This window comes from Crotalus tigris, unplaced genomic scaffold (assembly GCF_016545835.1).
Source record: "Crotalus tigris isolate CLP2741 ecotype Arizona unplaced genomic scaffold, ASM1654583v1 scf7180000024308.805542, whole genome shotgun sequence".
Taxonomy (NCBI): domain Eukaryota; kingdom Metazoa; phylum Chordata; class Lepidosauria; order Squamata; family Viperidae; genus Crotalus; species Crotalus tigris.
In genome coordinates this window covers 144,895-214,967 of record NW_024100480.1, presented here as the reverse complement: position 1 = coordinate 214,967, position 70,073 = coordinate 144,895, and the positions used below count along the sequence as shown (strand labels likewise).

General features: G+C 47.7%; 3 protein-coding genes across 8 annotated transcripts in view; 2 read left to right on the top strand and 1 right to left on the bottom strand.

Moving 5' to 3' along the window:
- EXOC4 (exocyst complex component 4) overlaps positions 1-16,201 on the top strand; it is a 281,528-nt gene extending 265,327 nt beyond the window's left edge. For all 4 annotated transcript variants that reach the window (XM_039324739.1, XM_039324738.1, XM_039324737.1 and 1 more), the window contains one exon: positions 14,649-16,201. In XM_039324739.1, coding sequence (XP_039180673.1) covers positions 14,649-14,886 — 238 coding nt within the window. In that variant the 3' untranslated portion in view covers positions 14,887-16,201. The remainder of the gene's footprint in view (positions 1-14,648) is intronic.
- A 3,159-nt stretch (positions 16,202-19,360) lies between these two features.
- On the top strand, positions 19,361-59,341 carry LRGUK (leucine rich repeats and guanylate kinase domain containing). Of its 3 annotated transcripts, XM_039324751.1 has the most exons (20): positions 19,363-19,740; positions 21,683-21,790; positions 23,596-23,677; positions 25,015-25,115; positions 26,607-26,688; positions 30,605-30,729; positions 31,486-31,629; positions 32,793-32,873; positions 35,737-35,823; positions 37,153-37,259; positions 39,189-39,308; positions 39,568-39,664; positions 40,999-41,112; positions 42,787-42,988; positions 43,695-43,811; positions 48,459-48,616; positions 54,121-54,209; positions 56,186-56,308; positions 56,831-56,964; positions 58,867-59,341. In XM_039324751.1, the coding sequence occupies exons 1-20, from the start codon at positions 19,459-19,461 to the stop codon at positions 59,061-59,063; spliced, it is 2,550 nt and encodes an 849-aa protein (XP_039180685.1). In that variant the 5' UTR covers positions 19,363-19,458; the 3' UTR covers positions 59,064-59,341. The 3 variants fall into 3 exon arrangements, with proteins under 3 accessions (XP_039180686.1, XP_039180685.1, XP_039180687.1); XM_039324752.1 differs by lacking the exons at positions 56,186-56,308; positions 56,831-56,964; positions 58,867-59,341 and adding an exon at positions 55,581-55,641 and having other exon boundaries at positions 19,361-19,740; XM_039324753.1 differs by lacking the exons at positions 19,363-19,740; positions 21,683-21,790; positions 23,596-23,677 and adding an exon at positions 23,695-23,889.
- A 2,776-nt stretch (positions 59,342-62,117) lies between these two features.
- Positions 62,118-70,073, bottom strand: part of SLC35B4 (solute carrier family 35 member B4) — a 19,429-nt gene continuing 11,473 nt past the window's right edge. Inside the window, exons 6-10 of the mRNA XM_039324749.1 lie at positions 69,918-69,981; positions 68,649-68,758; positions 67,981-68,056; positions 66,960-67,035; positions 62,118-65,586 (exon numbers count right to left, since the gene is read on the bottom strand). Of these exons, the coding sequence (XP_039180683.1) occupies positions 65,334-65,586; positions 66,960-67,035; positions 67,981-68,056; positions 68,649-68,758; positions 69,918-69,981 (579 nt within the window). The 3' untranslated portion in view covers positions 62,118-65,333. The remainder of the gene's footprint in view (positions 65,587-66,959; positions 67,036-67,980; positions 68,057-68,648; positions 68,759-69,917; positions 69,982-70,073) is intronic.

The window sequence follows — 70,073 nt, the reverse complement described above, 5'->3', positions numbered from 1 at the left end:
AACTTGGCTCCCTAAATATCCTCCTGTGTTATATAATTTCCCTCCCCACGCCCTTGTTTGTGGTCTTCCCTGCTGTTTCTATGGAGGTCTGATCTTAGCACAGTGTTAATTAGCATGAATCCTACATGAAAAAAAAACAAAACCAAAAAGCTCCAATTGCGATGGATTAAGCCTGAACACACAGACACACATAGACACACACACACACACACACACACACACCTCTTTGTTTTCCTAGACTCTTTCCTCGGGGTGACTGTTCCCTTTGGGAGATCAAAGCCTCGGGGAAGGGGGCTTCTCTCACTTGGTTTTAGGCAGTGGCAGAAGTGTCAGGTTGAATCCACGTATGATGGGTTGTCCAACAGACCTTGGTTAAGAGAGGAAGTAGTATTGTCCTAGAAGAGATTCCTGACTCCGGGAAGGACTTGGGAAGGTGGGTCCTGAGAAGGAGACTCTTGACTGAACTTCACTAGGTGTAAGTTGATCTAGACCAGGGGTAGACAACTTTGGCTCTTTTATGACTGGTAGACTTCAACTCCCAGAATTCCTGAGCCAGCCTGGCTCAGCTTGGAAACCTCTCCCGTTCCCCTCAACATGGCTGGCTCAGGAATTCTGGGAGTTGAAGTCCACCAGTCATAAAAGAGCCAAGGTTGCCTACCCCTGATCTAGATCATTGTTAATGGGTGTAAATTGATTCAAATAATTGATAATTGCTTCACTACGCTAGATATAGGTTGATCTAAATAACTGATAATTGCTCAACTTGATCTACTTAATAGATAATTGCTTCACTATGCTAGATACACAATAAGTTGATCTAGATCAGCGTAGATCCCTTTTTGGCAATAGGGACCGGTTTCATGGAAGACAATTTTTCCACTGACCAGGGGGGTGCGGGGTGGGGGGAGGAAGAAGCATGCAACCTAGACTCTGGGCATGCACAGTTTCGCTCGCCCGCCATCCATTTCCTGCTGTGTGGCCCAGTTCCTAACAGGCCATGGGCCATTACGAGCCCACAGCCAGGTGGTTAGGAACCCCTGATCTAGATGACTGATAATTGCTCAACCATGCCAGGTATAAGCTGCTAGATCATAGATCATTGCTCAGCCATGCCAGGTATACATTGATCTAGATCATAGATCATTGCTCAACCACGTCAGGCATACGTTGATCTGGATCATAGATCATTGCTCAACCATGCCAGGTATACGTTGATCTAGATCATAGATCATTGCTCAGCCACACCAGGTATACGTTGATCTAGATCATAGATATTGCTCAACCACGCTAGATATAAGTTTATCTAGATCACTTATAATTCCATAACTATGCTAGATTTAAGATGTGATAATTGCTCAATTATGCTAGGTATGTTGATCTAGATCATAGATAATTGCTCAACCACACTAGGTTTAAGTTGATCTAGATCATTGATAACTGCTTAACCGTGCTAGATATAAGATGGATAATTCGTTGGGAGATTTTCAGGATATCGCTGTACCCCCTTACTAACTATACAGATGTTTCCAGAAATCCAAGTGCTTCCTGTTGCCAGAGCTCGCCAGTGGTGTAGGCTTGATGCCAGAGAATCCAGTTCCATTCAGAAGCTGGAAAGGGAAGCTTGAGCAAGGGGGGTTGGACTAGAAGACCTCCAAGGTCCCTTCCAACTCTTGTTATTCTGTTATTCATCTTCAACCGTAGCCGTTTTGCTCAGCTTAGCTCTTTTTCTTTAAATTGCCAATTTCTTTTGTCATTCCCCTTTGAGACTGTCCGGTCAAATACTATGTCTGTCCCCAAAATATATGTTCTAATAGAGGAGAATAGATTTAGGAGCATTAAAGCCCTCTTCCCTTTTATTTCGCCAATTACTTTCGTTCTGAAAGTTAACGCTTGATTATTGATTGGTTCTGATTTGATTTATGCCCTGCCTTTCTTCTGAATGCCAACAGTGGCACTTAGCTGGGCTAAGCCAGGTCTAAGGAGGTCTTCTCCATGGCTGAAGGTGCTTCTCTCCATCCCATATTAACCCCTGCCTCGTATACGTGCAGTGCCCACTATGAGCGTTGCAAGGAAAAATTTTGAAGGTTTCAAACGATTCAATAAAAGACACCATCAAAGCTGACAGCAGAGAGAGAGAGCGTAGAACAATTCGAAGAAATAGTGTAAGATCAGAAGAGGTTGTGAGACCCGGTCCATAGGATCAGCGAGAGCCAAACATGACTGAATGTACGAGGACAATTTGGAAACAAACTTCCATTTGATTATCAATGACAGACACTCGCAGATACAGAACTTTTATTATACACATTAGAAAACCGCAATATTACATTACTTTTCGACATACTGTAATGTTAATACCACTTTACAGTGCTTTGGTAAGGCCACACTTGGAATGCTGCATCCAGCTTTGGTCATCACGATGTAGACAAGATGCTGAGACTCTGGAAAGAGTCCAGAGAAGAGCAACAAAGATGATCAGGGGGCTGGAGGCTAAAACATACAAGGAACGGTTGCTGGAATTGGGCATGTCTAGTTTAATGAAGAGAAGGACGAGGGGGGACATGATAGCAGTCTTCCAGTATCTCAGGGGCTGCCCCAAAGAAGAGGGAGTCAAGCTATTCTCCAAACCACCTGAAGGCAGGACAAGAAGCAACGGATGGAAACTAATCAAGGAAAGAAACAACCTAGAACTAAGGAGAAACTTCCTGACAGTGAGAACAATTAACCAGTGGAACTGCTATACCATTTCAGACAAATGGCTGTCCAGTCTCTTCTTAAAATCCTCCAGTGTTGGAGCATTCACAGCTTCTGGTGGCAAGCTGTTCCACTGGTTAATTGTTCTCACTGTCAGGAGATTTCTCCTTAGTTCTAGGTTGCTTCTCTCCTTGATTAGTTTCCATCCGTTGCTTCTTCTCCTGCCTTCAGGTGCTTTGGAGAATAGCTTGACTCCCTCTTCTTTGGGGCAACCCCTGAGATATTGGAAAGCTGCTATCATGTCCCCCCTCGTCCTTCTCTTCATTAGACTAGACTTCCCCAATCCCAGCAATCGTTCCTTACATCTTTTAACCTCCAATCCAAATTTCCAAATTGCTCTCATTTATCATCATCATCACTACTGCGCAGCACAGAAGACAAAATTTTTGGACAGTGGGAGACCACTAACCATTTGTGATGTGGAATCAACTCAAAACCCTGAACTAACTCCATGGTCAGCTGGCAATCAACGGCTCTTGGATGACCTTCCACAGGTAGTCCTCGACTTAACGACCACAATTGAATCTAGTTTCTCTTCTTGAATTCTGGCTTCTTTTGAGGGCCTTTATGAACATTTGTCTACCCTTACAGCTTTTGCAGACTTCATGGTGAGGGGTGAGCCAACCTTGTTTGGCAGCCGAGATGATGGTTTTCCCAAGGACTTCTAGGATAGGGCTGCTTAGGTCGCTAATGAAGCAACCAGGGATTGGAAGTTAGCAACACAGGCTTGTCCAAAAACCCATCCTAGCTTGTCACACTCCGAGATTAGACACTTCAGACCCTTGGCAAACAACAGATAGGCTGGCAAGTGGCGTTACGTCAAAAGCCAAAAACCCGAAGGACGCTCGTGGGAGAACGTGCCAACCAAATGGAAAAATATGGAAGAGATTTTGGACCCAGCCAGTTGAGGTTGAGCCAGAACTGGTACAAGCCTGTGTAGAGTGAACAAAAACCTCTCTCATTAGCTTTGATGAAGTCTGAGCGTACACAACACATCTTCTGGTGTGTCCCTCTGCCAATGAGGGTTTATAAATTGGACAAATTGTCCTTCATTTCCATAAATTTTTTTCTGTGCACAGTTCCGTGAAGCTTTCTGTTTGATGCTCCCAGTAGCAGGTGGTCATTCCTGGTTTTGGGTGGACCAACAATTGTCCGGCTGGACTAAGAAACCTGAAGCATCCTAGACCAGTGGTGGCGAACCTATGGCACGCGTGCCAGAGGCGGCACTCAGAACTCTGTCTGTGGGCGTGGAGGCCATGCCCCGTAACAGTGTATCCGTTGTCGTCCGGAATAAATAGGCAGGAACGCCAGTATACAGTGTAATCATCAAACAGGTTTATTCTTCTGATGAAACAAAGTCAGCACTGGGAGTGGTATTCTCCCAGTGCCTCATAAAGGTTTGCCACACCCTGTATCCCCGCCCCCAACCCCAAACCAGCATCCGCCCGAACTGGATAAAGGTCCTTTCCTTGCCTTTCCCAAACGGGGTTCCGCCTCCTTTCTCCTCGTTCTGAGTAACAGGTCTCTGTGTGACGCTGCCGGATTCCGCCTGTCTCCCGTCTGGTCGGCATGGTAAGGTTCCCACACCCCCAGCCCCTATGGCCACTGGAGCACGTGGGAGCCAGGGACAGGCAGCTGCGGGCCTCTGAGTGGTCGGAGCGGCGGGTGTGGCGGCGGTTAGCACAGCGGCATTTCCCGGCGGCGGTGAGCTTTCTTGCACATCCCCCCTCCCCCCCTCTACATGGCAAGCCCCGGGAGGCTTGACACCCCGGAGATGGCAACCATCCGTCTTCAATCAGCCGCCCGCTAACTCGCTGAGGTTCCACGTGGCCGGATGCATGCCAGCACTCATGCGCTCGCTGGCCTCTGTGTGCGGGGACCGATGGTGTCAGGCAGCAGCTACTCCGGCCCCTGCCTCACCTTGCCCTGTGACAATGGCACCCCTGCCCTGCCTCGCCTTGCCTCGCCTCACCCCGCAGGATGAGCCCCACCTGCCAGAGACCCCCTGGATCTCCCCCAACCCTGCCCGGCCCCCACAGGCATCCCTCCCCACAAGCAACATCGAGGTGATCACGCCCACCTTGGCCACACTCACCCAGTCTGCCATGACCACCACAGCCACGCCCACCCAGTGGGCCATGCCCACCTGGCACCCGGCGAGAAATAAGTGGGGCTTGGGTTGCAGTTTGCGCACTTGGTCTCCAAAAGGTTCGCCATCACTGTCCTAGACCAAGCCTAGGCCAAGCTAAAAAGACGAGAGAATTCCTGGAAACCTGCCACTGGAACACTTCAGCCATCAACAGGTACAAAGAGATCAACGACGTCTACACACCATTCAAAGGAGACGATCAAAAAGCTAAAAAGGAAACAAAGAGGCCAAAACAGCTGCTCCCCAGCAATCAGCACCAGATCAGATTAGAGGTTAACACTATTGATATTGTTCCAATATTTGAAGGCTAGTCACAGAGAAGGGAGTCAACCTCTTCTCCAAAGCCCCAGAAGGCAGGACAAGAAGCAATGGATGGAAACCCATCGAGGAGAGAAGCAAGCTGGAAGTAAGGAGGAATTTCCCGACAGCGAGGACAATTAATCAATGGAACTCCTTGCCTCTAGAAGTTGTGGGTGCTCCATCACTGGAAGTTTTGAAGAAGAGACTGGACAGCCGTTTGTCTGAAATGGTATAGGGTTTCCTGCCTGAGCAGGGGGTTGGACTAGATGGCCTCCAAGGTCCCTTCCAGCTCTGTTACTCTGTGACTAGTCTGGCAACCAAGTCGTAATCACCAGTCCAGTCAAGGACATACCAACTCAGACAAATGAACATTAAACAACAGCCTAATCAAGAAACCACCAAGGACACTCCCGCCAACAATGACAGGGCAAAGCTCTGGTATATAAACAGACAGCAAACCCCACTCCCTTCTAACACTGATGATGTTACCTTGCTGGGTCATGAAACGCCTGCAAGAAAACCACCAAGCCCAGAGAGCACCAAGGATCCCACGGTTGTCGTCGTCGTCCTCCTCCTCCTCTCTGCACACCCCTCTCCCTTCTAGAGTGATGATGTTCCCTAGTTGGGTCATGAAATGTCTGCAAGAAAACCATCAATTTCAGAAAGAACCAAGGATCCCATGGTCCTCTTCCTTCTCCACCACCACTACCTCCTCCTCCTCCTCCTCCCTTCTAATGCTGATGATGTTACCCAGTTGGGTCATGCAACGTCTGCAAGAAAGCCACGAAGCCCAGAGAGCACCAAAGACCCCACGGTCGTCGTCGTCATCCTCCTCCTCCTCCTCCACCACCAACACCACTACCACCACCACCTCCTCCTCCTCCCCCTCGCAACTCCCCTTCCCTTCTAGCACTTTCATGACCCAGCCAGAGAGCACCAAGGACCCCACAGTTCAACCCCTGGGGCTGCAAATATTCTCTTCTATGGGTCACAAAGAGAGCCTCGCACACAGTTAGTGACTGCCAGCCTTCTGGGCTTAACCGATTATTGCAGACGTAGTCACTTCTCCCTTTTTTTGGCGACGGTGCCAGCCTCAGGCCCTTGGGTGCAACTCCGAAAGGATTCCACATTCTCTGCGGAGGCCTCGGTCCCTCGTTCCCAGCGGGAAGCTGAAATTGCGTTAACATTTTCCGCTGACTGGGACAGAAAAGTGCTGACTCCTCTCTTTTCCCACAGACCCACGTTAACGTTCTCCCATCTCTTTCACAGAGAGCAAAAATCGCTTAATATTCTTTATAAGCCGGCCTTCTCTGTCTTTAAAAAATACAATTTTACACACAGAGAGACACACAGACACACAGACACACACACACCGTTTCCCTCTCTCCGATTTGGGTGAAGTGTCGAGCGTTAATAAGGGGGTCTTTAAATGGGGTGGACTAGCAGTTTTTCCCCCGATATATGAATAGGATCGCCCCTCCCCTTCTCCCCCCCTCCCCGCAGCGATTTGCACATGCAAAATCAATTTTGAACACAAGGCCCCCAAATTGAATTTAGGGGGGGGGGTTGTGTGTGTGTGTGTGTGTGTGTGGGAAATTGCACTTATCGGCGTGAACCATTAAATTTGCTGTTTTAATATGTACTTTGCGGCTCAGTTGGTTAGAATTTCACTGCCCTTTTTATCTGTATAAATTTAATTAGGCCTGATACCATCGGTATATTATAGAACTAATTAAAGATTTAGATAAGTGCGGAAGGGGCTCCTTTAATGCCCTATAATAAAGCTCCACGCTGGGGGGGGCGGGCGGAAGGAGGAAATAAAGAGGTTTTTCTGGCTGAATAATCTATGGAAGGAGCCAAAGAGGACCCCGTTTTGAAAGTGCAGGAGACGCCACCGTCTTTTCGCTAATTAACCTGCACCCGGCATCGTTAGCAGCGTGCTTTCGGGAGGCAAAAGTCGTAGAAAAATCGTTTCTTTTCCTAAGATAGACGGAGTAGGATGAACGCTGTTCTCGGGATGTGACAATTTGCTGACCTCGGGGGGGGGGGTCCCGTCGTGGTAAAGCTTCCTTAGTCGTGCAGGCTCCCCAGCTAAAGGGGCACTTGAACGCGCCAAGGTTTTGTGGACTGTTGAGTTTGGCTTGGTTGTCATCGATGGGATACCGGCAGGCATAGAATCCTGGGGCTGAAGGGGACTTTGGAGATCGTCTAGTCCAGCCCCTACCCAAAGCAGGAATCCTTAGACCAGTATTAGTACCGCTTTGTAAAACCCTAGTGAGGCCACACTTGGAATGCTGCAGCCAATTTTGGTCACCGTATCACAAAAAAAGATGTTGACAGTTTGGAAAAAAATTCAGAGAAGAGCAACTAAAATGATCGGAGGCCTGGAGATCAAAACATAAAGACTTGGGTTTGGCTAGTCTAAAGAAAAGAAGAAATAGGAGGACATGATAGCAACGTTCCTGTATTTGAGGGGCTGCCACAAGGAAGAGGGGGTCAAACTATTCTCCAGAGCACCAGACAAGAAACAATGGTTGGAAACTGACCAAAGAGAGAAGCAACCTGGAATTAAGGAGAAACTTTAAAATTAACCAGTGGAACAGCTTGCCACCAGAAATTGTGGGCACTCCATCACTGGAGGTTTTTAAAAGAGGCTAGAACCATTTCAGACAAATGGTTGTCCAGTTTCTTCTTAAAAATGTCCAGTGTTGGAGCATCCACAACTTCTAGAGGCAGGTTGTTCCACTGGTTAATTGTTCTCACTGTCAGGAAGTTTCTCCTTAGTTCCAGATTGCTTCGCTCCTTGATTAGTTTCCATCCTTTGCTTCTTGTCCTGCCTTCAGGTGCTTTGGACAATAGCTTGACTCCCTCTTCTTTGGGGCAGCCCCTCAGATATTGGACACTATCATGTCACCCCCTAAGCCTTCTCTTTATTAGGCTAAACTTAACCTAGTTCCATAATCGATTATCGTATGGTTTTCAATCTTTGCAAGTTTAAGAAGTCTGGATTTCAATTCCCAGAATTCCCCAACCGGCCATGCTGGCTGGGGAATTCTGGGAGTTGAGGTCCAGACTTCTTAAAGTTGCCAAGGTTGAGAAACAAGTCAAGTCCTAAGTTGAATGGTATTCAAACTTCTCTAGAAGGCATCAAATCCAAGCAGAGATGAACCATGAGGTCCTAAAAATTGGATTCTTGCTCTCTGACCTGGAAGTTAACTCTCTAGCCCTGCCCTTTGAGAAGCTCTATGACAGGGTCTTCAAACTCAGCCCTTTTATGACTCATGGACTTCAACTCCCAGAATTCCTCAGCCAGCCTCCATTTTGTGTGTTAGATTTAAGACAGGGGTCTTCAAACTCAGCCCTTTGATGACTCGTGGACTTCAACTCCCATGATTCCTCAGCCAGCCTCCATTTTGTTTGTTAGATTTAAGACAGGGGTCTTTAAAATTGGCCCTTTTATGACTTGTGGACTTCAACTTCCAGAATTCCTCAGCCAGCCTCCATTTTGTTTGTTAGATTTAAGACAGGGGTCTTCAAACTCGGCCCTTTGATGACTCGTGGACTTCAACTCCCAGAATTCCTCAGCCAGCCTCCATTTTGTTTGTTAGATTTAAGACAGGGGTCTTTAAACTTGGCCCTTTTATGACTCGTGGACTTCAACTCCCAGAATTCCTCAGCCAGCCTCCATTTTGTTTGTTAGATTTAAGACAGGGGTCTTTAAACTTGGCCCTTTTATGACTCGTGGACTTCAACTCCCAGAATTCCTCAGCCAGCCTCCATTTTGTTTGTTAGATTTAAGACAGGGGTCTTCAAACTCGGCCCTTTGATGACTCGTGGACTTCAACTCCCAGAATTCTTCAGCCAGCATGCCTGGCTGAGAAATTCTGAGAGTTGAAGTCCACGAGTCATACAAGGGCCGAGTTTGAAGACCCCTGCTTTACGAGGTGACGTCGCCATCCGAATGTTGACTTTCCTCATTTTGCACAACACAGATCCAAAATCTTGAACTGGAACCTTATTTTGTTTTGACGCAGACACGAGTGAATTTTTATTTTCCTCTCCCTTCTTCTCAGGGAAGGCCCTGTGGGGAGAAGTGATCAGGCAGGGCCCCCCAGAAACCCCCCTGAGATATTAAAAAAATAATAATAATCTCATTTGGTGAAGCGGGTCGCAGTGAAACAATCTCCCTTGAGTGCCATCAGGACGTCTGTCCATTTAAATGCTAATTTTCACCTCTAACCCGAGACCTCGCTAAACAAAACAAAGCCTGGGAAGGTGATTTTCTGGACTTAATCGTGATCAGCCGTCTTCTCTAGGGAGGAAAAAAAAATAGATTTGATAATTTACACAGTTTCTTAATCTCCAAACCTCAATATAAGTAATTCACCACCTATGGCCTTGGTTTCTCCCTATTTATTACCCCAGTTTTCTCTGCATCCTTCTGTCTGTCTCCTCTTCCTGCAGTTACCTGCCTAAATCTGGCTTTTGGTTTCTTTTCGGTTCTTTTTTTCTTTTCTTTTTAAATAGAAAAACACCCCATTTTCAAATAAATGTAATTTGGCATTGAGAAAAAAGAAAGGAAACAACCTTTTTCAGTAGGATTGCAGCCTGTCTGACAGCCAGCCAGGAAATTATCCTACTTTTTTTTTTAAAAGGAAAAAAAAAAAGAAAGATTTGGAAGCGATTAGCTGTGTTATCTTTGGCATGCGTTTCCTCTATGATTATTCCATTAAAATCTGCTGCTCAAATCATACGTTTTTCTCTACCCTGATCTTCCAAGATCCTCTTCTCGAAAAAACAATAATTGTGCTTTACTTTCCAGGCGGATTCAAGACGCCAGTAAGCATCACGACGTAATTGTTCATTTGTTTTCCTCTTAAAAAATATAATTTCCTGGGTTTCTGATTCAGGCGCTCCAAATCACGGTTCTTCCTCTTGGCCAAATCGTTGCTGATTCTTTAACTCCAGCACCCGCTGCCTCGTTTCAGAGGTAATAATTCATTTAATAAGCTTATATAGCTACCCCATCTAGCAGAAGGAATTCTGGATGGTGAAGAAGAATCAAAACTATAAGGCACCAGGATGGAGTCCTAAGAATTTTATGATCCAATGGATTGGTGATTGTGGATCAAGCACCTGAGTGGTTTGTTTTAATGTTTGTGTGTCTGTAGCTCAAATGTTGAGCTTTGGGGTCTTGGGTGTTCTCTGAGCTGGGTGGTTTTCTTGCAGACATTTTATAACCCAACTAGGTAACCTCATCAGTGCTAAAAGGGAGGGGGGGTTGTGGAGAGGAGGAGGGGGAGGAGGAGGAGGAGGAAGGGGAGGAGGAGGACGACGACGACGACAATTACAACTGTGGGGTCCCTGGTGCTCTCTGAGCTGGGTGGTTTCCTTGCAGAGGTTTTATGACCCAACTAGGTAACATCATCAGTGCTAGAAGTGGGGGTTGTGGAGAGGAGGAGGAGGAGGAGGAGGAGGAGGAGGAGGAGGAGGAGGAGGACTGTGGGGTCCTTGGTGCTCTTTGAGATGGATGGTTTTCTTGCAGACGTTTCATGACCCAACTAAGGAACATCATCGGTGCTAACGTAGAATGGAATGGGATTTGCATATAAGAGGAGAAGGAGGAGGATGGCTGTGGGGTTTTTGCTGCTCTCTGGGAGGAGGAGGAGGAGGAGGAGAACTGTGGGGTCCTTGGTGCTCTCTGAGCTGGGTGGTTTTCTTGCAGACGTTTCATGACCCAACTGGGTAACATCATCAGTGCTAGAAGGAATTGGCATTTGTGGGGAGGGGGAGGAGGAGAGGGAGGAAGGGAAGAGGACAATTACAACTGTGGGGTCCTTGGTGCTCTCTGGGCTTGGTTGCTTTCTTGCAGACGTTTCGTGACCCAACTAGGTAACATCATCAATGCTAGAAGGAGGTGCCGTTTGCTCTGTCAGTTCTTGATGATCCCTTGATTAGTCTACCTTTTACAATTCGATTCTTTGTCTGAACCAATAGTTCCTTGATTATGGTATTGTTTGACTTGATTGTTGCTCTGGTGTTAACCTTGGTGTTAATTTCTGCTCATCTGGGTGTTGGTTGCTGGCAAGGGGGTGTTTTGGTCTTTCTGTTTCCTGTTTGGCTTTTTGATGGTCTTTTTCTGAATGGTGGGTAGATGTCGTTTATCTCTCTGTGCCTGTTGATGGCTGATGAGTCTTGAGGCTTCCAGGAATTCTCTAGTGTTTTGGGACTCAGTTTCCCAGCTGAAACTATGATGACGTCTGTCCGTGTGTTGTGTCGTTAAGGAATCGTCATCAAGGCTTCCGACTGCTACTTGATGTTCAAGGCTGCCCTCCACTACTCTTCTGCCCATTTGTCTTACATGGCAGCTATTTCTTGGTTTCCCGTTATAAGCTCCCCAAAGTTGGCACCTGCCACACGGTTACCTGACCACAATTTGCCACGTTTTCCTCCCCCAAAAACCAGGGTTTACTTCCAGTTTACAGCAACAATCAGCCCATAGCAAACAATGGATTCGCTAAACAGCAGCTGATTTCACCTTACAACTGCTGCGTTCAATTTACAACCGCTGGGGGGGGGGGCAGAAGACATAAAATCGGGTCAATCACACGATGAGGACCTGCTTTGCAACTATCACAGCACACTGTCTGAATTGCTAGGCCCAATTACAGTCGTTAAGTCGAGGACTGTCTATATTGGGGCTGGTCCGAACCATAGTGCCCCCTGGTGGTCAGGACCAGTAACTACTGTGAGACGGCCAGTTTTACTGAAGCACAAACAGCAGGAAATGTGGCATGAATCAAAGTGAATTTTCCTGCCAAAACGTGTTCGCTGGCCTCTCTCCCCAAAACTAAGACAGGAATATTTCCGGCTGCCGGAGGGAAGCCAGACCTAGGAAAGATCTAGTAATAGTAGTAAAGTTGGAAGGGACCTTGGAGGTCATCTAGTCCAACCCCCTGCTCAGGCAGGAAACCCTACACCATTTCGGACAAATGGCTGTCCAGTCTCTTCTTAAAGACTTCCAGTGTTGGAGCATTTACTGCTTCTGGAGGCAGGTTGTTCCACTGGTTAATTGTCCTCACTGTCAGGAAGTTTCTCCGTAGTTCTAGGTTGCTTCTCTCTTTGGTTAATTTCCATCCGTTGCTTCTTGTCCTGCCTTCAGGCGCTTTGGAGAGTAGCTTGACTCCCTCTTCTTTGGGGCAGCCCCTGAGATATTGGAAGACTGCTATCATGTCCCCTCTTGTCCTTCTCTTCGTTAAACTAGACCAGTGTTTCTCAACCTTGACCATTTTAAGGCATGTGGACTTCAACTCCCAGAATTCCACAGCCAGCAATGCTGGCTGTGGAATTCTGGGAGTTGAAGTCCACATGCCTTAAAATGGTCAAGGTTGAGAAACACTGAACGAGACAGTGGGCTGACAGGGAGGATTTCACGAACTCGCCCATATTTCATTATTTGATAACATCGGGAGAAAGGAGCTGCATCGAATTGCTTAGGCGAAAGAAAACAGGAAGCCCTCCTGATCAATATTTATTAATACATTTCCCCGACAAGGGAGGCAAACACACCGAGGGAGCGCTTCATCAAACAAATCATTTCCCAAACATTTGCCCGAGTGGCCAAAGGCAAGAACAGGCCAAGCGAAGGGAGTTTTCAATTGCCGACAGCTCGAAAGGAACGCTGCTTCCTCCTTTTGATAATGGTGGTTTATTTTAATTAAAAATAATCTGATCTTCCCAGGACTGACAGATACGGTCAGTCCTGAAGGGAGGGAGCTTGGCTTCTGGGCCAGGAAGAGGGCTGCCAGCTTGACCCAGAGTAGGGAGAGCTGGTCTTTTCTGAGCTCAGACTCAGGGCTCTTCCAGCCAAGGACAATCTGTAGACTTTGGAAACCCCTCTTCTCCCCCACGGCCGACCTTGGCTGCAGGGAGTGAGCAGAAAAGGAGATGTTTTGGACCGAAGGCTACTCTTTGTCCTTCCCATCCCATCCTAATGCATCCCAACTCATCCCATCCTAACCAATTCCCTCTCATCCCAACCCAAACCATCCTATCCCAATGTATCCCAACCCAACTCATCCCAATGCATCCAATCCCAACCCAACTCATCCCATCCCAACCCAACTAAACTCATCCCAACCCATTCCAATGTGTCCAATCCCAACCCATTCCCTCTCATCCCAACCCAAACCATCTCATCCCAATGCATCCCATCCCATTCCAACCCAACTCATCCCCATGCATCTAATCCCAACCAAACTCATCCCGTCCCAACCAAACTCATCCCAACCCAACTAAACTCATCCCAACCCAACCCATCCCAATGCATCCCATCCCATCCCATTCCCTCATCCCAACCCAAACCATCTCATCCCAATGCATCCAGTCCCAACCCAACTCATCCCAACCAAACTCATCCCAACCCAACCCAACTAAACTCATCCCAACCCAACTCATTCCAATGCATCCAATCCCAACCCAACTCATCCCAACGCATCCCAATCCCAACCCAACTAAACTCATCCCAACCCAACTAAACTCATCCCAACCCAACCCATCCCAATGCATCCAATCCCAACCCAACTCATCCCAACCCAACTCATCCCAACCCAACCCAACTAAACTCATCCCAACCCAACTCATTCCAATGCATCCAGTCCCAACCCAACTCATCCCAACGCATCCCAATCCCAACCCAACTAAACTCATCCCAACCCAACCCAACTCATCCCAACGCATCCCAATCCCAACCCAACTAAACTCATCCCAACCCAACTAAACTCATCCCAACCCAACGCATCCCAAACCATGCCATCCAACCCCATTCCTTCTCATCCCAACCCAACCCATCCTAACCCAACGTATCCCAACCTATCCCATCCCACTGCATCCCATCCCAACCCACCCTAAACCATTCCAACCCAACCCATCCCAACCAAATTCCTCCCATCCCATCTAAGGAAGGAAAGGAGGACAATTACAACTGTGGGTTCCTGGGTGCTCTCTGAGCTTGGTGGTTTTCTTGCAGATGTTTCATGATCCAACTAGGTAACATCATCAGTGCTAAAAGGGGGGGGGGTCTGGAGAGGAGGAGAAGGAGGAGAACTGTGGGGTCCTTGGTGCTCTCTGAACTGGGTGGTTTTCTTGCAGACATTTCATGACCCATCTCAATTCATCCCATCCCAAGCCCTTTCCTGCAGGAGACTTCGCCGTCTTTTTTTGCCCACCTTTCTTTTCCCTCCTCTTCACAAACCAAGGGCCCCTCTTAAATCTTCTGGCTGGTCAAAGCACGGGACACCCAAAGAGTCACCTCCTTTTGTAATAATTGCCTTACAGAAAACCTGAAGGGGTGAAAAAAAGTAAAAAAAAACACACAACCCAAAAAGACCCTAGCAAGGTGGTGATGATGATGATGACGCAAATTCTGGGTTTTTTTGTCTTTCAGGCAGTACTACGAGATGCTCTACAACACGGCGGACGAGCTGCTGAACCTGGTGGTGGACCAAGGCGTGAAGTACACGGAGCTGGAGTACCTCCACGCCCTGAGCTTACTCCACCGCAGCCAGACCGGCGTGGGAGACCAGACCACGCAAAACATGAGGTTGCAGCGCCTCAAGGAGATCATCTGCGAGCAGGCCGCCATTAAACAAGCCACCAAGGACAAGAAGATCACCACCGTGTAGTTTTAGCCTGCTGGTAGCCAGAGGCGGCCATGTTTCTTCACAGCCAATAGGAGCGGAGAAGAGAAAGGTCTCTAGGGCAGAGGTCTTCTAACGTGGCCCTTTGATGACTTGGGGACTTCAACTCCCAGAATTCCTCAGCCAGCCTCCATTTTGTTGGTTAGATTTAAGACAGGGGTCTTCTAACGTGGCCCTTTGATGACTTGTGGACTCCCAACGCGGGCCTGGCTGAGGAATTCTGGGAGTTGAAGTCCACAAGTCATCAAAGGGCCAAGTTTGAAGACCCCTGCTTTATGGGATAATCTTTTGGGTTTTTCAGTTAGCTTCTTTGCTGAGGTGGTGGGTGGGCACGGCGAATTAATTTCTCTCTCTCTCTCTCTCTCTCTCTCTCTCTCTCACTCACTCACTCACTCACTCCCAGAGTTTGCATCCTTTCTGGCTAACTTTAGATCGTAGTTAGAACTTAGTCGCATCCTTTTGCTTTATTTTTTTGCATTACACTCATTGGAAGAGGCTGGGTTGGCTTGCACATCTTCCCATCAGAGTGATCTCGGGACCCTCCTATGCCAGGATGGATTGCCCATGGCAGCAGCAGAAGCCGAGATAATATGCTGGCATCCTTAAATCTGTGGCAGATAAACTGGGATCGGTTGCAGTCGATGGGGAGTTGCTTCTCTTGAGCTCTCCAGGGTGGGGAAGCTTGTCTGTTTGATCCAGAGGGATCTGAACTGGGGAAAAGCCGCCACCACGACCTCTATCCAAAAGCATGATGTGGCCAATGACATTTGAAGGAATCTAGATCAGGGGTCTTCCAACTTGGCCCTTTGATGACTTGTGGACTTCGACTCCCAGAATTCCTCAGCCAGATATGCCCGGCTGAGGAATTCTGGGAGTTGAAGTCCAGAAGTCATCAAAGGGCCAAGTTGGAAGACCCCTGGTCTAGATGGATGTTGGGGAGAAATTCCCAGGTGTTCATTTAGCAGGATCCCGTCGCGGCTAGTTCAGATCTGATGATGCTCCCTCCTGCCTACTGGGGGGGGGGGGGTGGAATTGGGATCAAGCAAGAGCCTGATTTTGAGAATTCAGTGGGGTTTTTTTTCCCCTTGCTTTATTATAAACATTTTCGAGGATGTGAAGGGAGCAGCAACTTTTGATTGTCGGAAAGTCCACCCGTCATTTGTCTGCCTCACGCCTCCCTCGGGAAGCAAAAAATGGCTTTCTCCAACTTGATCTGGATCCCAGGTCTTCCCTCCCTCCCCAGCTTGCCTTGCTTTCCTCTTGGTGCAACTGGAATATTAAAAGATAATTCTGGAACTCTTCAAGCGTGCGAGTTTTGATCCTGTGACCCGTGTAAGGGTGAAAAATGATCATCGGTCACTTTTTTTTTCAGTGCTGTTTCATCTCTTTCTCTTCTTCCCTTCTTTCCTTCTCCTTTCTTTCCTTCCTCCCTCCCTTCCTTTCTTCCTCCCTTCCTCTCTTCCAACTTTAAGCCATTCCTCCCTTCCTCCCCTCCCTTCCCTGTTTCATCTCTTTCCTTTTCTTCCTCCCTCCCTCCCTCTCTTCCGACTTTCCCCCCTCCTTGATTCATCTTTCATCAGTGCTAGAAGGGTTTTCTCTCTGTTTTTATATACAACTTTTTGTAGCAGTGATGATGTTACTTAGTTGGGTCATGAAACGTCTGCAAGAAAGCCATCAAGCCCAGAGAGCACCAAGGACCCCATCCTCCTCCTCCTCTTCCTCCTCCTCCTCCTCCTCCTCCACCACTACCACCACCACCACCACCACCAAGGACCCCTGATTTGCACCTGAACAAATCTTCAGCACGGCATCTGCAAAGCCAGTGTTTCTCAACCTTGACCATTTTAAGGCATGTGGACTTCAGCTCCCAGAATTCCACAGCCAGCATTGCTGGCTGTGGAATTCTGGGAGCTGAAGTCCACATGCCTTAAAATGGTCAAGGTTGAGAAACACTGTGCAAAGCGATCTGAACGGTTTGCAAGACAGAGGCGCCCAACAGCCTGGATTTTTCCTCTGCCGCAGCTAACTAGATGGAAGAACTTGTTTTTTCCCCTCCCACTCCTCAAGTTTTTCATAACCCCTTCTCTTGGCTGAACCTTGGCAAATCCCATTGGAAGGGCAGGGTGTTTTCCAGATGGTGGGAAATAAACTCTGGAGCACTTCAGGGTGGAGAACTCATTAACCTAAGCAGGCAGGCTGCCATTTTTTTCCCCCAAAAATTCAAGAAAGTTCCTTGGGAGACCAAGCTTTCTCCCTCCCTCCCTTATAGAAGATATCCACCAGGACAGCAGCTCAAGTTTTTGATGGGGGTTTTGCCAGCCTAACTGTTAATTTGATTAGGGGTGGTGGCCTTTCCCGAGCACAGAAGCCAGCGGGTCCAGATGGAAAACACAGCAGGATATTTTTTAAATGGACCATTTAAGACAGCCGTTTTACTTCTGCAGCCAAGCCAGAGCTGGAACTGAATAAGCAGGCCGGTTGGGGAGGCAAATGAAAGCAAATAAATCTGATTTTAGAAGAATCTTGCAAGCGTGGAGTGGCAAATCACTCCCCAAATTCCTGATTATTTTTTTTAAAAGAATGGTAAGTTAACAAACATGGTTAGAAGGAAAGATGCTTATTTAGTATATTCTGGCGTTTTTTTTTTTACACCCGGTTACTTTAGCCCACCCTACCCCAATGCAGTGTCAAACGTACTGCAAATCCGTTCTTTCAGAAATTTAGCCAATTGCTCGAACTTTCGTAAGACTGAAGCTGTTACCTAGCTGGGTCGTGAAACATCTGCAGGAAAGCAACGAAGCTCGGAGTCCACCGTTCAAGATGGTACTTTCGCACCAGTGCTGTGCAGATAGTCCTCAATTTATGACCACAATATAGCCCAACATTTCTGTTGATAAGGGAGACATTTGTTAAGAGAATTTTGCCCCATTTTACCATTTTTCTTGCCTCTGCCGTTAGTTGAATCCCTGCAATTGTGAAGTTACTAACATGGTTATTAAGTGAATCTGGACTTGGCTTTATCAGGAGGTCGCAAACGGGGATCGCGTGACTCCCAGGACGCAGCAAATGTCCTAAATACATTCTGGGGGGGTCAACACCTTCCTTGCTTTGGCCCCAGCAATGGCTTCAGGCGAGAAAGAAACTCAAGACCGGCCTTCCTTGATGCTCGGTGGTGTAAGAGGCAGAAAGGGGAAACTCAGCTTTCTCAATTCAGCTACAGAGAATCCTTGATTTACAACCGCAATCCAACCCACAATTTGTGTGGCCAAGTAAGACAATGTCTTTGCATGCCAGAAGGTCACCAAAGGCAATCACATCATACACACACACACACACACACACACACACACGGACAATGTAAACCAGAGGTCTCCAACCTATCTCGGTTGACGGACCGGAGGGAAAGTGAGGGGGAAGCATTTTATGCATGTGCACACAGACGCACAAATAGGACCGCGAGCACGGTGACCCAAATGGGGCTGTCCTAACACCCATATGACGCTCGCTAGCACCGCCCCGTTTTTGCCGCATGGGTGCTAGCGCGGCCCCATTTTCGCTGCACTGGCCAGCCTTTCCCCTGGCCTGGTAGCGGGCTCACAGGTTGGGGACCACGGATGTAAACCATCATAAATCTATTCCAATGGCCAAGTGTCTGAATTTTGACGATGCTGCCACAGTCATAAGAAACGAAAAGCCGTCTCAGAAGTCCCTTGCTTCCGTGATGTTGTTAACTTTGAACGGACACTAAACGAAAACTTGTAAGCCAAGGACTACCTATAGCAGGGGTTTTCAAACTTGGCCCTTTGATGACTTGTGGACTTCAACTCCCAGAATTCCTCAGCCAGCCTCCATTTTGTTTGTTACAGGGGTCTTCCAACTTGGCCCTTTGATGACTTGTGGACTTCAACTCCCAGAATTCCTCAGCCAGCCTCCATTTTGTTTGTTAGATTTAAGCCAGGGGTCTTCAAACTTGGCCCTTTGATGACTTGTGGACTTCAACTCCCAGAATTCCTCAGCCCACATGGACCATATAAGCCAGGGGTCTTCCAACGTGGCCCTTTGATGACTTGTGGGCTTCAACTCCCAGAATTCCTCAGCCAGCAGGGACCATATAAGCCAAGGTCTTCCAACGTGGCCCTTTTATGAGGAATTCTGGGAATTGAAGTCCACAAGTCATCAAAGGGCCACGTTGGAAGACCCCTGGCTTATATGGTCCCTGCTGGCTCAGGAATTCTGGGAGTTGAAGTCCACAAATCCTAAAAGGGCCACGTTTGAAGACCCCTGGCCTAGCGTCATCATTCTAGGGGCTGAGACCGGATCCCTTTCAAGCAGCAGTAAAGAGAGCAGCCGGGCCGAACTACGCTTCCCGTCGCACCCCGCGCGGCGACGTAAACCTGGCCGCCCTACGCGCGACGTTGGCGGCGGCCCCGCGACGTCGGCAAGGGCCCGCCCCCGCGCTCCCTCCGCGTCGCTGGGCAACGGCCCGTCAACAAGATGGCGGCGCTCCGCCCCTCCAGCGGCGCCTGAGCAGCGCCCGTTCCCCGGACAGGCGCGGCGATGCCGCGGTCGCCGTCGCCGCGGTCGCCGTCGCCGCTGTCGTCGCAGCCCAGCGTGCAGTCGCAGAGCAGCCAGTCGTGGCGGGACACGAGCCGCCCCTCCCTGGAGGACCGGATGGCGCTGACGCGGTCCTGGGTGGCGGCGCCCTCCGTCACCTTCTCGCTCTTCCACGCCGACCCGGACCAGCGTCTCCCGCGGGGGGAGGAGGAGCAGCCGCAGGAGGAGGAGGAGGAGGAGGAGGAGTCCACCGAGTCGGAGCCCGAGCCGGAGCCCATGGAGGAGGTGCGGGCGCGGGTCCCCTAAAGGGCGCGGGAGGGGGGGGGCTGCTATTAGGGGACTTACGGGAGGGTCTCGTTGGGGGGGGGGAATGGGGGAAGCAGGGGGCTCTTGTTAAGGGATTTACGGGCGGGGTTTTTTTGGGGAGGGCTCCCCTTTACGGGGTATTACGGTCTTGGGGAGGGGGCTCGCAGGAGACTGACCGGAGATGGGGCTGGGGGCTTTTGGGAAGGCGTGTCTACGCGGGGCATTACGGTGCCTCGGAAGGGGCTCCTATTAGGAGATCTACGGGAGGGCTGGTTGAGAAGGAGCCCCCCTATGCGGGGCATATCAGGAAATTCGAGGAGGGGGCTCTTTCGGAGTCTCTTGCGGGATTTTGGAAAGGGGCCTCTTAGGAGAATTTGAGGAAGGGGCTCTGGTTCGGAGACTTGCGGGAGGGGCTTTTGGAAGGGCGCCCCTCCCTATAGGGGCATTACGGGAATTGGGGAGGAGGCTCCTATTAGGAGGTTTACGGGAGGGCTGGGTGAGAAGGAGCCCCTAGTACTGTGGGCATTACAGGAATTGGGGAGGGGGTTCCTATTAGGAGGTTTACGGGAGGACTGGTTGAGAAGGAGCCCCTAGTACTGTGGGCATTACTGGAATTGGGGAGGGGGCTCCTCTTAGGAGGTTTACGGGAGGGCTGGTTGAGAAGGAGCCCCTAGTACTGTGGGTATTACGGGAATTGGGGAGGGGGCTCTTAGGAGATATACGGGAGGAGCTAGTTCAAAACCGTAATAAAATAATAAAAACAGCCTTTTCTGTCAAATTGCAGTAGCCCTAGGCTAGAAAAAGTAAAGATTTCTTCCTTGCTCTGATCCTTACCACACAGCCTTAAACCAGCCTGCTCTCAAAATTTAGTTTTCCACCATTAGCTGATCCTTAATAATAATAATAATAATAATAATAATAATAATGATGATGATGATGATGATGATGCCTTGGGTGCAATCCCACATCATGTCACTTTGGGTCTATTGGGAACATGCACAGAGTCGCATGACCGTGAGATGGGCAGCATATACATTTAAGTAATAATAGTAATAATAATAGTAAAAGGCCTCTTGGGTGCAATCCCAAAACAGCTGGATCCCTTCGGCATTGACAAATTTGCCATCAGTCAGTTGCAAAAGGCGGCTTTACTGAGAACAGCTGATATCCTGCTACTAGATCTATAACACCTTCGATTCAAACCGCCACATCTGCCTATCCCAGTTCCTGGGTAAGATTCGCTATTAGTCAATTGCAAAAGGCGGCCTTATTAGGAACTGCTTCCATCCTGTGACGATATCTGTAATACCATCAAACATCCACATCTGCCTATCCCAAGTCCTGGGTAAGGACCCGATAGGTAGACAAAATGCCAAATCCAGTCTGAACATCTGGCTGACTGTGCGATGATCGATAATAATAATAATAATAGTAGTAATAATAATATGAGAAAGATAACAAAATACAAAGACCTACAAATAGAAATAGAAAGACTGTGGCAAAAGCAAGCAAGGGTAGTACCAATAGTCATAGGCGCCTTGGGTGCAATCCCAAAACAACTGGAGCACCACTTGAACACCATTGGCATTGACAAATTCGCCATTAGTCAATTGCAAAAGGCAGGCCTTACTAGGAACTGCTTCCATCCTGCGACGAGATCTGTAATACCATCAAACATCCACATCTGCCTATCCCAGGTCCTGGGTAAGGATAAGTAGACAAAATGCCAAATCCAGTCTGAACATCTGGCTGACTGTGTGATGAATAATAATAATAATTAATAATAATACACAAGGGAAAAAACTGCTGTCTACTGGGTATGCCTCACCAAGTTGCCAGCGATCAATCTTGCATTTGAATTATTCCAGCTCTGCCCAGCCGGGTCTTTCTCTGCTTCCCTTTCTCTCTTGCATGCGCGCAGGAGGTGTTTGATGGCGTGTTGCGTGAAAATGCAGTTGCCGCAGCCCTCCACACGTTGGGGCGTTCTGCCTCTGGCACGGAGTGTGTCTACCTTCATCTGTCGCTTTCGGTGAGTTTAGAACAATGGTTCTCCACCTGTGGGTCGAGACCCCATTTGGGGTCGAACGACCATTTCACGGGGGTCACCAAACAACGCAGTCCACCATTTTTTTCCCCCCTTTCCTTAGCTGTTCTACTCCCTTTTATTCTATTAGCTTTTGAAAGCCAATAGAATAGATTCTCTCGAATAGAGTCTAATTCTATTGGCTTTCAAAAGCCAATAGGAATTGTCCAGGCTGTCTCTGCCCTGCTGAGCTCGCCAAAAGTCCCATTCTGCAAACGGTGCTGCACCAGTTGAGTAGTCCTCGACTTACGACCGGTTGAGTAGTCCTCGACTTACGACCGGTTGGGGGTCGTGGCATTAAAAAGGTTGAGAACCACTGGTTTAGGAAGACCTTGTCCCCAGCATTCCCACCTCTCCCAGTCCTGTTAAAAGAAGGATATCTTGCAATCCTCTTTGGATAGAGTTCTTCATCGGGCATTGGTTATTTAAGTCCACGAGTGCCTCAACTCCAATCTCTTGCACACCCTTATCTTGGAGAACCTGGACTTCAACTCCCAGAATTCCCCAGCCAGCATGAACAGGGCTAGAGGGTTCACTTTCAGGTCAGAGAGCAAGAATCAAGTCTTAGGACTTCATGGTCCAACTCTGCCTGGACTTGATGCCTTCTAGAGAAGTTTTGAGTATAACTCAACGTAGAACTTGAGTCGTTTCTCAACCTTGGCAACTTTAAGAAGTCTGGACTTCAAGTCCCAGAATTCCCCAGCCAGCCGTGTTTCATTACTTTGAGATTCCAAGGACTCCACAGTCCTCCTCCTCTTCGTTCTATGCCTCTGTTTATACAGCCCAGGATTGGATTAGCTTTTTTGGCGGTTGCTGCACACGGCTGGCTCAGGGTCAAGGGATCGTCCACTAGGACTCCAAGGTCCATCTCACAGTTAACTGTTTTTACGCCAGGTCTACTAGAACGGGGCTTTTCAACCAGTGGTACGGGTACCACCTGTGGTACATTGGCACCTGGCAGGTGGTATGTGACCACCCTAGAAAAGTGGTAGTGGGAGAGGGGAATGAGCTGAACCGGCGGCAGCACCGCACAAGCCTGAGCGAGAGACGGCTGGAGCTGCAGGGCTGTCAGGGCTCAGCGGAAGTGCCAGGATCAGCGCCAGGCTCCAGCTGGAGCTCGGCGCTGATCCTGGCGCTTCTGCTGAGCCCTGAAGAAGCACCCATCAGCTGGAAAGCAGCACTGATCCTGGCGCTTCCGCTGAGCCCAGAAAAAGCGCCGATCGGCTGGAATGTTGCAGCCTCCAGGGTCTTGTGATTTACATTCAGATGCTTGGCAACGGATTCATATTTATGACGGTCGCAGTGTCCCAGGGTCATGTGAAGTGACCAAAACCTGCTGCAACCACCCAGCAGAGGGGGGGGGATAAAAACCAAACACCCCCCCACCTCACCCCCGCTGCCAATCCTCAACAGAAATGCTCACAACACTGAAAACCTCGGACAGGAGGAAGAGCATGGCCGGGCAGGCAGGCAGGTGTCTTGCTCGGCTGTGGCTTGGGGGGGGGGCACTTTTTTCAGGGCCATTGTAACTTCGAACAGTCACTAAGCGAACTGTTGTAAGTCGAGGACTACCTGTACTTTATCACTTTTTTCCTTTTTTGGGGGGGTCATCAAGTTTTTGACACCTTGCTAGGCGACTGGTGGTCCTCGGATGTTGCCATATCCTAAAAGTGGTACAATGGGTGAAAAGGTTGAAACGCCCTGGAATAGATGGATCTTCTGACTCTACTCTTCCTTTTTCATCCCCGCAGGATCACCTTTTGACCGACATCAGAATTCTGGACAAATACATCTACCTTGAGAAGCTCAATCTCTCCAATAATAAAATCCGTGGTACGTGGGCTCCACAGCGGGAAACCGTCTTAGGAGGCGGTCTGCCCTTCTGCAGGTAGTCCTCAGCCTTACAGCCGTTCATTCAGTGGCCCGTTCGAAGTTACGACGGCACGGGGCGGAAAAAGGGACTTGTGACCGTTTCTCACACTTATGACCGCTGCAGCAATCGCCCCCCAGGGTCAGGCGATCCAAATCCGGAGGCTTGGCAATTGGTTCGTATTTATGACGGCTTGGCGGTATCCCGGGGGTCAGGCCATCCCCTTTTGCGACCTTCTGACCAACCATGCCAGTGGGGGGGAAAGCTGGATTCACTTAACAACCATGGTATAGGCAGGGGTGGCAACCTTGGCTCTTTTATGACTGGTGGACTTCAACCCCCAGAATTCCCGAGCCAGCCATGCTGAGGAGAAATGGAGAGGTTTCCATGATGAGCCAGGCTGGCTCAGGAATTCTGAGAGTTGAAGTCCACGAGTCATAAAAGAGCCAAGGTTGCCTACCCCTGGTCTAGGAAGCTCACCGCTTAGAACAGGAGGACTTAGGACAAGGGTTGGCAACCTTGGCTCTTTTATGACTGGTGGACTTCAACTCCCAGAATTCCTAAGCCAGCCATGCTGAGGAGAAAGGGAGAGGTTTCCATGCTGAGCCATGCTGGCTCAGGAATTCTGGGAGTTGAAGTCCACCAGTCATAAAGGAGCCAAGGTTGCCTACCCCTGATCTAAAGCAAGAGTCATCAAACTCGGCCACTTTAAGACTTGTGGACTTCAACTCCCAGAATTCCTGAGCCAGCCTGGCTCAGCATGGAAACCTGTCCCTTTCCCCTCAGCATGGCTGGCACAGGAATTCTGGGAGTTGAAGTCCACCAGTCATCAAGGGGGCCATAGTTCCTCCATGCTGGCTCAGGAATTCTGGGAGTTGAAGTCCACGCCTCATAAAAGAGCCAAGGTTGCCTACCCCTGGTACAGGGTTTCCTGCCTGAGCAGGGGGTTGGACTAGATGACCGCCAAGGTCCCTTCCAACTTTATTATGATGATGATGATGATGATGATTATTCCTAACTTTTAAAACGGCAGTGATTCACTTAAGAGTCGTGGCGAGGAAAGTCATAACATGTGGCAAACCTCCCTTAGCAAATGTCTCACTTTTGGGCTCCGTTTTGAGCTCAAATTTGGGGCATCCGTTGCAGCCGTACGACAAGGACTGTCTGTACAGAATAGCTGAGCAACGTACAGGCAGCAATCAAGGCCCTTCAGTTCGAATGCTAGAACTCAAAATTTGACAGGCGGGAGCGCCGCCTCCCTCCTTTTACGCCCCTCGTCTCAATTTTCCTTCTTTTTTAGATCTCTCCTGCGTCAGTCGCATGCCTTACCTGTTGGAACTGGACGTCTCCCATAATGAACTAACCACCTATTTTGACTTCAAACCACCCAGAAATCTCCAGGTGAGTTGCAACCAGTAGCTCTGCCCTTTGAGGTTTGAATCCCGCACAACCCCTTGCAAATTTAGCTGCCCGGTCGAACTGCCTCCTTCAATCCATCTAAAGCAGGGGTCCTCAAACTTGGCCACTTCAAGACTGGTGGACTTCAACTCCCAGAATTCCTGAGCCAGCCATACTGAGGGGAAAGGGAGAGGTTTCCAAGCTGAGCCAGGCTGGCTCAGGAATTTTGGGAGTTGAAGACCACGAGTCATGAGGGGGCCGTAATTCCCTCATGCTGGCTCAGGAATTCTGGGAGTTGAAGTCCATAAGTCATGAGGGGGCCATAGTTCCCCCATGCTGGCTCAGGAATTCTGGGAGTTGAAGTCCACAAGTCATGAGGGGGCCATAGTTCCCTCATGCTGACTCAGGAATTCTGGAAGTTGAAGTCCATAAGTCATGAGGGGGCCATAGTTCCCCCATGCTGGCTCAGGAATTCTGGGAGTTGAAGTCCACAAGTCATGAGGGGACCATAGTTCCCTCATGCTGGTTCAGGAATTCTGGGAGTTGAAGTCCACCACTCATAAAAGAGCCGAGGTTGCCTACCCCTGTCCTTAGTCCTCCTGTTCTAAGCGGTGAGCCTCCTAGACCAGGGATAGGCAACCTTGGCTCTTTTATGACTCGTGGACTTCAACTCCCAGAATTCCTGAGCCAGCATGGCTCAGCTTAGAGACCTCTCTCTTTCCCCTCAGCATGGCTGGCTCAGGAATTCTGGGAGTTGAAGTCCACCAGTCATAAAAGGGTCATCGTTCCCCACCTCTGATTCTAGGGTGTTCCTGCCAGCTTAGTTCCCCTTCTATTCCCTCACCTGGCTGGCTGAAGAATTCTGGGAGTTGAAGTCCACACATCTTAAAGTTGCCAAGTTTGAAGAACCCTGATCTAGGCGCAGGGGTGGGCAACCTTGGTTCTTTTATGACTCGTGGACTTCAACCCCCAGAATTCCTCAGCCAGCATGGCTAAGCATGGAAACCTCTCCCTTTCCCCTCAGCATGGCTGGCTCAGGAATTCTGGGAGTTGAAGTCCACGAGTCATAAAAGAGCCAAGATTGCCTACCTCCTGCCTAGGCCTAGGCCGCTTTATGACTCGTGGGCTTCAACTCCCAGAATTCCTGAGCCAGCATGGGGAAACTTTGGCCCCCTCATGACTCGTGGACTTCAACTCCCAGAATTCCTGAGCCAGCCTGGCTCAGCTTGGAAACCTCTCCCTTTCCCCTCGGCATGGCTGGCTCAGGAATTCTGGGAGTTGAAGTCCACCAGTCATAAAAGAGCCAAGGTTGCTTAACCCTGGTCTAGGATGCTCACAGTTTCCCAACTGAAACTATGGCGAAGTCTGTCGGTGTGTTGCGCCATTAAAGGAGTGTTCCTCATGTCCTCTGACTGCTAGTTAGCGCTCACAGCTAGGCTGGATGGCAAGCTAGGACATCTTCACGTATTCTCCCGTTTTTTGTTCTCTTTCCAGGTGGCTAATTTTTCCTACAACGACATTCCAGAAATGCAAGACCTTTCCAATTACCAGTCCCTGAAAAAGCTCATACTGGACAGTATCCTTTAGTGTGGGTTTTCGGTGGGTTTTGTTTTTGGCAAATGGTGCATTTAGAACAGAGTCCATTGGAACGCCAGTAGGTTCCCCATCCCAACTGCCTTTTTAATAGAAGATCTTTTTATTAAAAAAAAAAATAAACAAATTTGGAAGGTTGTAAGGCATACAGCAAAAGCCGCCCCGGGCTTTTTAATTGCAGCAATTCGCTTTGTAGTCGTTCTGATTGGAGGGTGTGTTAATTTGCCTTCCCATCCACCGGATATTTTGGGACCGATCAAACCTACTCTGGCGGTCATTTTGTGAAGAGCTTCTTCATAGAATATAGAATTAGAATTCTTTATTGGCCCAGCGTGGTTGGACACACAAGGAATTTGTTCCCGCTGCATGGTGGGGAATGGAAGGATTTATACTCCTTGCAGATAGTTGGTCATTTGCCTTCTTTTAGAGGGTCGTTGAGGCCACCTGGAGGATTACCTGTGTCCTCAGTGGTGCTTTTTCAACTGGTCTTACTTGCTTTTCTTTGAAGACATTTCACTTCTCATTCCGGAAGCTTCTTCAGCTCTGACTGGATGGTGGGGAATGGAAGGATTTATACCCCTTGCAGATAGCTGGTCATTTGCATTCTTCTAGAGGGTCGTTGAGACCACCTGGAGGTTTGTCTGTGTCCTCAGGGTCACCTGAGTGGTGCAAATGGGTGTGGAGCCTTCTTGGAGCTGCTGAAAGGGCTGGAACACCCATTTGCACTACTCAGCTGACCCTGAGGACACAGACAAACCCCCAAGTGGCTTCATCGACTCTCTAAAAAATTGCAAATGACCAGCTCTCTGCAAGAAGTATAAATTCTTCCGTTCCCCGCCATCCAGTCAGAGCTGAAGAAGCTTCTGGGATGAGAAGCGAAACAGAAAAGTCTTGTTGCCTCTTGAGAAAAGCAACTGTGGAACATCTTGCCTCTTCCCTCAGTAATAGCCTGCTTGTTGTGTATATCGCATGCCAGGGGACGGCAAAGTATTGACGCAGATTTCCTCCCAATTGTCTTCAGATTGGGACCGATCCTTCACTAACGGGTCCCTTGGAAACACAATTCTGCCTCCGGAGCAGAGAGCTGTATCTTGGGATAAATTCTCCTGGCTGAAATAGACTTTCAGGTTTCTTTCTTTCTTTCTTTCTCTCTCTCTCTCTTTCTTTCTTTCTTTCTTTCTTTCTTTCTTTCTTTCTTTCTTTCTTTCTCTCTTTCTCTCTTTCTTTCTTTCTCTTTCCCTTTCTTTCTTTCCCTTTCTTTCTTTCTCTCTCTCTCTCTCTCTCTCTTTCTTTCTTTCTCTTTCTTTCTTTCTCTCTCTCTTTCTTTCTTTCTTTTTCTTCTTTCTTTTTTTCTTTCTTTCTCTCTCTCTCTTTCTTTTCTTTTTTTCTTTCTCTCTCTCTCTTTCTTTCTTTCTTTCTTTTTCTTTCTTCTTTTCTTTCTTTCTTTCTCTTTCTTTCTTTCTCTCTTTCTCTCTCTCTTTCTTTCTTTCTCTTTCTTTCCTTCTTTCTTTCTTTCTTTCTTCTTTCTTTCTCTTTCTTTCTTTCTTTCTTTCTTTTTCTTCTTTCTTTTTTCTTTCTTTAACCCTGATTTCATTTGAGCAGCTTCCTTTTTCTCAAAACAAAATAATAACATATAAGTGCTTGAAGGGGAATAATTTATCAAGCACATCCTCCTCCCCACACACACACTCAAAAAAAAAAAAAGGCTACGCACAGTGAAGTCAGTAAATAGAGATTTGGAAACCAAGCCTGTTTTTAATTTCAAGATGTGGAATATTAAAAATATTCTTCATCTGCGGCTTCCCCCCAGGGATTCCTGAGTCAGTTGCTCAAGATTCATGGGATAAGTTGCCAAAATAGCTCAGCATTGCTTGGATACCATCAACATTAAGCCTCATCTCTCCCCACCACCACCACCACCATACTCTAATGACGAGATGAAAGCAATAAGGCACGTAGCTGCCAAGTTTTCACTCTTGACAGAGGTGAACTAGCATCTCGGATGAGAAGCGAAATGTTTTAAGGCAGTGGTTCTCAACCTTTTTAATGCTGCGACCCCCCAACCAGTTGTAAGTCGACTACTCAACCGGTCATAAGTCGAGGACTACTCATCTGGTGCAGCACCGTTTGCAGAATGGAACTTTTGGGGGGCTCAGCAGGGCAGAGACAGCTTGGACAATTCCTATTGGCTTTTGAAAGCCAATAGAATTAGACTCTATTCAAGAGAGCCTTGAATAGAGGGAGTAGCACAGCTAAGGAAAAGGGGGAAAAAAATGGCGGACTGCGTTGTTTGGCGACCCCCGTGAAATGGTCGTTCGACCCCAAATGGGGTCCCGACCCACAGGTTGAGAACCATTGTTTTAAGGGAAAACCAAAAACCAAGAAAGTCCCATTGCCTTTTGGAAAAGCACCTTTGGGACAAATGGGAAAGTCGCCGGAGAAAATCTCCACGGTCACCTTCTGCTTCACAGATACCGCCCGTCTAGAAGAGCAGACAACTTCCAAGAACTTTCTCTTGGTGCTGCTTTTCCAAAGTTGTCTAGGCCTCTTTGATTTTGGACCACTTTTAAGAAAGGAACCCCCCACTAAGAAGAAAAAGAAGAAGCTTTACGAGGCGGGGACCAGTTCTCAGTCAGTCCCTCAAGACCGTGGAGCTTTTCTCCCCAGTCCTTCAGCTGGGCCTAGGATCTGGTCTCCTTCTAGGCTGCCGTTTCATTTTTTTTTTTTTTTTTTTTTTGTAAAAAAATTTTATTTTCAATTTTACAATGCATTACATTCATAAAAATACTTCAGATAAAAAATAAAACAAATTGATACACACCACTTTCGGTATTGCTCACCCATTTCCTCCCAAACCGCATCCACCCTCTAACCAACTTGCCTCTTTCCCTCTTCTTCCTCTTCTTCCTCACTCTCCCCCTCTCCTCCTTCTCCTCAACCTTCCTACTTGCTTCTCCCCTTCTTCCTATCTTCTCGCTCCGGATGGTCCAGGGGAAATGCCCGAGCAATTCCTCTCTCCCAATTAAAACATCAATATTATATACAATAAAACTATCTCTACTTATCTGAGCTACTTAAACTTCAACCCATCCTCCCCCCACCCCCCTGCCCCCTCCTCCCCCCACTTCCCAGAGCCAAGTATAGGGTTATACAAACATATTAAACATAATCTATTTAAGTTTACTAATTATACAATAACCAAAATCATACTAACCCTTAACTCTCTTCAAACTTTGACATCATAAATTTATAAACAAATTCATTACTCATAAAATAAATGAAACTTTGTAGTTCCATACTTTTTCTGAACATATTCTATCCATCTTCTCCATACATTAAAATATCTCTCTTGTGAATGGTCCTTTAAATAAGCAGAAATTTTAGCCATTTCTGCTAAATTAGAAACCTTAAATACCCATTCTTCTAAAGAAGGCAGAGTATCCTTCTTCCAATATTGACCCACCAATAATCTTGCTGCTGTTATTAAATTCAACATTAAGATAGTTTCTTTAGCATCAAAATCCACAAAAATACCCAAAAGAAACAACTGGGGAGTAAACTTAATCTTCTTTTAAAAAACCTTTTGAATGTTCCACCAAGTCATAATCCAAAAGGCTTTAATATTTTTACAAGTCCACCAAACATGAAAATAGGTTGCATCCAAGCAACCGCATCTCCAACATTTAGGTTGCAGGTTCGGGTACATACAAGACAACTTTTTAGGATCCAGATGCCATCTATAAAACATTTTATAAAAATTTTCCCTCAAATTTTGAGCCTGCGTAAATTTAACATTTCTAATCCGAATTACCTCCCATATGTCCAATGAAATCGGTTCCTGAAAATTCTGAGCCCATTTTATCATACAATCTGCCGTTTCATTTCTTAATTCTGGCCAGATAACAACATCACGGAGATACAAGGTCTGGAGAAATGCCACAACCTGACCTACCTGAGCTTGGCAAATAACAAAATCAAAGCAATTACCGGCTTGAAAAAATTGCCCATCAAAACTCTCTGCCTGGTGAGTCTGCGTGTGTTTCCTGAGATGACTTCTTTCCTGACATAATATGTTGGTTTGTTGCAAAGAATGATTGGGGGGACTTTGAAGCCCTACATCAGTGATGGAGAACGATGGCCCTTTGATGACTCATGGACTTCGACTCCCAGAATTCCTGAGCCATCATGGCTGGATGTCCCCTTTATGACTTGTGGACTTCAACTCCCAGAATTCCTGAGCCAACATGGGGCCATCGTTCCACACCCTTTCCCTACATTTTAAGAATCTGGATTTATTCTCAGCTAATTGAAAGACGACCATCACCTGGACAACATGGGATGGGATGTAATTCCACCCTCAATTTTGCAGCGGAGGTAGCCATTTTTACGGCTTTTCTCATCACGTCTGATAAGCGAATCGCTGCCGTTGTTAAACGAGTCACAGGGTTGTTAAGTGAATCTGGCCTCCCCCATTCACTTTGCTGGGTTGGAAGGCCGTTCAAAAGGGATCGTGTGACCCCCGGGGACACGGCGACCGTCATAAATAGGAACCCTTTGCCAAGGCTCTGAATTTTGATCGCCTGACCGCGATCGTCGTAACTTTTGAGCGGTCCCTGAATGAACTCTTGTAAGTCGAGGGCCACCTGCGTAGAAAAAAATTAAACAATGTGCAAGCAAGCATGTGTGAAGCAAGCCATCTGGGTCCCTCGGGGGTGGTGCTCGGCCTTGCCCAAAGGCCAGCCATGTTTGGTTAGGGAGACGCCTGTGATTCTCTCGGTAGAAATCGAACCAGATCGTGAAGGCGGTGGGCCTGGAAGGCCTCAAGGTGCTACAGGTGCTGGACTTGTCCGACAACCAGATCAGCAGCTTGGAGGGTCTGGAAGAGCACAACCTCCTGGAGAACATCAACCTGGAAAATAACCAGGTAAGGTCGATACGGTAGAGGAGACACATTTGCTAGCTGCTTTGGGGCACTCCTCCCCTGAACACCTGACAAACGATGGAAGAAACCACAGAATAAGGCCTTGTCTGTCTGTCTGTCTATCATGTCTGTTTATCAGGTCTTTTTATCTATGTCTGTCTGTCTGTCTGTCTGTCTGTCTGTCTGTCTGTCTGTCTATCTATCTATCATGTCTGTTTATCATCTTTTTATCTGTCTCTATCTAGCATGTCTGTTTATCATCTTTTTATCTATGTATTTATCATATATATCTTTTTATCTGTCTATCATCTATCTAGCATGTCTGTTTATCATCTTTTTATGTCTATTTATCTATCATATCTATCTTTTTATCTGTCTCTATCTAGCATGTCTGTTTATCATCTTTTTATCTATGTATTTATCATATATATCTTTTTATCTGTCTCTATGTATCTAGCATGTCTGTTTATCATCTTTATCTATGTCTATTTATCTATCATATCTATCTTTTTATCTGTCTCTATGTATCTAGCATCTGTTTATCATCTTTTTATCTATGTCTATTTATCTGTCATATCTATCTTTTTATCTGTCTATCATCTATGTATCTAGCATGTCTGTTTATCATCTTTTTATCTATGTATTTATCATATCTATCTTTTTGTCTGTCTCTATGTATCTAGCATGTCTGTTTATCATCTTTTTACCTATGTCTATTTATTTATCATCTATCTTTTTATCTGTCTATCATCTATGTATCTAGCATGTCTATCTTTTTATCTATGTCTATCTATGTCTATGTCTGTTTATCATGTCTTTATCTGTCTCTATGTCTATGTCTATTTATCATGTCTTTTTATTTATGTCTTTATCATCTATCATATCTTTTTATCTATCATCTATCGATCGATTGATCAATCTATCTAAGTCTATCGTGTCTGTTTATCATGTCTGTCTATCTGTCATGTCTGTTTATCATATCTGTTTATCTGTTGTCTATCTCCATCTCTATCATATCGGTCCATCTGTCATGTCTGTTTATCTATCATGTCTGCTTATCATGTCTGTTTATCTAGTATGTTATCTCTCTATCGTGTCTGTTAATCTATTACATCCACTTATATCTCTCTCTCTCCTTTAATCAATACCATTCTTCTTGTCATCAGGTGTCTGAACTGAGTGAGCTGGAATATATTGAATCTCTGCCTCTGCTGAGAGTGTTCAATCTGTTGAAGAATCCCGTTCAGGTAAGGAAGAAATCAAATCAGCGATGGAATCAAATCAGCTGTAAATGTTTCTCACGCTAACGTCATTTGGTATGGCAAATAAGTGGCAGATTTGAGATAGAGTCCACCAGGACAGGAAGTCCACCAGGACTCCAGAAGATGGTAGAGGACAGGAAGACCTGGAGGAATGTTGTCCATGGGGTCGCGATGGGTCGGACACGACTTCGCAATTAACAACAACAAAAGGACAGGAACATCACCCAGAGTTTCTTTGCGTAGTGAGAAAGAAATAGCAATAGCCCTTAGACTTATATACCGCTTCACAGTGCCTTTACAGCCCTCTCTAAGCGGTTTACAGAGTCAGCCTTTTGCCCCCCCCCCAACAATCTGGGTCCTCATTTTACCGACCTCGGAAGGATGGACGGCCGAGTCAACCTTGAGCCGGTCAGGATCGAACTCCAGACGGTGGGAAGAGTTTTGCCTGCATTCAGCGTCTGCATTCTGCACCACAACGACTCCTGGATGGCATTTAAGTTGAACAAAGAAAGAAACAGATCAGACATATCAATAAATACACCCACGGCTGCAAAGTAGGACAGTTGACCTGGCCGGAACGGAGATGTGTTTGGTTTTGCTTGATTAAGGGCTAATTAATTTGGTCTCTGCAGGGTCTTTAATAACTTCTCCCCCCCCCCCCCGCCCGTAGTCTTGAAGTGCGATGTTAGGCTCAGTTGCCTCCCAGAATGCATTGCGAGAAGAGCAGCGTTTGCATCATTGCCTGTTTTCGTTGGCCTGGCCGTATGGTTTTTTTTCTCCGAGTCCTGAGAAGCTTCAGAGTCAGGAAACCTCAGATCTCCTGCTTGGGGGGGGGGCTGGACTAGCAGACCTCCCGAGGTCCCTTCCAACTCTGCTATTCCGTTGGCTTGCAAATGTGCAAGCCGCGAGGGTTCCAAGGGCAAGAATGAAGGGAAGGATTTTACCCAAAAGGCGGAAAGAAGTGAAGGCTTCTTCCCCTTTCCCAAAACATCTGCAGACCTCTGAAGACAAAGTGGCTAGTCCTCATTCCTGCACGATGGATGTGATGGTGTTGTGTGACGCACAAGCCACGGGACTCTCGTCTGCCACAGCAGCAACATTTAAATCAGAGTAAAATCTGACATCTCTGCCTGATCCAGCATCTGTTTAGGACTTTTTTTTTTCTGAGCGGGGTAGAAGACGAAGCACTCGCGTCTCGAGTTTTAATTTAGAGAGTCTTCGGAATAGGTCCCCAGGGGGCCGGGGAAGAAATATCACCTGTTTAATCAGCGTTTTTCTGCTCGGTCGAAGTTGCTGGGCTCAACCCACCGGGGATTTGTCCCTGGTGGGAGGCCCAGCTGTTTAATCCAGATTTCAAATTCAGAATAGAGCCGGGGGGACCCCGGGAGGTCTTCTAGTCCAACCCCCTGCTCAAGCAGGAGATCTTATTAATACCATATAAGGAACGGTTGCTGGAATTGGGGGTGTCTAGTTTAACGAAGAGAAGGACGAGGGGGGATATGATAGCAGTGTTCCAGTATCTCAGGGGCTGCCCCAAAGAAGAGGGAGTCAAGCTATTCTCCAGAGCGCCTGAAGGCAGGACAAGAAGCAACGGATGGAAACTAATCAAGGAGAAATCCAAGCTAGAATTAAGGAGAAATTTCCTGACAGAACAATTAACCAGTGGAACTCCTTGCCTCCAGAAGCGGTGAATGCTCCAACACTGGAAGTTTTCAAGAAGAGACTGGACAGCTGTTTGTCTGAAATGGCATAGGGTTTCCTGCCTGAGCAGGGGGTTGCACTAGATGACCTCCAAGCTCCCTTCCAACTTTATCATTATTATTACTATTATAAACCCCTGCTCAAGCAGGAGACCTTATTAATACCATTTCAGACAGGTGTCTGTCCCGTCTCTTCCTAAAAACCTCCAGTGATGGAGCAGTTTGTAAGCTGAAGGCTCCCTGTGCAGAATTACAGAACGCAGAGTGGGAAGGGACCCCGGGAGGTCTTCTAGTCCAACCCCACACAAACGCACACTCCAAGTAGGAGAGCTTTCAAACCTTTGGAGCTTTTCTTGCTGCCGCATAGCCCTTCGCTCTCCTTGACCTGGCTCACTCCCTTCTCCCACTTTTTATACAGCTGTGAGGAAGAGGAGGGTCCAACTGTGGATTCGCAGGGGAAGCAATTAGTCCTCGGCTTAACGACCAAATTTCTGTCGCTAAGCAAGACACTGGTCAAGGGAACTTTGCCCCATTTTGCCTTCCCCCACGGCCACAGCCATTAAGCGAATCGCTGCGGCTGTTTCAGTCAGTAACCCGGTCGTTAAGAGAATCCGGCTTCTCCCCCTCGCCACCTTGACTTCGCGTGCCAGAAGGTCGCCAAAGGAGAATCACTGCAAACCGTCGTAAGTACATGCCAATTTCCAAGCCTCTGGATTTTGATCACGTGACCCATCACGGAGACGGCGCAAGGGTCTGAAGTGTAAAAAACGCTCCTTTTTTCCCCCCCAGCACCGTTGTAACTTTGCGCGGTCACTAAATGAACGGTCGTAAGCCGAGGGCTAACTCTGGCGGCCGATAAGAACCTGCCGCCTTCGGTGGGGGTCACGAGTCGGTGGCTAAAGGTGCGAATGTTGATCCCTGCAACGTCTGTGAGTCTGAGAAAGGGGTCCTGTGTCCCTTTTTTCCCCCCCCGGAGCTGTTGTAACTTTGAACGGTCGCTAAACGAAACTGCTATTTCCCCCGAGCGTCACTGCCTTCCCTGCCTCCTGTCTCAGACTCCGAGAGAAGAAGCAAAAATAATAAAATAACTCTTCCTGTTATCAGCCAGAATGGCAGAATTGAAATTTCAGTGCTGTGCGTTTTCCCAGGAACTAGAAGATTATTGGCTCCTGGTGATTTTTATGCTGCTCCGTCTGACCGAACTGGATCACCAGAAGATCTCCGTGGAGGAAAAGGTAAAGGTCCCCCCTTCCTTCCTTCCTTCCTTCCTTCCTTCCTTCCTTCCTTCCTTCCTTCCTTCCTTCCTTCCTTCCTTCCTTCCTTCCTCCCTCCCTCCCTCCCTCCCTCCTTTCCTTCCTCCCTGCCTTCGTTCCTCCCTTGCTTCCTTGCTTCCTTCCTTCCTCCCTCCCTCCCTTCCTTCTTTCCTTCCTTTTTTCTTCCCTCCCTCCCTCCTTCCTTCCTTTTTTCCTTCCTCTCTCCCTTTCTTCCTTCCTCCCTCCCTCCCTCTCTCCCTACCTGCCTTTCTTCCTTCCTCCCTGCCTTCCTTCCTTCCTCCCTCCCTCCCTCCTTTCCTTCCTCCCTGCCTTCGTTCCTCCCTTGCTCCCTTCCTTCCTTCCTTCCTCCCTCCCTCCCTTCCTTCTTTCCTTCCTTTTTTCTTCCCTCCCTCCCTCCTTCCTTCCTTTTTTCCTTCCTCTCTCCCTTTCTTCCTTCCTCCCTCCCTCCCTCTCTCCCTACCTGCCTTTCTTCCTTCCTCCCTGCCTTCCTTCCTTCCTTCCCTTCCTTCCTCCCTGCCTTTGTTCCTCCCTTGCTCCCTTCCTTCCTTCTTTCCTTCCTTTTTTCCTCCCTCTCTCCCTCTCTCTCTCCCTTCCTTTTTTCCTCCCTCCCTCCCTTCCTCCCTCCTTCCTTCCTTCCATCCTCCCAACTTAGCAATAGCCCTTAGACCAGTGGTTCTCAACCTTTTGAATGCCGCGACCCCCCAACCGGTCATAAGTCGAGGACTGCTTAACTGGTGCAGCACCGTTTGCAGAATGGGACTTTTCGCGGGCTCAGCAGGGCAGAGACAGCCTGGACAATTCCTATTGGCTTTTGAAAGACAATAGAATTAGACTCTATTCAAGAGAGTCTATTCTATTGGCTTTCAAAAGCCAATAGAATAAAAGGGAGTAGCACAGCTAAGGAAAAGGACTGCGTTGTTTGGCGACCCCCGTGAAATGGTCGTTCGACCCCAAATGGGGTCCCGACCCACAGGTTGAGAACCACTGCCTTAGACTTATACACCGCTTCACAGCGCTTTACAACCCTTTCTGAGTGTTTGCAGAATCAGCCTGCTTCTCCCCCCCCCCCCCAACAATCTGGGTCCTCATTTGAAACCACCTCGGAAGGATGGAAGGCTGAGTCAACCTTCAGCCAGTCAGGATCGAACTGCCGAAGTGCCGGCAGTGGGCAGCCAACAGAATTAGCCTGCAGTACTGCCTTCTAACCACTGCGCCCCCTTGCAAAGGCGAGGATTACCTGTGCGCCTAACTAACCTATATTTCCCCCTTTTTTTTCCTGACCGGGTGCAGGTTGCCGCCTTGAACAAGTACGACCCGCCTCAGGAAGTGGTGGCCGCTCAGGACCACATGAGCCACGTCATGTACAGCATGATGCAACCTCAGCACGTCTTCAACAGGTGACCCGGCCTTCCTCCTCTTCCTCTCGTGACGTGGCCTTCGGCCTTTCCTCCGCTCTCCTCCTTGGTCCAAACGCGGTTGTGTCTCAGAACGCACCCAGGCGGTATGGGATTAGTCCCCCCCCCTCTCGCCGTTCGGAAGCAATTCTTCCCCTCTCTTCCTTCCCTCACCACGATCTCTCGGAGCAGAGACGGTCCCTCACGCCCAAATGGAGAGATGCAAAGAACTCTTTCATAGGACCCCGTGGATCCTTAAAAACTCCCCTGGGAGGGATGAGAACGTGCAGCTATGGTGGCTTCACGCCGTCTTCAACTTTCTTCCTCCGGAGTAGTCAAAGGAGCAGCCCCCTCTCAAGTCTCTACGTCAGGGGACTTCCAACTTGGCCCTTTTAGGACTTGTGGATTTCAACTCCCAGAATTCCTCAGCCAGCCTCCATTTTGTTTGTCAGGTTTAAGACAGGGGTCTTCAAACTTGGCCCTTTGATGACTTGTGGACTTCAACTCCCAGAATTCCTCAGCCAGCCTCCATTTTGTTTGTCAGATTTAAGACAGGGGTCTTCAAACCTGGCCCTTTGATGACTCATGGACTTCAACTCCCAGAATTCCTCAGCCAGCATGGACCATATAAGCCAGGGGTCTTCCAACTTGGCCCTTTGATGACTTGTGGACTTCAACTCCCAGAATTCCTCAGCCAGCCTCCATTTTGTTTGTCAGATTTAAGACAGGGGTCTTCAAACATGGCCCTTTGATGACTTGTGGACTTCAACTCCCAGAATTCCTCAGCCAGCATGCCTGGCTGAGGAATTCTGGGAGTTGAAGCCCACAAGTCATCAAAGGGCCAAGTTGGAAGACCCTTGGCTTATATGGTCCATGCTGTCTGGAGGATTCTGGGAGTTGAAGTCCACAAGTCATCAAAGGGCCAAGTTTGAAGACCCCTGCTTTATATGGTCCATGCGGTCCATGTGGCGGCACTCGAAGCCCACTCTGTTGGCACGTGCGCCACCGCCGCCCAGAGCAGGAGCCCCGCCTAGCACAAAGGAGGTGAAGCAGCCGACTAGCAAGCACGAGTAGTGATAAGAGCACAGGTCACCAACTATTGTCGATCGGTGGACTGGAAGAAAAAGGAGAGGGAAGCCTTTTACATGCGCGCATGGGGCCGCAAGCACGCACGCGCTGCAAATGGGGCGGGGCTAGTGCCTGCCTGAGACTCGCTAGCTTTGCCCTGTTCTTGCGTGGTGCAGCGCCTTGTGTCTGCACCCCGCGGTGCGGCGGTGGCCGTTTTTGCGCCTTGCAGCACGGTGGCCCATTTTTGCGTCCCCGGGTTTTTGCGTGGCAGAAAGGGCACCCAGAGGCGCCTCCCTGCCCTTCCCCCCCCCCAAGGACATCACAATGCTGATGCGGCCCTGGCACTTTGCGATAAGTAAGTGGGTTTTGGGTTGCGGTTTGGGCACACGGCCTCTAAAACAGTGGTTCTCAACCTGTGGGTCGGGACCCCATTTGAGGTCGAACGACCATTTCACGGGGTCGCCAAACAACGCAGTCCGCCATTTTTTCCCCCCTTTTCCTTAGCTGTGCTACTCCCTTTTATTCTATTGGCTTTTGAAAGCCAATAGAATAGACTCTCTTGAATAGAGTCTAATTCTATTGGCTTTCCAAAGCCAATCGGAATTGTCCAGGCTGTCTCTGCCCTGCTGAGCCCGCCCAAAGTCCCATTCTGCAAACGGTGCTGCACCAGTGGAGTCGTCCTCGACTTACGACCGGTTGAGTCGTCCTCGACTTACAACCGGTTGGGGGGGGCACGGCATTAAAAAGGTTGAGAACCACTGCTCTAAAAGGTTGGCCGTCGCTGATCTGTGACATCAGCGAGGAAGCCCACTCATGTTGGCCCCCGTGAGGGACGTCGGCAAGCTTTTTCTTCTCTTCCTACAGCACCTTGCCCAGCCTTGATGCCCCCTACCCCATGCTGGTCTTGACTGGACCTTTGGCCTGTTGGAAGCGAGAGCTGTGTCACAGGCTCTGTCGGAAGTTCAACAACTATTTCAGATACAGGTAGGAGCCCCAGCGCGTTGGGGAGCCAGTGGAGGTAGTATGTTGCCAAGGAAGGGAAAAGAAGAATAGAGAGTGGGTACGCCAGTGTTTCCCAAACTTGACCATTTTAAGGCATGTGGACTTCAACTCCCAGAATTCCACAGCCAGTGTTGCTGGCTGTGGAATTCTGGGAGTTGAAGTCCACATGCCTTAAAATGGTCAAGTTTGGGAAACACTGGGGTACGCCATAGCTCCTCTTCCTGCTCTGCTTCCTTCTCAGCCCCTGTCACACCACGAGGAGCCCTTATTTCGGAGAAGAGAACCGACTAGATTACTACTACGTATCCCAGGAGGAATTTGACAAGATGGTGAATACGGTAAGAAGGAAGAGGCCAGCCTTTCGGAGGGCGACCAAGGGAGCAGTCTGCAGGTCCGGCCTAGGGTGGACCAAAAGGAAGAGAGGTTTGGAGCTTCAGAGATTGAGGAAAGCTGGGAAGTTTCTTGTGTGTGTGTGTGTCCTTCCACCCCCTTTGGTGTCGTAGGTTGGCAGCGCTTGGAGGATTCGAACGGGTGCTGTCTGAGCCGGGTGGTTTTCTTGCAGACATTTCATGACTCAACTAGGGAACTTCATCAGCGCTAGAAGGGAGGGGGGTTTGCAGGGAGGAAGAGGAGGAGGAGGAGGAGGAGGAGGAGGAGGAGGAAATGGACTAAGGTGTCCTTGGTGCTCTCTGAGCTTGGTGGTTTTCTTGCAGACATTTCATGACCCAAGTAGGAAACATCATCAGTGTTAGGAGGGAGTGGAAAGGAGAAGGAGAAGGAAGGAAGGAAGGAAGGAAGGAAGGAAGGAAGGAAGGAAGGAAGGAAGGAAGGAAGGAAGGAAGGAAGGAAGGAAGGAAGGAAGGAAGGAGAAGAACTGTGGGGACCTGGATGCTCTCTGAGCTGGGTAGTTTTCTTGCAGACGTTTCATGACCCAACTAGGGAACATCATCAGTGCTAGATGGGAGGGGGGTTTGCAGAGAGGAAGAGGAGGAGGAAATGGACTAAGGTGTCCTTGGTGCTCTCTGAGCTTGGTGATTTTCTTGCAGACATTTCATGACCCACGTAGGAAACATCATCAGTGTTAGGAAGGAGTGGAAAGAAGGAGGAGAAGGAAGGAAGGAAGGAAGGAAGGAAGGAAGGAAGGAAGGAAGGAAGGAAGGAAGGAAGGAAGGAAGGAAGGAAGGAAGGAAAAGAACTAAGGGGACCTGGATGCTCTCTGAGCTTGATGGTTTTGTTGCAGACGTTTCATGACCCAACTAGGGAACATCATCAGTGCTAGATGGGAGGGGGGATTTGTGGAGAGGAGGAGGAGGAGGAGGAGGAGGAGGAGGAGGAGAATAACGGTGGAATCCTCAATGCTCTCTGAGCTTGGTGGTTTTCTTGCAGACATTTCATGACCCAACTAGATAGCATCATCAGCGCCACAAGCGACTAAGCCAACCCTACTCCCCTCCTAGCCCTGATGATGTTACCTAATTCGGTCCTGAAACGTCTGCAAGAAGACCACCCAGCTCAGAGAGCACCAGGGACCCCACAAGAGGAGGATAGCTGGAAAATATCAAAACTAAGGTGTGCTCGGACCCAGGCGAGGCTTGTTCTAAAAACGCTCGTCCTTTGCTGCTTGCCTCACCTGGGCTTCCGTTGTTGTTGTTGTTGTTTTTTCTCGTTTCAGGGGAAGTTTATAGTCACTTTCAAATACAGCGGCTTCCACTACGGGCTGAGCCGAGAGGTCCTTGAAAACATTGCTAGGGAGGGCCTGGCCACCTGCGTCCATTTAGAAATAGAGGTAGGAGGCCCTCTGGCTGCAGCAGCGTTGTCAGGGCTGTGAGAGTTGTGTACTTGGGTTTAAGCTGTGCTCTGACCCGGTGGAAACAGGACGGTCGGGAGAAGAGACCAGAGAACAGAGAGGCTGCAGGTGAGAATCCTGTGGGGCAGGGAGGGAAAGGATTGGGGGAGAAAGAGGGCAGAGGGGCTGGAAGGCTCAGCAAACACCCGGGATGCTCATCGGAAGGCAACTTTGAGAGGGGTGGACTTCCGCTCCCAGAATCCCCTGGGCAGCCTGCTTTCAAAGGGGTGGTCTTCAGCTCCCAGAATTCTCCATCAAAAATGCTTTAAGGTGGATGGACGTCAGCTCCCAGAATCCTGCAGGCAGCAGGTTTTAAAATGGGTGGACTTCAACTCCCAGAATCCCCCAGTCATCACGCTTTAAGATGGGTGGACTTCAGCTCTCAGAATCCCCCAGTCATCACGCTTTAAGATGGATGGACTTCAGCTCCCAGAATTCCCCAGCCAACATGCTTTAAGATGGGTGGACTTCAGCTCCCAGAATCCCCCAGCTAGCATGCTTTAAGATGGGTGGACTTCAGCTCCCAGAATTCCCTATCCAAAATGCTTTAAGATGGATGGACTTCAATTCCCAGAATCCACCATCCAAAATACTATAAGATGGGTGGACGTCAACTCCCAGAATCCCCCAGTCAGCATGCTTTAAGATGAATGGACATCAGCTCCCAGAATCCTCCAGGCAGCATGCTGTAAAATGGGTGAACTTCAACTCCCAGAATCCCCCATCCCAAAATGCTTTAAGAGATGTAGACTTCAATTCCCAGAATGCTGGCTGGGGAATTCCGGGAGCCAAAGTGTTCAAGACTGAAAAACACCGCCTGAAGAAGATGGCTCTCCGAGATTGACAAGCTTTTGAATGTGGCTCAGCCACCTGGTTTGGGGGACCCGAACAAAGCACCCTCTTTTTTCCCCCCTTTTTTTATTTTTTAATCTGATGCCTTTCTGCATTGAGTCGGTCCTTGGAGTCATTTGGTACCTGAAGGGCCAGCGACTCTCAAACAGCTAAACTTCCTCTCTCTCTCTCTCTCTCTCTCTCTCTCTCTCTCTCTCTCTCTCTCTCTCTCTCTCTCCTCCCTCCCTCCCTCCCTCCCTCCCTTCCTCCCTCCCCCTCCCTCCCTCCCTCCCTCCCTCCTTCTCTCTCTCTCTCTCTCTCCCTCCCCCTCCTCTCTCTCTCTCTCTTCTCCCTCCCTCCATCCTTCTCTCTCTCTCTCCCTCCCTCCCTCCCTCCTCTCCTCTCTCTCTCCCTCCCTCCTTCTCTCTCTTCTCTCTCTCTCTCCCTCCCTCCTCTCTCTCTCTCTCCTCTCTCCTCCCTCCTTCTCTCTCTTCTTCTCTCTCTCTCCCTCCCCCCCCCCCTCCTCTCTCTCTCTCTCTTTCCCCTCCCTCCTTCTCTCTCTCCCCTCCCTCCCTCCTTCTCTCTCTCTCTCTCTCTCCCTCCCTCCCTCCTTCTCTCTCTCTCTCTCTCTCCCTCCCTCCCTCCCTCCTTCTCTCTCTCTCCCTCCCTCCCTCCTCTCTCTCTCTCCTCTCTCTCTCCCTCCCTCCTTCTCTCTCTCTTCTCTCTCTCTCTCTCCCTCCCTCCCTCCGTCTCTCTCTCTCTCTCTCTCTCTCTCTCTCTCAGGGAGTCCGAAGTTTGAAGAATTCCTACTTCCAGCCACGATACATCCTACTGATCCCAGTGAACAAGGAGAAATACGGGGGTCACCTCCGAAGGATGGGCTTGTTCAGCAGACCGGAGATCGAGGAAGCCGTCCGGAGGGTGGACATGTACACCCGAATGAACCAGGATTTCCCCGGCTTTTTCGATGCCGCCATCAACGTAGGTCCGTCTCTGACTTCACAAACCAGGTTTACAATCCCGCGAATCAACAATTGGCGGTTAAAAGCTGGGTGGATCTCTCTCTCTCAGGACAGGCAGTCCTCAACCCACAACGGTTCATTTAGTGACCGTTCGGAGTTTTAAAAAAAAAACAGCGCTGGGAAAATGGACTTTACGACCGTTTTTCACACTTACAACCGTTGCAGCCGTCCCCAGGGTCAAGTGGTCAAAATTCGGACGCTTGGCAGCCGGCTCCTATTTACGACGGTCGCAGCGTCCCCGGGGCTCCTGTGATCCTCTTTTGCGACCTCCTGACAAGCAGACTCACTTTACAACCATGTTATTAACTTCACAACGGCGGTGGTTCGCTTAGCAAAGGTGGCGAGGGAAGTCGTAAAATGGGGCAAAGCTCACTTAACCGGGGTTTCACTTAGCGACCTAAATTTGGGGCTCCATTGGGGTTGTAAGTCGAGGACTCCCCTGCTGGAGCAGGGGGCTGGGCTAGAAGACCTCCAAGGTCCCTTCCAGCTCTATTCTGATTCTGGCTGTAAGTCACTTTTTCCAGCGCCGTTGTAACATCCGTCACTAAACAAGCAGTCGTAAGTGGAGGACTGCTTCCATGCATGACGAGAACGTTCTGGGCCACCAGCGGCTGCAGCTTCTCCCATCGCTTTGCCAAAGCTCTTTTCTTCTCCTTCAAACCCCTCCAGATGACTATGATGAGGCCTTCTCCAAACTTAGCGCTATCCTGGAGGAGTTCCTTGGGCTGGTGCCATCGTCCGAATCCAAAGCCACGGTTCCTGCGGTGGGCAGCAAAGACCCTTCAGGTATTGCTGAACCCCACAACCCTTTAATTTCTTGCGAAGTAGAAAGTCTCACGAGGAAAAGAAGCTGGGAGCAAGGAGCCCACTTCATCCCCTAGGCCAGGGGTCTTCAAACCTGGCCCTTTTATGACTTGCGGGCTTCAACTCCCATGATTCCTCAGCCAGCCTCCATTTTGTTTGTTAGATTTAAGACAGGGGTCTTCATACTTGGCCCTTTTATGACTTGTGGGCTTCAACTCCCAGAATTCCTCAGCCAGCCTCCATTTTGTTTGTTAGATTTAAGACAGGCGTCTTCCAACTTGGCCCTTTGATGACTGGTGGACTTCAACTCCCCGAATTCCTCAGCCAGCCTCCATTTTGTTTGTTACATTTAAGACAGGGGTCTTCCAACTTGGCCCTTTGATGACTTGTGGGCTTCAACTCCCAGAATTCCTCAGCCAGCCTCCATTTTGTTTGTTAGATTTAAGGCAGGGGTCTTCCAACTTGGCCCTTTTATGACTTGTGGGCTTCAACTCCCATGATTCCTCAGCCAGCCTCCATTTTGTTTGTTACATTTAAGACAGGGGTCTTCCAACTTGGCCCTTTTATGACTTGTGGACTTCAACTCCCAGAATTCCTCAGCCAGGCACGCTGAGCTGAAGTCCACAAGTCACAAAAAGGGCCAAGTTTGAAGACCCCTGACCTAGCTATAGGGCAGACTCAAGAATCACCAGACTGGAAGGGACCTTGGAGGTCTTCTAGTCCCACCCCCCTGCCTAAGGAATGAATCCTTATACCAGTGGTTCTCAATCTTTTTAGACCGGCGAACCCGGTCATGAGCAGGTGGCGCGCATTCGTGGCGCCGCCCCCTGCGCAGCACGCATGCGTGGCACTGCCCCCTGCGTGGCACGCATGCATGGCGCGCATGTGTGGCGTTGCCCCTGCATGGTGCGCATGCGCGGCGGCGCCCCCTGCGCGGCACACAGGCGCGGCGCTGCCCCCTGCGCCGGCTGAGAAAAAAAATAGCGGACTGCGTTGTTTGGCGACCCCCGTGAAATGGTCGTTCGACCCCAAATGGGGTCACGACCCACAGGTTGAGAACCGCTGCCTTTATACCCTTCCAAATGATTGTCCGACCTCCAGCAATGGATCACCCACAACTCTTTTCGTGGAAGAGGAGAGTCAGTTTGGTCTAATGGTTAAGGCACCAGGAGACAGTGAGTTCTAGTTCTGCCTTGGGTGTGAAAGCCAGCTGGGTGACTTTGGGCCAATCACCAGGAGACGGTGAGTTTTAGTCCTGCCTTCAGCATGAAAGCTAGCTGGGTGACTTTGGGCCAATCACCAGGAGACGGTGAGTTCTAGTCCCGCCTTAGGCATGAAAGCCAGCTGGGTGACTTTGGGCCAATCACCAGGAGACGGTGAGTTCTAGTCCTACCTTAGCCATAAAAGCTGACTGAGTGACTTTGGGCCAATCACCAGGAGACGGTGAGTTCTAGTCCCGCTTTAGGCATGAAAGCCAGCTGGGTCAATCTTGTCTGAGATGTTATAGGCTCTCCTGCTTGAGCGGGGGGCTGGACTAGAAGACCTCCAAGGTCCCTTCCATCTCTATTCTATTCTATTCTATCACCAGGAGACGGTGAGTTCTAATCCCACCTTAGGTCATGACTTTGGGCCAGTCCCTCTCTCTCTGCCTGGCCCACCTTATAAGGCTGTTGTTATGGGGAAAATAAGAGAAGAGAGGTGTGTGGCAGATGTTTGCCGCTTGAGTTATTTGTAAAAATAATAAAGGTGAGATACAAATAAAAATAAAGTGAAATAAACCCCAGGAGGCAAGCTGTTCCATTGATGAACGTTCTCACTGTCAAATCAAAAGTCTTCCACTGAAGCCCTTGAATGCCATCTAAGTCCAGAGTTACAACAGAATATCAGAATAACGGAAGGGACCTTGGGGGGTCATCTAGTCCAACCCCCTGCTCAGGCAGGAAACCCCATACCATTTCAGACAGTCTCTTCTTGAAAACCTCCAGTGATGGAGCACCCACAACCTCTGGAGGCAAGGAGTTCCACTGATTATAATAATAGTAGTAGTAAAGTTGGAAGGGACCTTGGAGGTCATCTAGTCCAACCCCCTGCTCGGGCAGGAAACCCTACACCATTTCGGACAAATGGCTGTCCAGTCTCTTCTTAAAAACTTCCAGTGTTGGAGCATTTACTGCTTCTGGAGGCAGGCTGTTCCACTGATTAATTGTTCTGACTGTCAGGAAGTTTCTCCTTAGTTCTAGGTTGCTTCTCTCCTTGATTAGTTTCCACCCGTTGCTTCTTGTCCTGCCTTCAGGTGCTTTGGAAAATAGCTTGACTCCCTCTTCTTTGTGGCAGCCCCTGAGATATTGGAATACTGCTATCATGTCCCCCCTTGTCCTTCTCTTCGTTAAACTAGACATACCCAATTCTAGCAACCGTTCCTTATATGTTTAAGCCTCCAGTCCCCTAATCATCTTTGTTGCTCTTCTCTGTACTCTTTCTAGAGTCTCAACATCTTTTTTACATCGTGGTGACCAAAACTGGATGCAGTATTCCAAGTGTGGCCTTACCAAGGCATTGAAGAGTGGTATTAATACTTCACGTGATCTTGATTCTATCCCTCTGTTAATGCAGCCTAGCACTGTGTTGGCCTTTTTGGCAGCTGCAGCACACTGCTGGCTCATATTTAAGTGATTGTCTACTAGGACTCCGAGGTCCCTCTCACAGTTACTACTATTGAGCATGGTGCCACCTATGCTGTACTTGTGCATTTGGTTTTTCTTGCCTAAATGTAGAACCTTGCTTTTTTCACCATTGAATTTCATTTTGTTAGTTAGTGCCCAGTGTTCAAGTCTGTCCAGATCCTTCTGTATCTGAAGCCTGTCTTCTGGAGTGTTGGCTATTCCTGCCAGCTTGGTGTCGTCTGCAAATTTGGTGAGTTCCCCATCTATCCCTTCATCCAAATCGTTGATGAAGATGTTGAAGAGTACTGGGCCCAGAACAGAGCCCTGGGGCACCCCACTACACACTTCCCTCCATATAGATGCAGTTCCATTGAGGACCACTCGCTGAGTACGGCCGGTCAGCCAGCTACGGATCCATCTGGTGGTGGTTCTGTCTACCCCACATTTTTCTATCTTGTCAAGTAGTAGGTTGTGATCTACTTTATCAAATGCCTTACTGAAGTCCAAGTAAATTATGTCCACAGCATTCCTCTGATCCACTAATTTTGTCACTTGGTCAAAGAATGCAATAAGATTTGTCTGGCATGATCTATTTTTGACAAACCCATGTTGGCTTTTAGTAATGACTTTGTTTGCCTCTAGGTGTTCGTTGATTCGTTGTTTGATTATCTTTTCCAGGATCTTCCCAGGTATTGAGGTCAGGCTGATAGGTCTGTAATTTCCTGGATCCATTTTTTTTCCTTTTTTGAGGATGGGAACTACATCAGCTCTTTTCCAGTCCTCTGGTAGTTCCCCTGTGTTCCAGGATCTTTGAAAAATATAGTTCAGTGGCTCCGATATCACATCTGCCAGTTCCTTGAGAACTCTGGGGTGTAATCCATCTGGTCCTGGCGATTTGAACTCATCTAGGCTGGACAGGTGCTCCCTAACCATTTTCTTGCCTATCTTAACTTGTGTTTCTGTTTTGTTTTTTATGGCACTATTTTTGATAGGTTGGTCTGTTTTTTTCCCTTTGTGTAAAGACAGATGCAAAAAATGAGTTAAATAGTTCTGCTTTCTCCCTGTTGCTTGTCACCTTCTTGCCACTTCCACCCACTAATGGACCAATCATTTCCTTCACTTTTTTCTTGTTTTTTACATGTTGAAAGAAGCTTTTTTTGTTATTTTTGACTTTGGTCGCAAGCCTTAGTTCATTTTGAGCCTTGGCTTTCTTCACTTCATCTTTGCAGGCTCGGGCTATTTGCTGATATTCTGACTTAGTTATGTTCCCCTCTTTCCACTTTCTATACTTGTACTTTTTATCTTTCAATTTGTCAGAGAGTTCTTTATGCAGCCATGCTGGTTTCTTTTGAGAGCTGTTATTTTTCCTCTTTGTTGGTATTGTGCTAGACTGTGCTTTTATTATCTCATTTTTTCAAAATTTCCCAAGCTTCTTGAGTTGTTTTTTCCTTGAGGATTCTCATCCATGGAATCCTTCCCAAGCCCTGTCTAAGTTTATTGAAATTAGCTCTCTTGAAGTCCAAGACTCTAGTTTGACTGTGTTCTATTGGTTGTGCTTCTATAATGTTGAATTCTAATATTGCATGATCACTTCCTCCCAGGGTTCCTATGGCTTCAACACCGTCTATCATTTCATCTCTGTTAGTGAGAATTAGATCCCAAATGGCTAATCCCCTAGTTCCCTTCTCTACTTTTTGGGAGACAAAGTTGTCTGCTAGGTTTGCCAGGAACCTGTTTGATCTTCCACTTGGTGCGGAGTTTGTCTCCCAGTTGATGTCAGGGTAGTTAAAGTCCCCCAGTACTATTGTGATGTGCTTCCTACATACCTTAGTTAGCTGACTAGCAAAAAGTTCATCTATTTCCTCTGTTTGGTTGGGTGGTCTGTAGTATACACCTATAGCAATGTCATTTCCCCCCCCTTTTATATTGACCCAAATGCATTATCTGCTGCTTGTTTGGTTTTTAGCTCCCAAGAAGGAGTCGACTGCAACTCTGAAAGTCAGCAACGTCAGAGGGACCGATGGTGTTGCACCATCCCCTACTCCCAATGAATTTATGGATTCTTCAGCCAAAAACTACTCGGCCAAAATATCGGCTCAACTTTCGGCACAGAAGACCCCGGTGGTAAGTAAAGAGAGCAAAACACATCTGAGTTATTGATGAAACACAATGTCATGTCAACAAAGAGCAACCAAGATGATCAGGGGACCGGAGGCTAAAACATACAAGGAACAGTTGCTGGAATTAGGTATGTCTAGTTTAGTGAAGAGAAGGACGAGGGGGGACATGATAGCAGTCTTCCAGTATCTCAGGGGCTGCCCCAAAGAAGAGGGAGTCAAGCTATTCCCCAAAGCGGCTGAAGGCAGGACAGGAAGCAACGGGTGGAAACTCATCAAGGAGAGAAGCAACCTGGAACTAAGGAGAAACTTCCTGACAGTGAGAACAATTAACCAGTGGAACAACCTGCCTCCAGAAGCTGTGAATGCTCCAACACTGCAAGTCTTTAAGAAAAGACTGGACAGCCATTTGTCCGAAATGGTATAGGGTTTCCTGCCTGAGCAGGGGGTTGGACTAGATGACCTCCAAGGTCCCTTCCAAGTATTATTATTATGGATCATCGCACAGTCAGCCAGATGTTCAGACTGGATTTGGCATTTTGTCTACCTATCGAGTCCTTACCCAGGACCTGGGATAGGCAGATGTGGATGTTTGATGGTATTACAGATATCGTCGCAAGATGGAAGCAGTTCCTAGTAAGGCCGCCTTTTGCAATTGACTAATGGCGAGTTTGTCAATGCCGATGATGGTGTTCAAGTGGTGCTCCAGTTGTTTTGGGATTGCACCCAAGGAGCCTATGACTATTGGTACTACCCTTGATGATGATGATGGTGATTATTATTATTATTATTATTATTATTATATTATTATTATTGATCATCACACAGTCAGCCAGATGTTCAGACTGGATTTGACATTTTTGTCTACCTATCGAGTCCTTACCCAGGACCTGGGATAGGCAGATAATGGATGTTTGATGGTATTACAGATCTCGTCGCAGGATGGAAGCAGTTCCTAGTAAGGCCGCCTTTTGCAATTGACTAATAGCGAATTTGTCAATGCCGATGATGGTGTTCAAGTAGATTCTCAAGAGCTGGGGAAGGATGTCAACACGAGTGGATTCTCAAGAGCTGGAGAAGGATTTAAACACGAGTGGATTCTCAATTCTCCCATTCAAGGATCCCAAGCCATTGAAAAGGATTCCTCAGTTTGACTTGGAACCAGGCCAGGAAGTCTTCCATCATGGATCCATTTATTGTCCTCCAGGAGGGGAAAAAAATCATGCTCAACTGAGACGGTCCCTGCTCTGTATCCAGAAGACCCCAATCTTTTTTGGAAGCGAGAAGTCCGGAAAGAGTGATTGGCAGTTCCTCTGTGTATATTTTAAGCAGCCCGGTCACCAAAAATCTGGAGGAACCCAGCAGCACCTTATCTGACTACCTTTTCTCCCAGCCTCAGTGAAGTTTATGCCTTGCAAGAAAATTTAAAAGCGGGGAAAAAATGGTCCCACCAGACCTTCTTCTTCTTTTTTTTTTTTAATTTTTTATTAAGTCCAAAGAAAAAAAAGGATTAAAAACATTGAACATGGGAAATCATCTTTGACTGACATCTCAGTCCATATTGTACATGAATTACATATAATATACCTATATACAACTATACATTTCTAGTCTCTATCTCAGTTTATCTCTTAGTAATAATAATAATAGTAGTAAAGTTGGAAGGGACCTTGGAGGTCATCTAGTCCAACCCCCTGCTCAGGCAAGACCTCCATTTTTACTGTGACCTCCATTTTTTTCCCCTCCATCTATACAATTTATTCCATATTCGATAAAATTCTGTTTCTTCCTGATTTTTTTCATCTTTTAGTTACCCTATCTAGTTCTGCGCAACACATAATTTTCTTTATTAGTCCTTCCCCACTCGGTGCTTCCGTTGCTTTCCACTTTTGAGCAAATAGTATCCTTGCCGCTGTGACCACATGGATAATTAAATATGTGTCCTCTTTATATAAGGAAACATATAAGGAACGGTTGCTAGAATTGGGTATGTCTAGTTTAACGAAGAGAAGGACAAGGGGGGACATGATAGCAGTCTTCTAATATCTCAGGGGCTGCCCCAAAGAAGAGGGAGTCAAGCTGTTCTCCAAAGCGCCAGAAGGCAGGACAAGAAGCAACGGATGGAAAATAATCCAGGAGAGAAGCAACCTAGAGAACTAAGGAGAAACTTCCTGACAGTGAGAACAATTAATCAGTGGAACAGCCTGCCTCCAGAAGCAGTAAATGCTCCAACACTGGAAGTTTTTAAGAAGAGACTGGACAGCCACTTGTCCGAAATGGTGTAGGGTTTCCTGCCCGAGCAGGGGGTTGGACTAGAGGACCTCCAAAGTCCCTTCTAACTTTACTACTATTATTATTTACATTTTTTTCTAGTATTCCTAATAGTAATGTCTCCGGTTTGTATTGAATGTTTTGCGTAGTCATTGCCCAATCCCAGACCATACGCCAGTACACCTGTGCTTCTCTGCATGCCACCATACTTCTTCTGCTGGTTACGTCCATAGACTTAAGCTTTGGGGCTCTCCTCCAAGAAATTCTTCAACCAACCCTTAGGAAGACGAAGAGGAGAAATCTCGCCAAAGCCAGATGGTGGTAGCCCTGGTGGAAGAACATTCTAGAGTGATGGTGTCATAATGGGGAACGTCATCCCTGGAGGCCTGCAGGGAAGACCACCCCATCTCCTGGCCAGGACGGTCTAAGGGCCCATCCTCCCACATCTGGAGTTGCCTCTCCAGATGGGAAAGAAGAGTCACAGACTAATCCACTACCCCCCATTCAGCAAAAGGCTTTCATTTTGGCGCGAGGTAGGTGGCCCCGAGGGGAGGCATCCTGCCTTGACTTCTTCTGTGGGATCCTGGCCTTCAAGAAGGAAGCAGAAGACCTCTCTTAGGTCAACCATGTCCAGGAGAAATGTCAGGGGCCTAATTTGCTTGGACAGGTTTGAGAAGAATAGAAGAACCAAACAGTGAGTACCAATAACATCACTTTATAAGGCCTTGGTAAGGCCACACTTGGAATACGGCATCCAGCTTTGATGGCCATGATGTCAAAAAGATGTTGAGACTCTAGAAAGAGTGCAGAGAAGAGCAACAAAGATGATCAGGGGACTGGAAGCTAACACATATAAGGAACGGTTGCTGGAATTGGGTATGTCTAGTTTAATGAAGAGAAGGATGAGGGGGGACAGGATAGCCGTGTTCCAATATCTCAGGGGCTGCCCCAAAGAAGAGGGAGTCAAGCTATTCTCCAAAGCCCCTGAAGGCAGGACAAGAAGCAACAGGTGGAAACTCAACAAGGAGAGAAGCAACCTAGAACTAAGGACAAACTTACTGTTAGAACAATTAACCAGTGGAACAACCTGCCTCCAGAAGCAGTGAATGCTCCAACACTGGAAGTTTTTAAGAAGAAACTGAACAGCCGTTTGTCTGAAAGGGTATAGGGTTTCCTGCCTGAGCAAGGGGTTGGACTAGATGGCCTCCAAGGTACTTTCCAACTCTGTTATTCTGTTTCCAAGAAGGAAACGCAGTTAGCCATTGCACCTAAGATGCATTAAAATCTACTAAGGTAGAGTAGACAACACCATGCTCAAAATGGGTTTTTATACTTTTCCCCTTATACCTTATTGGGGTTTTGTTTGGGTAAAAATTGTGTGTGTGGGGCGGGATATATGTGGCCCACAGTTCCCTGAAGAAGGAATAGTTTAATCCTGGATAATTGTTCACCATCTGGCATTCTTCAGCTCAAGAGATTCAGTTATAAATTGATGATGATTGCCAGGTTTCTCAATCTTGGCAGTTTTATGATGGGTGGACTTCAACTCCCAAAATCCTTCAGCCAGCCTGCTTTGAGATGAGTGGACTTCAACTCCCAGAATTCCCCAGCCAACCTGCTTTGAGATGGGTGGACTTCAACTCCCAGAATCCCTCAGCCAGGATGCTTTAAGATGGGTGGATTTCAACTTCCAGAATCCTTCAGCCAGCCTGCTTTGAGATGGATGGACTTCAACTCCCATAATTCCCCAGCCAGCCTGCTTTAAGATGGATGGACTTCAACTCCCATAATTCCCCAGCCAGCCTGCTTTAAGATGGGTGGACTTCAACTCCCATAATTCCCCAGCCAGCCTGCTTTGAGATGGGTGGACTTCAACTCCCAGAATCCCTCAGCCGGGATGCTTTAAGATGGGTGGACTTCAACTCCCAGAATTCTGAAAGGGGATTGGGCTAGATGACCTTCCAACTTTATTATTATTATTATTATTATTATTATTATTATTATTATTATTATTATTATTAATCATCGCACAGTCAGCCAGATGTTCAGACTGGATTTGGGCATTTTGTCTACCTATCAAGTCTTTACCCAGGACCTGGGATAGGCAGATGTGGATGTTTGATGGTATTACAGATATCGTCGCAGGATGGAAGCAATTCCTAGTAAGGCTGCCTTTTGCAATTGACTAATAGCGAATTTGTCAATGCCAATGGTGTTCAAGTGGTGCTCCAGTTGTTTTGGAATTGCACCCAAGGAGCCTATGACTATTGGTACTACCCTTGCTTGCTTTTGCCACAGTCTTTCTATTTCTATTTGTAGGTCTTTGTATTTTGTGATCTCCTCCAGTTCTTTCTCGTCTATTCTGCTGTCTCCAGGCACTGCCACGTCCACTATCCAGACTTTTTTGTCTTTCTTATCGACAATTGTTAAGTCTGGGGTGTTATGTTGCAGGTGCTTGTCTGTTTGAATTCTGAAGTCCCAGAGCAGTTTAATTTTATCATTTTCTATGACTTTCTCTATTTTATGATCCCACCAGTTTTTGCTTACAGGCAAATGATATTTTTTGCAGATCTTCCAATGCACCATTGTTGCTACTTTGTCATGCCGCTGCTTGTAGTCAGTCTGTGCAATCTTCTTGCAACAGCTTACCAGGTGGTCCACTGTTTCTTCAGCTTCTTTGCATAGGCGGCACTTACTGTCTGTTGCTGTCTTCTCAATTTTGACTTTGTATGCATTTGTCCTTAAGGCTTGGTCTTGTGCAGCCAGAATTAGTCCCTCGGTCTCTTTCTTCAATTTTCCTGCTCTTAGCCATTGCCAGGTTTTATTATTATCTGCTTTCCCAGCTATTTTTTTCATGTATTGGCCATGTAGTGCTTTGTCTTCCCATGCCTCTATTCTGTTCTTCATTTGGTCTTTCTTGTAGGCCAGTTTGGTCTCTCCAGTAGTCAGTTGTTGTTGTTGTTGTTGTTATGTCCCATGAACTTTCCACCATGACCATGAAGCCAAGAGGCAGTCTTTTCTTCCATGGCTTCCCAACCTTCACCTGCCATCGGTGTGTCTATCTGACCATGGATGGCCGTTCCCCGGGGAGGGGATAAGTGACCTCATGGGTGTTCTAACTTCACCAAGGTTAACTGGTTGCAGAGCTTATGTCCCTCCCCCTCCCCCCCTGGATAATGACTTGTGCCCGAACCTTGTCGTGACCCGTCACTAAGAGGGCCAATTGTGTTCCATCTCCAGGAAGAGGCGTCGCTCCAGCGCAGACAACAGCTGGCCAAGCAGGGCCTGATGGGCAAAACCATCTCCTCCTACGCCCAGCTGTTCGAGAGGTAAGAATGACCCCCCCCCTTAAATGAAAGGTTTGCTCCAAAGAGGGGCGTGAGAGAAATCAGGAAGCAAAGGGGCTGATTGCCCTTCATGTTAATTATCCCTGTTAGGAGAAACTTCCTGGCAGTGAGGACAATTAACCAGTGGAACAGCCTGCCACCAGAAGTTGTGGATGCTCCATCACTGGAGGTTTTTAAGAAGAGATTAGATAGTGACTTGCCTGGAGTGGTCTAGGGCAGTGTTTCTCAACCTTGACAATTTTAAGGCATGTAGACTTCAACTCCCAGAATTCCACAGCCAGCATTGCTGGCTGTGGAATTCTGGGAGTTGAAGTCCACATGCCTTAAAATTGTCAAGGTTGAGAAACACTGGTCTAGGGGCTCCTGGTTGAGCAGGGGGTTGGACTAGATGACCTCCAAAACTTGTGGACTACAACTCCCAGAATTCCCTAGCCAGCCATGCTGGATGAGGAATTCTGGGAGTTGTAGTCCACCCGCCTTAAGGTTGCCAAAGCTGAAAAATAGGGATTTAGAGCAGGGGTGTCCAAACTTTGGCAATTTTAAGACTCGTGGACTTCAACTCCCAGAATTCCCCAGCCAGCCATGCTGGCTGGGGAATTCTGGGAGTTGAAGTCCACCCATTTTAAGATTTAGAAAGACAATGACAGCAGGTCCGTCTAGATATTAACAAAACAACAAAACATGTTCTCCACACACAACGCTGTGAACTTAAGTCAGTTGGACCTAGCACTGCCATTCGCACAACATGCCCCATGCATTTGGTCTTAAACCTGGGTCGTTTGCGCTTGCTTGCGCGTCCTAGCGTGTGTCACCCACCCCAAAAGTGGCTTAAGACAACCCAGGTTAGGCGGTATGGCCAATGCAGTCGGGAATGGCGTCAATCCACGCCATGCTGCCACCATCAATTTTTGAAGAATCGTCCTCTGGATTTGTGCCGTGGCAGAACTCATACCTGGGCCCTCCCAGCCGCATCTGCCTGCCGCATTTGGGAACCGGAGACTTCCTCCAGGCACGCCGGTTTCCCAGGTGTGAGTACAGGTGCGCTGGGCCTGCGCAAGCCTGTCACCGCTGTACTTTGAGCACGTTGCAGCATTGCTTTTTTTAAAAAAAAAATCACCCCACAATGCCATAGATAGTATCTGTTTTCAGAGCACTGGATCTAATGGAAATATTTGGGGTGGGGGATGCCTTCCTGGGAATTACAATCTTCTGTTCTAGTTTATTCTCTATTCTATTCTCTATTCTGTTCTATATTCTATTCTGCTCTATATTCTATTCTATTCTATTCTATTCTATTCTATTCTATTCTATTCTATTCTATTCTATTTTTTTCTTATTCTATTATATATACAGGGCTTTTTTGTCATAGAACATGCAGAATGGAGTTCCGGCACCTTTTTTGGACGGAACAAGGCAAGTTGTATGACATGTGTTTTTTTGTTTTTACAAAAAAAGCCGTGTGTGTGTGTGTGTGTATGTGTGTATGTATGTATATATATGTATATGTATATGTATATGTATATGTATATGTATATATATATATATATATATATATATATATATATATATATAATTAAAAACACGAATCCCGGGTATACACATGTCGTAAAAATAGTAAACAAATCCGAACACCAGGATAAAATCATAAACAAAACTGTTTAATCTATACACACACACACACACACACACACACACACACACACAGAGAGAGAGAGGGGGGGAGAGAGGGGACGATAGATGAGATAGATAGATAGACAGACAGACAGACAGACAGACAGACAGACAGACAATAGATAGATAATAGATATAGATAGATAATACATAGAGAGAGAGATGGATGGATGGTGGCAGGCTCCATTGGAAGGAAAAACTGTTTAGACATAGAATTTGCATGTCAATAAACAAAAAAGTGGGCTCCGAGCTGGGAGAATCAGAGGACTCTTTGTGGTTTGTTCCAGGGATGCCCTCCGAGTTGCAGACCCCAGCGTGCATAGCCAGTTTTTAGAGCCCCCATCTTTCACCTACGCGGGGTCCTTTAGACGTTCCATGAGCCCCGTCCCACCCACCACTACTGACCAAAGGTGAGTAGAGATGTGATTCCTTGGGGGGGACTTTTCTCCAGAACGTCTAGAGGATGTTCCAGCCTGTAGGGCTTCTGATTCGAGTTCCCCAACCTGGACCACCAGATATACCTCGCACTACAAGACCCATCATCCCCAGGCAAGGAAAGTTCCCATCGCTCTGTCAGGGAGACAGCAAGCCCAGCACAGGACAGTCTCACAACCAACTGTGCAACAGATGAGGGGTGCCAATGACACCATGGCCCAGAAGTTGGTGGGGCTGCCAAACCTGGCGCCATCCGAATGGCAGAGTAGAAGATCTCCACAGCCATAGCTGCTGCGTCAGGACTTCTGATTAGATCTCCCCAACCTGGAGAGACCTTGCACTATAAGACCCATGGTTCCCAGGCAAGGAATGCCGCCATCACAGGCCTCGAAATGTGCAGAGAAGATGGAGGCTGGTAGACACCACATGATGTGGCTTCTCTGGGTGAGTTGTAGCTTAGCGTTCCCGGGCGTTGATCTCACCCTTTCCTTCCTCAGATACAGGGAATCGGATCAACCAGCCAAGAAATCCCTCCCTGATCCGGGATCACTCCTGTCTCCCAGCATATCTTCCACCCGTCCCTCCAGGACCATCCTTGCAGAAGTCACGGATGAAAAAAGGAGCCGGCAAGGTGGGCGCCAATTCAAAGCTTTGAATACGCATCGCGTTACAAAAGGGCTCAAAGTCTTTGTCACGACCCCATCTTGACGTTTTTGACCTCCTCCGAACCGAGGGCCCTGCTGTGACTCCGGAGTGAGTTGAGGGGATACCACAAACTACAAATATTCTCTCTGTTTTGGCTGCGGATTCTTATCTGATCTGCAAATCTCCAGGTGGCCACTAGATGGCAGCAGATTAATAGCTCTGCTGCTCTCTCTGGTGCCATCTAGAGGTCGTTTTTGATAACAGCCCCTAAAGGTGAGGAAATGCCAAGATGGATTCAGATACCTTTGCCGGCAACTTATAATATTCCCAGCGTTTAATCCGAGAGCCCAAAAATTCCGGCTCCAGAATAGGATCAGACATGGTTTGACTAAGAGGCAAAAAGATTCTAAGGCGCCATCAGTTAGGGCCAGGAGTGCCTTTTGAGTACAGACAAGTCCTCGATTACGACCACGGTTGAGCCCAAAATTTCCATTGCTAAGCGAGACGTTTGTTAAATGAGCTTTGCCCTATTTTATGACCTTTCTTGCCACCGTTGTTAAGTGAATCACTGCCGTTATTAAATTAGGAACCGGGTTGTGAAGTGAAGCTGGCTTCCCCCACTGACTTTGTTTGTCGGAAGGTCGCAAAAGGGCATCACATGACGCAAGGCACTGCGACCGTCATAAATGTGAATCAGTTTGCCAAGCAATCCAAAATTTGATCGCGTAACCCTGGGGGAGGGTGCAGTGTTCACATATTTGAAATGTGGTCATAAGTCCCTTGTGTTTCAGTGCCATTGCAACTTTTGGACAGTCACTAAACGAATGGTTGTAAGCCAACGATTACCTGTATGTTGTGCTCCTCTCCTCCCCAACTTTTAACTGTATTTATTGTTGTTATTTATTGTTTTACTATTTTAATGTCTACCAGTTTTAATCTTTGTAAAATGCCCAGAGATTGGGAGAGGCACATAATGGAAGGAAGGAAGGGAGGGAGGGAGGGAGGGAGGGAGGGAAAGGAAGGAAGAAAGAAAGAAAGAAAGAAAAGAAGGAAGACAAAGAAAGAGAAAAAGAAAGAAAAGAAAAAGAAAGAAAGAAAGAAAGAAAGAGGGAAGGAAGAAAGGAAGAAACAAAAAAGAAAGGAAGGGAGAAGGAAGGAAGACAAAGAAAAAAGAGAAAGAAAGAAAGAAAGAGGGAGGGAGAGGGAAGGAAGAAAGAAAGAGAAAGAAATGGAGGGAGGGAGAAGGAAGGAAGACAAAGAAAGAAAAAGAAAGAGAAAAGAAAGAAAGAAAGGAAGGAAGACAAAGAAAGAGAAAAAGAAAGAAAAGAAAAAGAAAGAAAGAAAGAAAGAAAGAAAGAAAGAAAGAAAGAAAGAAAGAAAGAAAGAAAGAAAGAAAGAAGAGAGAGGGGGAAGGAAGGAAGGAAGAAAGAAAGAAACAAGAAAGGGAGGGAGAAGGAAGGAAGACAAAGAAAAAAAGAGAAAGAAAGAAAGAAAGAAAGAAAGAAAGAAAGAAAAGAGAGAGGGAGGGAGGGAGAGGAAGGAAGAAAAAAAAGAAAGAAAAAAGAAATGGAGAGAGGGAGAAGGAAGGTCAGTGGTCCTTGATTTATGACCACAATTAAGATCAAAATTTCTGTTGCTAAGCAAAACACTTAAGTGAGTTTTGCCCCATATTTACGACCTTTCTTGCTACACGTGGTAAGTGAATCATTGCCGGTAGAAAAGAGAAGGAAGGAAGGAAGGAAGGAAGGAAGGAAGGAAGGAAGGAAGGAAGGAAGGAAGGAAGGGAGGGAGGGAGGGAGGACAGAAAGGAGTGCGGGAAAGAAAAAAAAAGAAAGTCAGTCCCTCTCTTCTCCAAGCAGACATCCAATCCCGCTCTTCTCTGTTGCAGAGGCCGACCGTCCCACGGACAGCAAGGAGAAGAAGACCCCCAAGCACAAAGCCCCTTCCCCACACCTCACCACCACGGTCCCCGTCCGCCCCGGGTCCAACACCAAGCCGGTCCTTCCTCCCATCCCGTCCGGTCGGAAGAAGCCCAAAGCGGCCACCGTGGACAGCTACGCCTCGGTCATGTGGTTGAAGCCCTAGCCTTGGAGCCCCGCCCCCCCCAACGCCTTTTACTCCCAAGTAGCACTTAGGGGGTCCCGACTCTGCTTCTCACCCCCCCCCCCGAGGGAGATCCTGCTGGAGCCAGCCCAAGAAAACTTCCATTTTTTATTTTTATTTTTAAAGACTTGTTTCGTGACACAATGCGGATCCGCAACGATTTCTCGGCGGGTGTTTGTATGTAGGTCTTTGGTTATTCAGGTTTTCTCCCGCGTAGAATTGGAAGTGTCTTGGCGACGTTTCGACAAAGTCCCATTCGTCATCTTCAGGCTGGTGTTTTCAGCTTCGTGCTTCGAGGAAGCACGAAGCTGAAAACACCAGCCTGAAGATGACGAAGCACGAAGCTGAAAACACCAGCCTGAAGATGACGAATGGGACTTCGTCGAAACGTCGCCAAGACACTTCCAATTTTACGCGGGAGAAAACCCGAATAACCAAAGACCTACATATATATATATATATATATATATACACACACACACATATAGTAGGGGGAAATGTAAATTATTGTTCTAAATAACATTACAATCTACTAAACATCTCTTGTCTTTTTTTACCCAGAAAACTCTGTCAAGCGGTTCAAGAGCCAGAAGAAAATATATATAAGTTTTCTTCCGGCTCTTGAATCACTTGACGGGATTTTTCTGGCTAAAAAAGACAAGAGCTCTTTATAGATTATAATGTTATTTAGAACAATGATTTCTATTTTCCCCTCCCACAATGTCAGGAACCTTTTGGTCCATATAAAATATATGTGCAAAAAAGTTTTCTTCCGGCTCTTGAACCACTCGACAGATTTTTTTTTTTTCCTGGCTAAAAAAAGACGAGATGTTTTAGTAGACTATAATGTTATTTAGGACAATAATTTACATTTTCCCCCTCTCCTAATGTCTGGAACCTTGTTGGTCCGTATAAAACGAGCGCCTGATGGGTTTCAAAACATTTGTCGTATCTTTTTAGCGCCTTTTAAATCAAGACTTCCAGGTGTGAAGTTGGGGGGGGGGTGTCGTTCTTTTTAATTTCCAAGAGTGAGTCTTGGGTTTTGATGCGCTAGCTTTGAGACCCCAGGCTCTTCGTTGTGTTGTCCAGGGAGTCCTCAACTTAACAACCACAGCTGAGCCCAAAATGTCCGTTACTAAGGGAAACCTTTTAAGTGATTTCTCCCCTCCCCTTCCATTTTACAACTTTTCTTGTTGAGGGAATCACCGCAGTTGTTAAGCAAGCCACACAGTTGTTAAGTGTCTCTGGCTTCTCCCACTGATTTTGTCATGTCCCAACAGGGGATCAGCTGACCCTGGGACACTGCAACCGTCCTAAGTACATGCCAGTTGCCAAGTCTCTTAATTTTGATGACGTGACCTTGCGGGATGCTGTGTGAGAAGCCAGCATTAACTCCCTTTTTCCGGCGCCGTTGTAACTCTTGAACGGTCACTAAATGAACAGTTGTACGTCGAGGACTTCCTGAACAATCTTTCTGACGTTCCCTGCACATTCCTGGGCTCACTGCCGACACCACCACAGGGTCTGCATAGGTAAGTACGCACACTTCTAGAGGACACAGGTGTGTGCCTAACACACAAACCTCGTTGCAAACACTCAGCATCCTTTGACGCAGAAGCGGATCAAGCAACAGCAAAAAACCACCAAAGGATTTTATTTCAGAAATCCACGGAGCGAGCAGCTCTCTCTGGATCTGGACTCCACACCTGTTAGGGTATGAATACGGAGTCCTGGACTTACAATAATTCATTTAGTGGCCAGTTACAGCAGCACTGAGGGTGATTTATGACCCCGTTTCATACTTACGACCGCTGCAGCCACTTGATCAAAATTCGCTTGGCAACTGATTCGTATTTATGACGGTCGCAGCGTCCCAGGGTCATGTGATTCCCTTTGGCGACCTTCAGACCAGGGGAAGCCAGATTCACTTAACAACCATGTGACTCACTTAACAACTGGAGTGATTCCCTTGGCTCCCGTTTCAGCAACAAAAGTTGTGTTGCGGGCATTTGGCGCGCCACAATTGCACAAGGGCCGAGAGTCAAATGAGCGTCAAAACAAAATTGGCGTTCGCTCACCCAGCGTCGCAGGGAATTAAAATTGGGGGCCGAAATTGTTCCGTCCACTGAATTTCGTGAAAAATATACACCAAATTGAGGCAGGGACTAAAGGAATTCTGGGAGTTGAAGTGGCAGCAGAGGCTGACAAAACACCAGCTTATAAAGACAGGGGAAAAAAAATGGATCAGGAAATCTGTGTTTTGCAAATATTCTTTATTGAATAAATTCCATTTTCAGCCAGTATCGTTTTTTTTTTAAAATAGACATCCATACGATAATCTCATTACGCCTTGCCGAAGTTTCACTTTTCAAACCTAAGAGTTTCAACGCATTAATTAAAATTCTTGTCTTCTTGCTTCCCACCTTGGGCCTATCTATACTCAACAAAGTTTATGGGGAAAAGGATCCCATCGAAGCGTCCCCGAAGTGTGTGAGGGTGAGGTATTGTGTTTGCAGAAAATATCGGATTTACAATTAAACAGAAGAATGATTGTGTTGCTGAGACAAACCAGTTTTGATGTATCCGGTTCACAACTGTTGTGTTTATTTTCCTGCAACAGACACATTACGTCTAGACCAGGGGGTCTTCAAACTTGGCCCTTTGATGACTTGTGGACTTCAACTCCCAGAATTCCTCAGCCAGGCATGCTGGCTGAGGAATTCTGGGAATTGAAGTCCACACCTCTTAAAATAGCCAAGGTTGAGAAACACCAGTTTAGCTCTTTCTGAATTAGCATTATTTTCCCTTCACATTATGTCAGGGGTCTTCAAACTTGGTCCTTTGATGACCTGTGGACTTCAACTCCCAGAATTCCTCAGCCACCATGGGGGAACCATGGCCCCCTCATGACTTGTGGACTTCAACTCCCAGAATTCCTGAGCTAGCATGGGGGAACTATGGCCCCCTCATGACTTGTGGACTTCAGCTCCCAGAATTCCTCAGCCAGGCACATTGGCTGAGGAATTCTGGGAATTGAAGTCCACACCTCTTAAAATGGCCGAGGATGAGAAACACCAGTTTAGCTCTTTCTGAATTAGCATTATTTCCCCCTCATATTATGTCAGGGTTTCAAACTTAGCCCTTTTATGACTTGTGTATAATAATGCTAACTCATTTTAAGCATGCCTGGCTGAGGAATTCTGGGAGTTGAAGTCCACAAGTCATCAAAGGGCCAGTTGACTAGCTAATGCAATGTGGGTTTATTGGTGGGTGACCAAAAGCACCGTTCAAAACATCTTCCTGTTGGCTACCGGATTAACTTTTTTTCTGGTTTGGCACCAAGTGCTCAACTCAGCGGTTGGCTTCTCACAAACCGACATACACCAGTGGAAAGAAACAAACCAGGTTTAAGGGGAACCTAGTTTAATCTTGCTGGCTGCTTGCTACCATTCTAGCTTTTAAGGGAGCTGCTTGAGCCCCCCAACTGCGTTTCCATGCATGCTTGTGCGTGCCTTCCTAGCTTAAAGGGACCCACAAGGGCCCACCCCAAAGCATCACAATTTTAACACAACCCAATTCGGGTACAGTGAAGATGGGGAAATTTCCCCAAAACAATAAGAACAACAATGGCGCTTTTTCAACTCAACCTTGCCTGATTCTCGGCAACCAGACAAAGCTTTGCCATGTTTTTTTGAAGTGGCTTGCCATTGCTTCCTTTCCAGGGCTCAGGAAAACTGTGTGGCTGTTTTGAAGGCTTTGCGCCTAAAACGGGACTAGAACTCACAGTCTGTTTTGAAGGCTTTGCGCCTAAAACGGGACGAGAACTCATAGTCTCCTGGTTTTCTGGGGCCTTAACTGCTTCACCGATGTAACCAAAATTCAGACGAGATGCCTTTAGGGGGCAAAAAAAGAACGAAAGAAAACACTTCACCGTTATGTAGACCGGTGTTCCTCAACCTCGCCAACTTTAGATACATGGAATTCAAACTCCCAGAATTCCCCAGCCGGTGGAATTCTGGGCGTTGAAGTCCCACCCATTTTAAAGTTGTTGAGAATTGAGGAACACGGATTTATAGCACCGAGGAAAGGAACTCTGCTTGCTTGTCAGTGCAGATTATAAATATAAATATGCAAAAATGTTGCCCCCCCCCCCAAAATTAAATAAACCCTCAAAATCTACAGCTGCTTAAAGGAGGCGGTCACAGAGTAAGAATACTCGTGGCCCTCCCATCAAGAAGGGGAGCAGAGAAGGGTATTTATATTTGTTCATAGGGAGACCTGGTTTGGAGAAGACCTTGTCATAGACAAGGTAGACCAGGAACCCTTGCAGGGCTTCCATTTTAAATTCAGAAACCAGTTTCCTAGATGGCTCAGAATTGTATAGCTTATTCAGTCTGTCATTCCTGGACAACATCTTCCTTCAAATAGTCCCTAAAGAACAGAAGATCAGAGGAAACATTGGCGCCACCTCTACATTAGTGTCTCTCAACCTTAACAACTTTCAGAGGTTTGTGGACTTCAACTCCCAGAATCCATCATGAGTTGGAGTCGACATGACTTCTTGAAGGCGTTGAGGTTGAGAAAGACTGCTCTGGATTGCCCCCAAGGAACCCGAGAGATAGCCACCCTGTCTGGCCAAGACTTCTGTCTATTCAAGAAAGTTGGATAGTCTTCCTTGTCCTTCACCAATAGATATTCTAGACCACGGTGTCCAACCGTGCCCACTTTAAGACCTGTGGACTTCAACTCCTAGAATTCCTCAGCCAGCATGGCTGGCTGGGGAATTCTGGAAAGTCCACAAGTGTTGTGATTCCGTGCCAGCCTGTGATCCCTGTAGTTGAGTCTGGGGAATCAGAGGAGGAGGGGGGGGGGCTGGAGAGCCATGAGAGGAGGAGGAAGACTCTGATGAGCTGCAGGACTTACAGACTGATGAGGAGGCTGATCCTTCCACTCGTGATCCAGCTGAGCCAGCTGTGCTAGGAAGCTGAGTCAGACTTGGAGGAAGCATAGCTGGAAAACCTCAGAGCCGCTCGTAATCACAGACAGGTCACACGAGTAGGACAGAGGGAGGCAATGGGGTGACTCCAGGGGAGGAGGAGAAAGCAGTGAGAAGCCACACCTTGGGAGCTACGTAACAAAAAGGGAAGGTGTGAACAGGGCTGGTTGCTGGGAGGCAACCGTTTGCAAAGAACCTCAGTGTCAAGAGATCACGGTCTGTTTATTTTGCCTGTGAGTTATTTCCTGTTTGATTCGTGCTCCGTTTTGCTTTTGGACAAGGTCTCCTGTTGGAAAAGCGTTCTGTTGCTTTTGGTTTTCTGGGACAACTATCAGGTCTGTAACTCAAATAAAAAGGGTTTATTTTTCCAGTCTACCGTTAAAAGAAGGATTGTCTTTGTGAAGTAACAAGGACGTATGTAGGCTGGGACAGAACAACAGGTTTTAAAAATGGCCAAGGTTGGACACCACACACCTATTATAGATGAAGGTCATGAGATTTCGTTTGTTTGTGTATATTGGGGAGAAAGATCTGGAGAGCTATCCACAAATTAACCGACACAGAAAGAGCTGCTGCTTGGTCAATCTGGTTTCTGAGGAACCAACTTTGGATGCTGCTTGTTGGGCCAAGATCACAGACAGGTGGTCAACGCTCCATTCCAACCTCAAAGCAACCCGACAGCTGTCCAGATCTTCTTAAGCCCTGCCCAAGGACACCCAGTTCTCATTGGTAGGACTCTGCTGTCCCCAATGGGCCACAAACTTCTGCGGATGGCCTTCAACCGTGGCCTCATGGAAGGGGCGAACGGGCCATTCCTTCACCGCAGACCAAACTATCACATAACGACTTCCACAGCTATTCCTTTTAAAGTCCGCGCTTGATGCCAATAATTTGATATCCATGAACCAAAAGCAGGGTTTTGGGTTTTTTTGCAAACTCCGGGGGCAAAACTAGCCAATTCATGGAGTCGCTGGAGGCGTGGATCAGATTCTTCTTGACAAAGAAACCCCCTTATCGTTGTCACCCCCCACAACCCAAAGACGGAAAAAACCGTTTCCCCTTTCTCCTGGGGATGTGCATCAGCTTGGCCCAGCCAAGATTTGCGACTTGTGTGGTACAAAAATCAACCCTCCCGTCCGGACAACGGAGAATCTGACTCCGTTTTGTCCGACGGTGCAAAACGTTCTAGTAGTAAAAGCCCCACCAGTCCAGTGGAGAGGACTTCTTCCCCCCCCCCCCCAAGGACATCTCCATCATCATTCCTGCTTCTTCTCCACCTTCCTGGGTCCACAAGGTCGGACCAATCCCAGGTTCTTCCACACTTCCGTATACAACAGCATTCCCAGGAAGACCAAAAAGGTGCCCAGCCAATGCCAAACGGTGAAGGGGTTCCGGAAGTAGAGGATGGAGAAGATCAGGCTGACGAACTTCCGCAACGTCACGACCAGCGTGACGGTCAAGGAGGTGCACTCGGTGGTCAAGGTGAAGACCCCTCGGATGCAGATGTATCTGGGAAAGGGGCTGGAGTTAAGGGAAAGACAAACACACACAAAAAAGAGGAGACTGGAGAAGATGTGAAGATGGGTGTCCATCCACCGGTGACACTGTGAGGTTCGACGTGGCTGTGGTCACTTCTCCAAAGGAGAACTTTTTCCGGAGAGTTTCTGGTAGATTGGCTAGATATTCTGTTTATTTAACACTTCTACAGACCTGCCCATCTTACAGTCGACACTGCGTTGGTTCCCGATCAAAAGCGAAAACATAAAAACCACGATAACGTGATTAAAAATGCAATCAAACTAAGCGCATTCAAAACATGAAAAGCAGCAAAAAGCTGGTGCCGATCGTATTGTCACGGCTCTTGGGAAAAAAAGCTTTATGGAAGGTTAAAAGGGTGGGGGGCCTGCTGAATTTTGGGGTGTCTTTCATAGGGAAGCAGCTCCCTAGCTGCCTTCAGATGGAAATATTTAGGGGAAGGGACAAGGACAGTGTCCACCCTATCTGGAGGAGGAGGAGGAGGAGGAGGAAGAAGAAGAAAAAGAAAAAGAAGAGGAGGAAGAAGAAGAGGAGGAGGAGGAGGAAGATGATGAAGAGGAGGAGGAGGAAGCAGATGATGAAGAAGAAGGAGGAGGAGGAAGAAGAAAAAGAAGAGGAGGAGGAAGAAGAAGAGGAAGAAGAAGAGGAGGAGGAAGAAGAAAAAGAAAGAAGAGGAGGAGGAAGAAGAAGAGGAAGAAGAAGAAGAGGAGGAAGCAGATGATGAAGGAGGAGAAGGAAGAAGAAAAAGAAAAAGAAGAGGAGGAAGAAGAAGAAGAAGAGGAAGAAGAAAGAAGAAGAGGAGGAGGAGGACGAGGAGGAAGAAGAAAAAGAAAAAGAGGAGGAGGAAGAAGAAGAGGAAGAGGAAGAAGAAAAAAAAGAGGAAGAGGAAGAAGAAGAGGAGGAGGAGGAAGAAGAAGAAGAGGAGGAGAAGAGGAAGAAGAAGAAGAAAAAGAAGAGGAGGAAGAAGAAGAAGAGGACAATCTGAGGGTGGCATGAAAAGAGGAATCAGCCTAGAATCTCTACACAGCCACAAGCGAACTAAGTCTCTCATTTGAGTGCCATTAATCCTTATCTAACTCTAACCAGCTGCTGACCTTAGTTGAGAAGATTCCTGTTCCCAGCCCAGCACTGATGAGGTAACCTAGTTGGGTCAGGAAACATCTGCCAGAAAACAACCAAGCTCAAAGGCCCCACAGAGAAAGGTGACACCGTTCAAAGGAAACCTTAACAAGACGCAGGATTTGGAGGAGTCGCCCTCCAGCATAGGGAACACAAGAACGTTGACTGAGCCTCAACCTCACCGTTACCGTCTGCTAGTCATTGTCCCCCCCCCCAAAAAAGGATACTGAGTTATGACATTCATCATGAGATACAGCCACATGATGGGGAGGCTGAGTCCAACCAACGGCACCTGGACGAGTCCTGTGGAGAAGAGAGGAGAGTGAGGTGGGACCCTTTCAAGAACATGCTTACGCTAAGCAACCGGTCTTAAGTTGAGTAACTGTCCTGAAGAGGACAACTCAACAGCTACCACATGTCGCGAATGAAACTTTGGCAGCTACGTGCCCCTTACCAATAGAGTAAAGGGGGGGAGGCATTGCTTTAGAATGGGTTAGATCAATGATGGTGAACCTTTTAGAGACCGAGTGCCCAAACTGCAACCCAAAACCCACTTATGCATCGTCGGGTGCCAGGTGGATGTGGCCCATTGGGTGGGCGTGGCTGCGGTAGTAACAGCAGACTGGGTGGGACTAAAAAGTTCAATCAATCCCAACTTTGCAAGATCTTTTTTTTCCCCGCGAGAAGTTGAAATTGACTGATTGATTGAACCTTTTTTTTTGCACACGGCGGCAGAGGCCTAAAACGAAAAGGTTTTATAAAACCCAGCTGAAGGCCTAGGACTGGGGCGATGGCACGCGTGCCCACAGAGAGGGCTCTGAGTGCCGCCTCTGGCATGCGTGCCATAGCTTCGCCACCACTGGGTTAGATGGAGCAACGAAACCTCTACAACTCTGCTCAAGACTGGGAGCCTAAAACCTTTCCAAGGACACCGCAGCAGATGTGGAGAGGAAGCGGACGGTTCCCATAACAAAGTGAAATGGTTTACGTGGACTAGGTGAGAGGGTGGGGGTTTGGCCGGAGAAATTATGGTTTAATTCTATGAAAACGGTGTCCGGGCACCTCAGAATTAGCTTGAATACACATGACATGTATTCAATAAACAGTTAAGATTTTCGGAAATGGAATGAACCTGGAGTTTGATCTGGATTCTCGAGCTGGATGTTGACATCGGATTCCTTCTAATTTTAAGCGGCACCCACCATACTTCGGTTTCAAATTAAAAACAAGGACACCAGATAAACTCACTGGATTGACTAAAGAGAAGTCCATGTCGGTAAATATCTGGAGCCAGAAAGAGAAATCCGGGAAGAGGCAGGCCGTGCTAGGAGGAAATATAAAACAACAGTTTTGGGAACAGAAGCAGCAAAATTAAGTTTGCATCACCATCACGCCTGCAGATCCTGGAGCATAGCTGAAGAGGGGAAGTATACCCATCTTAAAGCCTACTGCCCGGAGAATTCTGGGAGTTGAAGTCCTCCCATCTTAAAGCAGGCTGGCTGGGGAATTCTGGGAGTTTGAAGTCCACTCATCTCAAAGCATGCTGGCTGGGGAATTCTGGGAGTTGAAGTCCTCCCATCTTACAGCATGCTGGCTGGGGAATTCTGAGAGTTGAAGTCCTCCCATCTTACAGCATGCTGGCTGGGGAATTCTGGGAGTTGAAGTCCATCTTAAAGCAGGCTGGCTGGGGAATTCTGGGAGCTGAAGTCCACCTGTCTTAAAGCATGCTGGCTGGGGAATTCTGGGAATTGAAGCCCACCCATCTTAAACTGTGCTCGCTAGGGAATTCTGGGAGTTGAAGTCCACCCATCTCAAACCATGCTGGCTGGGGGATTCTACAGTAATCTGACATCTGGGGGAAGCCACTTAACTCCTGCAAACTGCAACCAGATAAAATGGAGGATGGACATTCTTACATTGTAGAACAAGGCCTCCTTGGAGTGTTTTCCAAACTTCTTATAGATGGTTTCCTGGAAGATGCCCATCAGGGCTGACATGAGGAGGGCAAAGGTCAAGGCCGCAATTCCTAAAACATATAATGGTCGAGACCAATATTCCGGATCTGCCCTTCAGCAGGAAATCCTCTTCCTCCTCCTCGCCTCCTTTACTTCACAAACCCCGCTCCCTTCTAGCACTGATGCTGTTCCCTAATTGGGTCATGAAACGTCTGCAAGGAAACCACCAAGCTCAGAGAGCACCAAGGACTACACAGTTCTTCTCTTTCTCTCCTTCCTTCCTCCCTCCCTCCCTTTTCTTTCCTTATTCTATCTCCATCCTTGCTTCCATCCTTTTCTTTTTCCCTTCCTTCCTTCCTTTCTTCTCCTTCCTTCCTTCCTTCCTTGGACCCTGCATTTGAACCCCAAGCTATTGTCTCTTATTGGGAGTGGTTTTCTTTGCATACTTCTATGTAAACAGAAAGCAAACCTCCCTCCCTTCTAGCATGGATGATGTTACCTGGCTGGGTCATGAAACGTCTGTAAGAAAACAACCCAACTCAGAGAGCACCGAGGACCCCATGAAAACACATTCTTGGCCCTGTATAAAAATATTCTCTATGCACAGCCCCAGAAGACCAGCATTGGTACCCCCAACAGCCCACTCCCTTTCTTATTGTGTGAGTACTTTACGTGAGTCTTTCAACGGAGCGAACACACCCAAGGCTAATCCAGGTGAGCTTAGCAAAGACACGAGCGAGGAAGGCCCAGGTGGGGCCATAGTGAAAGTGTTTTCGGCCAGCGTGATTAACAATGAACCTGTGGACTCCATTGTGTAGGTGGAGGCAGCAACCACATCACAACTTTAATCAAAACCCTGGCCAAAGTACAAAAAAAAAAAAAAAAAAAAGCTGGCAACAGAACAAAGAGGGCAAGGCCGGGCCACAGATTGCATCCGATTTAATATGAAGTTTAAATGAATCAGGTGCAATTCAATGATTACATAAATTATGACGATGATTGTTCTTTTGGAATCGCCCTCCTCCTCCTCCTGCCACGCTAAAAATTAAAATAATAATAATAATATGCGGTTGTTGGTTTTGGAGAGCCTTCAATCCATCCAAGGGTCCGTTTAAGTCCAATTTACACCGTTTGGTTTGGAAAGGGGATTCTGGTTTGTGTCCCCCTCCGCAATTGCATCTCCTCAGAAGAGGGTTACTGTGGGGAGGCGAGAGGGGGGCAGTTACAGACCTAGGAGCCACCAGAGGAAGGCAGAGATGCTCTCAGCGTCTTCACTCGCACCCGACACAGAGCTCTGGGAAGGAAGGAAGGAAGGAAGGAAGGAAGGAAGGAAGGAAGGAAGGAAGGAAGGAAGGAAGGAAGGAAGGAAGGAAGGAAAACAAAGGG

What these genes read in the sequence shown, in the direction of transcription:
- LRGUK (XM_039324751.1), top strand. Translation starts at nt 19,459, where the DNA reads ATGCCGCGGTCGCCGTCGCCGCGGTCGCCGTCGCCGCTGTCGTCGCAG. An exon ending in CCTCAGCACGTCTTCAACAG is followed by an intron (nt 37,260 to 39,188) that starts GTGACCCGGCCT and finishes CTCTTCCTACAG; the next exon opens with CACCTTGCCCAGCCTTGATG. An exon ending in GCGTCCATTTAGAAATAGAG is followed by an intron (nt 41,113 to 42,786) that starts GTAGGAGGCCCT and finishes TCTCTCTCTCAG; the next exon opens with GGAGTCCGAAGTTTGAAGAA.